Source organism: Tyto alba, unplaced genomic scaffold (assembly GCF_018691265.1).
Source record: "Tyto alba isolate M040663 unplaced genomic scaffold, T.alba_DEE_v4.0 Super-Scaffold_6, whole genome shotgun sequence".
Taxonomy (NCBI): Eukaryota; Metazoa; Chordata; class Aves; order Strigiformes; family Tytonidae; genus Tyto; species Tyto alba.
Window position 1 is genome coordinate 35,614,101 of NW_024881327.1, and position 62,993 is coordinate 35,677,093.

A 62,993-nucleotide genomic window follows, 5' to 3' on the forward strand; every position below is an offset into this window, starting at 1 on the left:
AGACTTCACCACGACCCACCACTTCCCTACAAATACTGCAGGCTGAATGGAGCCTCCTGGCAAGACAGATAAATCCAGTCAATTTTGTGGAGATCCTGGTGTCCCACCGCTCAAGAGAGCACAGAAGCTTATTCTCGCATTCATTGATTATGCCATCTAACTAACACCTGGCAAAGGGAAAAAGGTGAACTCTTTAATCACTATAAGAAAGTTTTTTCCCCAGGGCAGGGGTGTTAAGTCTGGAGATGATCAACACCACAGTCCCTGGTACAGTCTAACAAGCTTTGCACAAAAACACACAATGATACTTCAACAGATTTCAGACAAGTAGGTACTGATTCTGCAGTGCTCCCAGAAGGGATGATGTTTTGTACCAACTTATCCAGGCTTGAGGGACTAGCAAAACGACATGCAATCATGAGACAAAAGTTCTTAGCAACTTGATCTGACTCTGGAGTTAACCCCTCTTTGAACAGGGGATTGGACTAGATGACCTCCAATAGTAATTTCTAGTACATAGTCTGTGATTTTGTGATACCACTGCTTTTGAGACAGCACGTTTGTGAAGAAACAATGGAAAGACTGCTTCTACCTCAGATCTGGGATTGGGGGTTCAGCTAGAATTAACACCATCCTAGCAAAGATTCTTGATGACCCCTCTGATTGACGAAATGCAGACACAATGGAAACACACTGGACAGGTCACTAACATTCAGAGCAGACCTGTGGCATTATGCTTTCACCTTGTTTGGGGCAAGGGTGTTCCTGACCAAGGAATGTCTTGGGTCCCTTCCTGTGCATAATTCCTCTTCAAAAAGTCCCTGTCACTTCCTACAACAGCAAATACACGGAGCAACATTGTACTAAATATAGCAATTCCCCAGATGCCCAGCCTCTGCAAACTTAAGTGGGTGTGTTCCTTCCTTCATTACTTTATATAGAGTATCACTGTGATGTTTTCTATGATGATACAAGACAGTAAATCCATTAGAATTATGAGGAAGACTTTCAACATAACAGATGGCATTCAACTCAAAAATACTCATATGAAGCTGACCATAAAGAACACACACTTAGAATATACAGACAATTTTAAAGGCTCTCCTCTGCCATGTTTCTGAGAGAGAAGTTTAATGGTAACAGGATAGTCAACAAATTAACACAACAGAATAGAGGGTACAACATCTGTTCCCACCCAGGTCATATCAGCGAAGCAGACATATTACCATCCTGCTTGTATGCAGTAGAGATAACATTTCATAAGCTGTTTCATACACAGAGAAGGCTATTCACCCAGAACATGGTCCTGAAAATCTTAGAATATATTTTCATATAGTTGGGATCTGAAAATCCTGCTCAGAATCTATTTCAGGACAGATAGACCATGAGTGAAGAAGGTCCCTATATCATAAGTAAAAACTACAGTATTTCCCTTGATACATCTCAAAACCTGCAGAGGGGACAAAATTGCTGAATCCTGAAAGAATTAAGTGGTAAGAAACCTCATACCTGTTGTAGATATTTGCAACAAGAACCAAGTTCCCAAGCAAGGTAATCCTAAATGCTTCAGAATGAAACTGTGTTTGTGATTAAGCATTTCTGTACTACCATCAGAACATCTAACGGGGACACTTATACTATTGGAGCTATCCACCTGCAAATATAGATAGGAAAAATAATCTAGAAGATGAGAAATCTTCCATAGATTTAGGGCCAGAATTAGAACCTGGTCTTGAAGATTCAAAATAATCTCAACAGAGAGTAGCATGCAAACTTATTTTATCATGAAAGACAGAATAACAAGAACAAAGTATCTTCTGCTCTTCTGAGACTTAGAGATCATCAGAACTTTAGCTAGACTATGCCATCATGGGAAAACTCCTGGAAGAGGGTGGGGAGAAATGACTGGCTGTAAATAGGGCATGCAATTGGATAAAGTAAGACATCTTTAGAATTTCTAGGATCCAACAGAGCATACAGATCATATACCAGGTAGTTCCCAAAGGATACAACAGTTCACAAATGAATCACAAAGTGCCATCAGTATCATTCCACTAAAACCATTGGCACAATTGAAATATTATATTTTTACCTTTATCTGTCTCTCTTCTGTGATTCCAAAGGATTGAAGCAAAGGGAAACTTCATATCTTCTTCAAAGCAGTCATTATCTGGATATCATGCCTACCTTGTCAGGAGCCTTTCTAAGTGATAGACCACCCAATGACCTGTGGAAACCAGAACCAGGTGTAAATTCTTCTGCACCCCCCTCAATAATTTTGCTAATGAATGCAGATGTGTCAATTCGCTTAATCCCATTCTGTCAGTAAGGCTTGATAACTGCCCTTCCTCTTCTGCAAGTTTGATAAGCGATGGTTTCTCTGACTAAATAAAACCAGCCTTGTGTCTTTGTACTATGATTACAGCAATTTTCTGTTATCTGGGCCTGGTTCTTATGAGTCAAAAATCAATGGCACCAAGACAGGATGAATATAAACTTCTGAGCTTTTCAAAGGAACCAATAGCAGCAAACATCTCTCCTTTCTGCCTGGGCTAGAGAGGCAGGTCACTATCACGATGTTTAGGTACTTCTAACAGACCAAATCATTCATTTTATATGCACTACAATGCATCCAGTATGAGGACGTCCAGGTACCTCTGGGACTTCTTTTGAAAAACATATGCCTAGCTGTTAGTCTTTACAGAAGAGCACATGAGAATCATGGCAAACTCTGAAGTAATGAAAAGTAGGAACACAAATGAAAATTCCCAGGGTAGAACAATGTCAGAGTATTAATCTTGCTACCTAATCAGGTAACCCGCTTGACAACATGACAAAAATTCAGGGGATATATTCCATCTGGACTTTAGCAAAGCATCTGGAGTGATGTCACCTGGAAAACAAATAGTAGCTGCAAGAATTGTAAGCCAAGTATGGAAGTAGCTAAAGCGGAAATGACAAACAGGAAGTCATTGGCCTGGAAGGATTTTACTGGTGGCGTTCCTCAAAGAACTGTATTGGGACAAATTTTATGTAGTTGTTTGGCACAAAAATAGCAGTATACTAATGAAATATTCTGATTAAACAAGTTGGGAAGCAATGTCAGTACAAAAGAATAGGTAGAACGGTAGCTATGGGACAAAATTGAATTGTGCCAAGTGCAATAAGGAACAGTAACAAGAGTTTTTGCTATGAACCAAAAGCTCGTCAGCTGAAAACAACTAGGAGGAATTCTGAGACATATCAGTAGAATTGCCAGACATCATGTGTGGGAATGCCTCCCTTAGATCCTCACAGCTCCTTAATCTAGTGGTGCTGCTGACATCATTGCTTTGATCCAGAAGCAGAGAAGTAGGTAGGGAGCTGGCAGTAGAGGCCACAAAAATCACATAATCTATATTAACAACACAGAAAATGCAGGGAGAAGTAATACCCCGCAAGTTCTTAATGTGGGATATGGGATTTTGGACTGAACTGAGAAATTCTTTGTTATATGGGACATCCAGCAAGCCTGTGTTAGCCACTTACAGGACGACTGTAAGAAGGACCAGGGGAATGGAGCTTATTTCAGAGGAAGCTACAAGCAGACAGTGAAGATTCTGTTACTAAGATTACCTGCTTTCCAGGCTTCAGAAGACTCCCCATGGTGCTGTTCAGCCAGTAATGGCACAGGTTAGAGTTCTTGTATATACCTTCCTTGTATCTGTAAATGGAAGATCTGGATCTAGGGCTGGCCTGCTACAATGACTGGCAACCCAGAAGTCACAAATAGACCAGGGAGCAAATGCTTCTGGTTAATATCCACAGTGGTTTCTCTTCATCCAGGGTGGAAGAATAAATACATTCCTAACTTGTGCCTGAGCCATCCAGTTCTGGGAGTGAATGGGTGGCTGAGGAGAAGGACTCCTCCTACAGGAATCTCTGCTGAAGCAATGGGAGTACCTTCCTCCCCTACCCTGATTGGTATTGCTGATACTCACTGTACTGAATTACAGGAAGAAGTAGATAGCAAAGGAGGCACCTTTCCCTGTAACCTGAAAAATACTTTTCAGCATGAGATCCCTTCCAATACAAGTTATTCTATGATTTCTGACCTCTCAAGGTAGGCTAGAGAGAAGGATATTTATATAATTTCTCCTTAGATGTTCTCTTCTCATAACCTCCTTGTCTTGACTAGGAACTTTCTTTAGAAATGTTTACCTCTGATCTGCAGGGGAGGAAACACAAAAGAAGGAAAGAGGTATCCCGATTTTCTCTGTGAGCAGCAGAGCCTATGAAGGCTGTGGATTTATGTCCTATGTCCCTCGTGCTCCTGCCCATCCAGCTGACCAGTATGTCCTGTCTCCAATTCATACCCACCACACCACCTCCAAGGTGCTCTTCCTGGGCTACAGAAGGAACACTCTTCCCTGCAGTATCTCCAGTTCTTCCTCACCTATTTTAACTGTCACCCAGCTTCCCCTGCTCAGCACTTAAAACATTTTAGAAGACTTTTAGCTACTTTTTTTGGCATGCAAAGGTCAGAAGGGAGGACCCAGTTACAGAAGACAAGGGAAGGGGCAAGTCAAAATGCTGAAAATTGCTGAGGCACCTGGGCCAGTAACATAAGCTGACCAATTTTCTGCTTTTTTGTGACACTGTAATAACATTCATATTGGGTTGCATTTCAATTTACATGTAGAAGTTTATACTAAAACTTGGAGATCTTTCAAAAAAACATTAGTATTGTGAAAAGCAGGTAGGTTTTCTGTTTGACTCCCAAAATGTAAAATTTCCATACTCAGAGCATATTTCAGCAGCATAAAGTCATGGGAAATTTCAGAAGTTGTTGCCTTTTGGAAAAGGTTCTTCAAAACATTTTAAGTTTTTGGAACCAGAATATCTGATTCCCACACAAATCCAAACCTATCTTCCCCTAACCATAGAGAAAACTTCTCAGACAAGAACCAAAAATGTTTTCTAGAGCACCGAAAAAAAACCCACTCCTGTATTTAACTTCATCATGCCTTCCAACAAAGGGGAGTACTATTATTGCTATTTTACAGATGGAACTGAAGCTCGAAGACTAAATTACATACCTGCTGCCAGACAAAAGCGTGGTAGAACAGGGAACTGACCACAACAGTTCTAATTTCCAAGACAGTGTCTTAAACACTGTACCATTTTTCTTGCAAGGCCCACATAGTCTGCACTATGCACAAATATACCTCAGATCATAGGCTAAGCCTGAATATGCTTTGACCTGCACTTTGTTTTTTGCTCTGTCCTGTTATACATTGTCCAAATGGAAACAGTGTATATTCAGCAGCACTTTCTCAGAAGCTGGAAAATAATTTCCTTTCACTAGCAAACATACTATTTGGGCTGTGTGACACCACAGAAAAAGCCAATGCAGCTTTTCATTTACTGCTGTGTCTGCATGTTAACATGAAGAAGGTCAGTAGAAGTGTACACAGTACTGAGAAAATGAGTAGTTAATTATTGCTAGACTGCAAGAAGGGAAAATAAATGGTTTATTTTGGTTTAGAAAACTGCAAATCACGAGAACTACTTCTTTTTCTGGACTGTTTTTTGTGGAAGGGCATATCTACAGTAAAATTTGAGACAATCATTGGAGGCTATTCAATGTGCTTTGAGTGTTACAGAAAAAAAAAAAATCCCCTCTCATCAGTGAGAACAATCTCAATAAATGAAGTACAATATTATGTGTATAATCCAGCAACTTGCCAGTATCTTTTGCCATATTTACTCCTGAAGTGTTTGTGCTTGAGGGTTTCATTGCATCATCAACAGCTTATAATGCTTCAAAACTAAGCTACGCTTAAGACCAAAATGTCAGATTTGCTTTTCATGGCACAAATTCTAATAATTTCAAAATTTATCAGCATACAACAGCAGGCCTAAACTTAGTACAACCAGGTGTTTCTGTTGGGATGTCAAAGCACTGCTTAAAACTTTTCTCCAGTCCTCCAAAGGCTGAAGTTATATTTGCTGTCCATATTCCAGCTAGTATAAACAAGCAAAATACATTCATATTACAGAATAAATTATAACCATTTTAAATCTAAGAAGGCATTTTTATCCAATGTTTTGTCCCAACCTTTCTATCAGAACAATCAGAACAGGTGGACCAAAACTAGCAAATAGGTTCCAAAATGCAGACTAGTCCCTCCCAAATACTAATAATTATATAAAATTATGCATAATTATAAACATATCAAACAACTTTTGTGTGATTGTGCCGAAAAATAATAGTTGCAGGATACAAAAGTAGCAAAAACTCTTACGTCCAGAGTAAGAGAAGAGTCCTGGGGAGCACAATTAGCTATACTCAATTTCACTTGTTGCTGAGTATCTAGGAGAGGCATTCACTATCCTAACGCTTTAAAGACACGACCAAAAAGCCCACTTTATGAAGTGGAACACAGCAAGTGAAAAGCGATAATCATTAAAACCAGTGTATACCATTTTCAGAGTTTAGATTCACTTCAGTAGTATTCAAAATATATGTACTGCTGCACATCCTGTACAGGCAATTACAAAACTTACCAAGCTTTTTTTCACTGAAACAAACTTGAGATCATGACCAATAGACATGTACAGTTCTATAAATGCTCAATAATTGAGTTCATGTACTCAAAATGTTTTGCAATGTTTAAGTAATATGAAAGCAAAGGCTCAGCACCTGCCAGCAACAGCCACCGTTCTGAAACCATCTAACATTTCTCTAGGTGAGATCCAGACCCAGCAAACTGCTCAACTTCACAAAGTAAATGAGTAGCAGATATTGTCTTATCTCCTAACTCCAGACTAAGTAATTCAGTATCTTCTGTCACATCATTTATCCCGAAAGAGTGGTTTCATAATTGTTTCACACTACCACAATGTATGTTTTTTAAGCATTTGTGTCATCAAGTGCCAGAAGCGGCATTACTGAACAATGCCACATTTCTCCTAAAACTCTTTGTTTTGCAGCTAGTCAGTTATAGATGGAGTATCCGCATTTAAGCAATGCTGTATTTCCACTGGAAAGGTATTTTGGACAAAACAACTCTGATGAAACTCTCTGATGTGTAAGTATGTTTTGTTCAAGAAAGCAACAACCAAGGCTCCCTTATTTCTGCAGTCTCACTGAAGAAAGTTTTAAGTGATAAAAACCTCTTTGTTTTTCAGTTCAATTGATTCCTCTTTTCCTAGCAAACACTAAATTAGCTTTGTGACACTGTTGCTCTGTGCTATGCAGTAAAATTTCTGCTAACATCCCTAAAGCGAATGCACTCACTCTGGCTTCAGCCATCATGTGAAATCACCTGAGAACTCAAAGGAATCAAATATGGTCACATTTTCCCAGCAAGCAAACTAAAAAAATTGTAATGCTTACAAGTGATAACAGGAGACACGCACATTAAAAAAAAAAAAAAACAAACCTTGGAAGAAACATGTGTCTGAGTGGTAGGGTAATGAGAATGACAGATAGAAAAGGAATAACAAGTAACAGAATGGGAGTTTGGAAAAGAACACTGTAAACAGTCTTTCGTCTGTCTTAATAAAACTGTGTGATGTCCAAAAAAAATAACAAACTAACATTTTATAACTTTATAAATAACACTCACTGCACATACATTCTTCATAACATATACAATCCTGCAATGGTCTTTAAAACATTGCATACCATAATGAAGTGCTAAAAATAAACGAGAAAGATAGTATATTCAAGTTACATGCACACGCTATAGCTGTACTCAAGAACAGCAGTGATTGAGTTATAGACTGTAACTATAGGTTCCAGACTGTTTCTTTCTTTTGAACTCTGAAAACACACAGTTTATTCAGAACCTATTAAGACAAACATCCAGTTTGGGTAAAGACTTTCAGTAGGAGCAATCCTTTACGTGCCTGTTCTCACCATGAAAAAGTGCTTTTTAAAAAAGACTCTTTAAAGTATCAGCTTTTCTATCCCAGCATTTGATGCTCAGCTCCCGTATCAGGTGTACCAGTCAAGGTTGGCAGCAAGGAAGGTGGGCTGCAGGAGTTGCCCTATGCTGGCCACAGACCCTTCCAGCTGGCTCCACAAAGACGCAGCTCAGCCCAGCAGCCAGGTGGGTGGCACCTTTGTAAAAACATCAGACAGCAGAGGAACGAGGGGGGAAGAAGTAAGGAACAGCAGTATGAACACCCATGTCAGAAAACAAGGAGGGGGAGGAGGTGCTCTATCCACCAGAGCAGATATCCCCCATAGCCTGTGGAGAGGACCATGTTGTAGCAGACATCTACATCGTGGCCTGGGGTGGAGCCCACACCGGAGTAGTTGGCTATTTCCTGAGGGAATTGCAGCTCCTGAAGAGCCCACAAAGGAGCAGGGGAAAAGCATGAGGAGGAAGGAGCAGAAGAACTGTTATGATCTGACTGTAACCCCCCACCCACTGCTCAGGCGGCTGGGGGGGAAGAAATGGAGTCAGGAGTGAAGCTGATCCTGGAAAAAGGGAGGCAGTGGGAAGGTGTTATTTTAATTTCTGTTTCTCACTATCCAAATCTATTTTAACTGGCAATAAACTACATTAATGTTCCCCAAGCTAAGTCTGTTTTACCCAAAACAGTAACTGGTAAGCAATCTCTCGGTATTTATCTGGACCCATGAGCTCTGTCATCCTATTTTCTCCCCCTGTCCCATTGAGGACCAGGAGTGATCGAGTGGCTGCGTGGGCACCTGGCAGCTGGCCAAGGTTAACCCATCACACCCACTTGCAAAACAAATGAAAAAAAGTACACATTGGTTTAAAAGGAAGAAATTTTAATGTACAAATTTACACTCACCGTTTTATATTTTCTGCACTGATCTCTCTCGGTATATACTTCCATCATATTTTCATAACAAAACAACAAAATGTAATTCTCAAGCTAGGGAGGAAACTGCAGTGGTCTGCATGATTTATTCTATTCATATCTTATTCTAGAAGTGTTTACAAATTAACAAAAAAAATAATTATTTCTCTTCCCTTTTCCCAAGGAAATAAATATTTCACTTCTAAACTCAAGGATCATTCAGTGCTCTAACAGTCTGTGCACTATGCCCCAGCATCCTCTGTCAAAACTAGCATGTTTTTATCTCTTGGGATTCCAACCAGTAGCCTTTGTTGCTCCTCATGTGCCCACACAGCATATTCAGAATTCTTCTCCAGCGACACCCAAAGACACACTTCAGTGAAAGAAGAAACAGCTGAAGATGTCCATCTTCAGTTTTGCCTTGCAATACACCCAGCCGTCAACATTACTTTCTTCCAAATGGATCAGACCACACTTTTAACCCTACAAATCAGAGAATACCAGCAGTTCATAACTAGACTGTTGGGAGAAAGAAAGAAAGAAAAAAATTGGTCTGCTACTCCAGCCTTCTGTACAAAACAATGAAAGAACCTAACAATTTCTGCACCAAACTCACAACTCTGCTTAAGATTGAAAAAATATTTAGAAAGACAACCTCACCTTGATTCTAAGCTTCAGATACCAGAAAAACCTATCACACCTATATGTAAGGTGTTCTAATACTGTTGGAACAACCATCTAGAATTGCACCTTGCACTTGAATTTGTCTAGATTGCACTTACAACTAGTGGATCTCGTAACTTCTCATCAGCAGCTAAATTTAGATGGAAAAGTTATACTGAGGAGAACCGGTCATCAAGTACCTGCGTCTTGGATAAAAGAGCCAGTACAGTCCTCTTTAATGTTTAATTGAAAAAGGCAGGTTTACCAGACTTGTATTTCACAATGGCCTTCCTATCCCTCTTCAGCATTTTGCCACTTTCCTGGAAAGTAAGTCCTGCACTGATGACTTAACTGATACGTATAGTAAGGACATGACATTAATCATATTTGGTTTTCCCCTGCTGCTGATGTTATGCTTTTCTAAAAATAGGAATACATTACCCTTTAACATACTCAGATATGAACTGTTTCACCAAGACAAGCACTCTCATGTCCTTAAACAAGAAGTGCCAACCTTGCATAATGAACAGCCAGTTCCATTACCTATGAAACAACGAACTCTCATGGATAGTCTGCCATACTTCAATTTTATTCCCCTCAAATGCTTTTCTATGCCTTCCCCCGGCAACAGCAGAGATCAAAAAAATAGTTACCACTGCACTCCAAATTTGCCTTTACATGTAGCAGATTTCTGCCTTACCCCTCCACCCATGAGGCTGGAAGTTACTGACAAAGTGCTCATAAATTGTGTTTCAGCTGAGTTGCAAAGCAGTATTCCACAAAACCAGGGTGCAATATTTTTTAAAGCTCAGCCCACCCATGGTTCTTGTTTGCTCTGAGCAGGTTCAGAAGTTAATTTCTGCTGTGGAAACAGGCATCTGTTTAACAAAGTGTGAAGATAACAGAATTTCTGCAACTTCTTTAGCCAGTTAATTTAAAACAAGTTTCATTAAATCCATAATTTTCAAGTGAAGCATTAGCCTGAAAAAACAATTTTCATGGTAAGTTTGTCTTCACTCTATTATTTAAATCCATATAAATATCCAGGTCTTACTTCAAGAAGGTCTTTAAAACAATCAATACAAACTCATGAATCAAGTATACCTGCAGGCTGAATATCCTCTTGAACAACACCAGCTCGGTTTAATGACTGTTGTTTCTCTGGAAAACAAAACAGAAAGGACACTACTGAAAAAAAAAAAAAAAATACCAGTCATCTTGACTGCACCCAACAATAAAATAATATTGAAAATTTTATTTGTTATGGATGCTACACAGTAAAATTATGGTGAGTGTCCACCTACACAACGCAAATGTTGTATTCACACTTCACTGAGAAAGTAACAGCTAGTCTGTTTTGAGAGATTACAATGACTACTGTCTAATAAAAGATGACAAAATACCCACCATGATCCCATCAATTAAGGAATGACTAATGTTTTTAGGAGCTATTGCTCATATGCTCAACATACAACTCTTCAAAAGATTTATTCTTTCCAGAATCAGTGATCCCCATTTTCAAGCCCTGGAAGATCTCTCATCTTATCACAAGCAGATTTCATGACAGCATCTACAAAATTACTGCTTATAAACTTCATGAAATTAAATGTCAAAGGATATTTTTCCATACAATGGACCTGTCTCAGGCTTTTTTTTTTTTTCCTCTTTGAAAGATTCAACCACTTCCAAGAAGAGATGGCAAAACTATATTATTTCCCCTTATTAAAGGCTTCTCCTTTTTTCCCCCTCATCCAGTTAAGTACTTCACCACTGTGGTACTTCAAAGCAGAAAGTCAAACTCAGTTGGATTAGCCTTTTGCCTATACCACTTAACTTTTTAAGCCTTTAACAAATTGTAGGGTGCACATTCTCAGGGGAAACTCAGAACTAAGCTCACCTTAAAACTAAAACTTTTTTAAGCATCCTATCCCACCAAGAACGCACAGGCACTACATGTTATTAGGCTGTCTAGGTACAGGCCTAATGCTACCGGAGACTAGTAGGCTGTCCTGGTTGTGGCTGGGATAGAGTTAATTTTTCTTCTTAGTAGCTAGAACAGTGCTGTGTTTTGGGTTCAGTATGTGATTTGGCAAGAGAAGAATGCTGGTAATACACTGATGTTTTCAGTTCTTGCTAAGAGATCAAGGACTCTCCAACTCCCCACGTCCTGCCCACGCGCAGGTGCACAAGAAGCTGGGAGGGAGCAGAGCCTGAGCATTGGACCTAAACTGGCCAATGAAATATTCCATATTATGTAACACCACACCCAGTACATAAAGGAGGGTTGGCCGGAAGGAGGGGGTTCTCTCTCACTTCCAGAATTGCAGTTTTGGGATCCTGGTTTTCGGGATCACTAGCCAGGAACAGGCTGGGTATCAGTCAGCAAGTGGTAAGCAATTACACTGTGCATTACCCACCTGTACTTTCGCTTATTGTTATTGTTTTATTTTATATCATTTATTAAACTGTTTTTATCTCAACCTACAAGTCTCCCTTTACCCCTCCAATTCTCTCCCCCACTCCTCAGGGGTGGGGGAGGGTGACTGAGTGGCTGCGAGGTGTTTGGCTGTTGGCTGGGTTTACACCGTGGCACAGGCATATTGATTTTACTTGCACAGGGAAGGCGCTAGAAGCAGATCCAGCTTCTCTAGTTCTGTTCACTGAGCATGGCAATTGCCAATCCATTCTTCTTAGTAGACTAACTGCTGAAACTACCTGGGAACTGTCTAATTTCAAAGGAAAAGGTACAAAACTCAGACAGACAAAACAGAATAAATTAGGGCAAGAAATCAGACATTGTAGGACATGGAAGAGAAGGATATTCAGCATTAGGCAGAGACTGAAAAGATCAGAAGAGAGGCTGATTCACGTTTTGGTCTCTGAGAGGTCTAGGAACACAGTTGGGGTGAACAGAAAGAGCTGTTAGCTGCTTAAGCAAAGAAATCAGCACAGAGAAGTAACAGATGAGAAATGTGGAGATAGGACACAGTCAATAGGGAGGCTGGTGTGGGGCCTGGAAACAACTTGGAAAACAGGTAAGCCAAAAAAAGGACAATGAGGAAGAGACAGTCTTGACAGGAGGATAGCCACCTCACAGGATAGGGAAGGAATGGAGTCTCACAATTCAGCAAAATCACAAAATCTACTGTGAAAATGCCCCAGTATCAATCCATTTGGCATCCATTTAGCAGCTGTCAACCCACTGTTTGAATTAATCCAAGTGGAAGAGGTCTGTGCCAAAGACCTCAAAGTTTTAACACAGCCACTAAACTACATGCTTCATATGAGGAAACAGTCTTTTTAAAGCTAGAAACATCAAGGCCACAAACTGAGGTACACAAAACCTACAAAATGATAGCATTTTTATATGAAATTAAATAAAACCCCTGCGTGCATAATTTAAGATTCATATTAACAATTTGACTACATACAGTTTTTCCAAGTTTCTTCCACTTTATTTGCTAAACTGCTAGGGACTCCTCTGAAGATGTGGGAGAATTGTGCAGAAAAGTCTTCTTCCTCAACATGTGTGCCTCATTTGTGTAGAATTTGGGAGATACAGAAGAAAAATAAGATTGAAGAAAGAAAAGATAGCATTTCATGTTTACATACTTGAATGTCACTCAGAGAACTAAAATCAATTCTTGCCTTTTGCAGGATTGCTATGTGACGCTAATCCAAATGTCCAATTTCGTATCCAGCATCCCAAACCACAGAAATACTGAGTATTCACCCACAGCTCAAGCCAATGAGGGGTGTGAGCTTCTACAGAAGTTGTCATACAGCTTACTAGACTGGGCTCTGAAAAAATCAAATCCTTTATACCCCAAAAGTTAAAATACTTCCGCTCAAGTACCACAACTATGAAATTCCATGTTCTTGTCTAAAGTATTATGACAACAAAAGCTTGTCCTTCTCTGACACTGAAGTGGTAAGCATCAAGAAAAGCATATAGGAAATTAACAACGGTGAGATGAAAAGAGAGTTTGAGCAGCATGCAGTAAGTAAAGTTTAGAGTCAGGTATTAAATAGCAAGTTTGAGCACTTGCTAACTGTCCATCACTCACTTTATGTGCTCAAGGAAGATTAAAAAATCCTTAACCTGCTAGGGAACATTTGCTCATGTAATTCAAAAGTACAAAAGAGGACACTATCAGCTAGTTCTATTCTTTTGTTAATGCAAAGTCACACATAATATTATATTTTTGGAAAGTGCACCATAAGCAAAAATGAATTAAGAATAAGGTTTTTGAATGGGAACCCAGAGTAGAAAACCTATCTTTGTGGGCAGCTTCCAACTTCACACTCCTAGCTTCCTTAAATAAAAACTTGCTTGCAAGTTAAATGTTACTTCAGCTTTGATGCAAGGCTAAAGTCCATTCAAGAAGATCAGGAAGTTTGTTACACCTTTTTTTTTTTTTTATTCCTAGAAATTTCTTCAGTTGTCTCAGCAGATTAACCACATGCATCTTTATGTTATCGCCAACAGCTTGCTTGGTTTTATAAAAGTTAAACTGAAGGAATAAGGCTAGCTACACCAGAACTTTTCCCTGCTTCCTCCAGCAGTAGTTAACACCAGTTTAGGGGTAACAGGCACTCCCCCTACAGCTCCCACGGACAAGTGTGCCCATCTGGAACTTCGGAGGCTTCACACTCAAAACTTCATGGGCCTCTGAGTGCTCGAGAGCTTCCTGGTTACAGAGTTGGTGGTGGGCCTTGGTGGGTTTTCTGTGTTTCTGGCAGGGAAGTGGGGTTTGCCTCAGCAGTCAGTTTCAGATAAAACTGCAGACTGAGACCAGCTTAGCAAACTATCACAATTGGCAAAAAATCTGTTACCACATTTTAAGCTACATTTTTCAATTGTAGCTGGAAAACGTAACTCAAACAACTTAGAGAATCGCAGAACACTTGGGGTTTGAAGGGAGCTTTAAAGGTCATCTAGTCCAACGCTCCTGCAATGAGCAGGGAAATCTCCAACTAGATCAAGTTGCTCAGAGCCCTGTCCAACCTGGCCTTGAATTTCGTTTCCAGTGATGGGGCAGCTACCACCTCTCTGGGCAACCTGCTCCCGTGTTTCACCGCCTTCATTGTAAAAATTTCTTCCTTCTATCTAGTCTGAATCCATTAACTTTTAGTTTAAAACCATTACCCCTTGCCTAACTGCAACAGGTCCTACTGAAGAGTCCCTCCCCACCTCTCCTGTTGCCCTCTTTAAGTACTGGGAGGCCGCTATAAAGTCTCACCGGAGCCTCCTCTTCTGCGGGCTGAATAACCTCAACTCTCTCAGCCTGCCCTCACAGGGGAGCTGCTCCAGCCCCCCCCCCCGATCGTAACTTAACTCCACCTCAATCCCTGCAATCACTTCAGAAAACAGCTACAGGGCGGGTTCTTAATCACACGCTGGCCAATAACTTGAAACAAGGGTGCTACGAGCTTCACTACTATTTTTCTTAAGTATCTCTTAGGCGAGCAGAAAACCCCTCGGGAGCCGCTGACCCAGCGGCAGCCTCCCCGCACACCCTCAGCCCGGGCACGCCGGGCGCTCCCGTCCCGTCCCGTCCCGCCCCGCCGCCCCGCGCAGGGACTCACTGTACTCCTCCGGCAGCAGCAGCGGCCGAAAGTAGATGGGGTAAAAAGCCGCCACCACCACGGCCACGAAGCCGCCGAATATACCGACGGTGCGGAACTGCCCCGCCATGGCCGCCGACGGCCGCAACCCGGAAGCGGAGCAGGAAGACACCTGCGGCCTCCGCCCGCAGCCCGGAACGGCGCGGCGGCCAGCAGCGCCCCCGCGCGGGCCGGCGGTGCCGCCGCCACAGCCCCGCCGCGCCGCGCCCCACCGGGCGGGCGGCGGCACCTCCTGGGCAGCCGCCGCCCCGCGGCGCCGAGGCAGGAGGGGGGGGGGGGGGAGCCGCCGCGGAGCCCCCGAGAGGGAGGACGCGGTTCCTGCGCCGGGGTCCCGCCGCTCCCGCGACGTCGCCCCGGTGCCTGTGGTCCGGGGGTGCGCGGGGGGCTCTCCGCGGCACGGCCGGGAGGCCCGGGACACACCCCCCTCCCCTCAGGGCTCTCAGTCCCCGGGTGTCGCCCGACCCGGCCCCTCCGCGCCCTCTCCCTCCCTCTGCACCTGCGGCGGCGGCGCGGGGCCAGGCGCGGCCCGGGCGGCGGCGGCGGCGGCGGCGGCCCCTCCTCCAGGAAGCCGGATCTGCCGCATCCTTGTCGGTGGGGCTGGCCGCACGCTCCCGGCCGTGCTGGGCACCGCCGCCGCCGCGGCAGCATGCGGCCCCCGGCTGAGCGCCCCGCCGCGCCTTCCCGCCGCCCCCCTCCGCTTCTCCTCCTCCTCCTCCTCCTCCTCACGGTGAGTGCCGGCCGGCCCCGCACCTGCCCCCGGGCCCCGGCCCTGCCCGACGCCGCGGCGGCAGAAGATGGTGGCCGCGACGAGGGCCCCGGGCCGGGCGGCGGCCCCCGGGGGAGCGCCGAGCCCCGCGGGCGGGGACCGCCCGGCACCCCGCGGCCTAAGGGCGCTGCTCGGCGGGGCCGCCGGCTGTAAGCGTGGGGCGGAGGGGGGCGCCGGAGCGGGGGGCCGGCGGGGGCCGCGGGCGTCTCTCGGAGCCGGGCCGGAGGTTGTTCGGCCTGGCCCGGCTCCCCCAGCTGCAGCAGCCTGGGTTACGCTGCTTCTACCGAGCTAGGGGGACGCCAGGTCGTTAAAGTGTTAAAAAGCTTTCAGTCTTAGGTGACAAATTTCTGGGTTTGAAAAAATGAGGGGTGCCTTTGACTTCTACTTAGAGCTGCACGCGCGAGTAGGTTGCTTCCAGCAACAACTGCATTTTAGGGGCATCTGCTATACTACTTTTATGCTGTTAAACGCAAACTCCAATTAAAGTCTTTGCATGCCTGTATGATACTGATGCTGACTGGCAGCAGATCAACACCACCCTTTGTGGTGTGTCTCCTTTTCATGGGTCTTAAAATCTAGCATGACGTGGCAGGTGTTCACAGGTGGTAAAGGACTTACACTTATTTTCAGACTTTGTGCAAACAGGTGCAGTTTCATAGGGTTATGTGGAATTTCAGCAGGGGTGAACTCAGGGAGGGTGCTGCTGAGATCTTATTCCACCAAGCGAAAGAATGGTTTCTCATCATCTTTGCAATATTACACTACTGAAAATTTTCATTTCCCTACCACTTGCTGTGATTGTCCCCCATGGTGATTTTTATCCCAACACCTGGTGGGATAACTTGGGCTAATTCCTTCAGATTCAGCAGGTTTTAAGAAAAAGATCAAGAAAAAAAACTTTTGCAGCCTGTGTGCCTAAGTTGCCCCACACAACAAAGCTTTTCTTGTTGAACTCTGCCTAGTTTATGGCAACGTTTTGAATCCAGCATAGCTGGCCTCTTCACTGTGCTTGGAAAGTTTTAGATTTAAATCTCATAATCGCACTTACTGTGTAATCCTTTCATCCTCACTCTTTGTAGTCAGAGATGAGGCACTATTAACTCTGCCTTGTCGGAGATAATGGGGAGGGAAGAACTCGGGTTCCTCGATGAGTAGGGACATTTAGATAATACGCAAGCTATGGTGTGTGCTGGGGAGTGCTGTGGCGAGGCAGCCAAGTGGTAACAGACTCAGCCATGCTCTGGATGAGTTTACGGTCCGCGGTCTCTGCCATGGCTGCATCGGTGTGGGGTCGCTCAGGGGTCCCTGCACGGTGCTCCTTGCTGGATGAGCTTCCTGAAGGGTTTGTTAGGTGTGGTGTATAACAGCAGACCCTAACATGCTTCATGCATTTTTGCAGCACGTCTCAACTAATAGCTGGGCACCAAAGGATACAAAGAAAAGTTTCTTGAATAATTCTGTGGGAGTCATTTAGTGTAACAGGCACTAAGGAAAATGCAGTAAGACCAGCACTGCTGAAGCTAACCTTTTGCGTCAGCAGTGGCAGGACATCGTGCTCAGGTGCTTTAGGAACATTGTGAAGTTTGTTCTACAAGGAACTGGCTTTGGGTTGCAGAGCTTACTACCTTGGGAGCCCCATCACAAAATTTAAGCCATTTGCTGGAAGTCTGATGGCCACATTCATACACAGCTGTGTCTTTGTTAATGACCTCTGCTAGACCCAAGCTGTCTTTGCTGAAGGCCAGCTTCCATATGTCTGTATTGGATAAAACCCTGAGAAAATTGAGAACTGGCTGTGTGTATTTTGACATTGAATGCATGTGTGTGGTAAGCACACAGTGGTACCACAATGCTGTGTAGTGTCTAGCTGATAGACTTCTACATTTTGTGATGACCACGTGGCATTACTTTCATAATATATTGCCATCTTCCTCATGATACAGCCCCTATATCACAAGGATTAAGCTGTTTTCTAGTGTTCTTTATTGTAGCATGAAAAAATATGTAAGAAATATGAATGATAACCATCAAGCAGAAGAGGTTTAGAATATTTTGTGGTTGCTGCTATGTGCTTTTAATGCTTTTAGAGGTGTCTATAATCAAAGAAGAATAATGTAGGAAACGTAAAAGAATAGTATCTTTGTCAAGTCAATCTCTGAAAGATATTTGAGTCAGTATTAAAATTAAGGTTCTCTCATCAACTTTGATATCAGTATTTGTGCATGTGTGTTATTATGTGACATGGTGGTAACTTTTCTAATGGACACCAGCCTCCTATTGCTGTTCAGCATGCATCGTTTTTACAATATTCATTTTATAGAATGAGAAATGAAGCAGAGAGGAAGGCTGTCACTCTGAGGAGACCACCTGTTGTAGAAAGCCTGGATGCTGGCATTGTGGAGTGTTTTGCATCTTCATAGCATTTTATTTGTTCAAAGTGTGTATCTTGGTGCTTACGCATGTGTTTATGAGTGTTCAGTGTCACTGCACATCTGGCTTCCAGCGTCTCTTGTTGGACACAAGAAGATAAAGAGCACTCAGTTGTTCTTGTGGAAAGTGGTTTAAGTGACAAGTTCAGAAAGACCACTAAGTAAATCTAGTTATCTAGAGTTACCCAGCTGCTAGCAATGGTATGCAGCTTTCTTATCCAACAGTTCCCTCATTCAGTTATGTCTTCCAGCTTCTGTCTTAATTAAATTCAAGGTTTTGGGGTAGATAGTCTCCTTGACGCACAGTTGTGTTCTACTTGCAACTCTAGAGCTCTTTTGTGCCTTTAAGGAGGCAGGGATCCAGGGGAAAAATAGCATTTGCTCCCATAGTTAAATCCAAAATCCTCATATATAGGAACAAGGAAATACTACGGGTAAACTTAGTTCTGACTTTTCCTAATACTTACACTTTCCCAGGTTTTGCTGGCTTGATGTTTTTTCAGTATAGCTCTCAAGGACTGTCAATATATTCTTAAGAAATAAAAGGCAAAATAGTTTATTATTAGGGACTTTTACTGATCACCATATTGGATTGTGGACAAGGTCTTGTCCTCCAGGTGTACGGCACAGGATTCTTATAATTAGAAATGTACTAACGAATTGGCTAGATCTTTTAAATACTTTGAGACTCACAGTGAAAAAGCCATCAATCCAAGGTAGATATCCAAGATAAATTTCAGTTCGATTTGTTTGAGCTTAGCAAAGTCAAAAGTCACCCAAGACAGGTCTTCTCATGTTAAGCAATCTTAACGACCAGCTTCCCTAGGTGACAATTCTGAATATTTTAGTGGGTCAGGGGATCTGGCAGAAGTGCTGTGCTGGTGACTGGCCCTCTGAGCCGAGTAATCCTCAGTATCCTTGGCAGTGCATCAAGCCGGACGCTGGCTGCAGAGCAGAAAGAAAAGAAGCTGTTTGAAGCCTTAGAGACAAGAACTTCAGCATGGAGGATAATCCTGGTGTATGTCCAAGCACTCACTCTCAAAGTATACTATAATGTGCATAGCTGTGGAGAGCAAAAGCTGAGCAAATGCTGCTTGCTGTTTTTTCTCCTCAGATTTGTGAGTCCATCTTCAGGAACATTTCAATAATAATCTCCTAAACGCTTTATGAACATTAATTCATTCTCAGGAAACCACTGTGAGCTGCCTTAGTTGTTATTCTGCCCTTCAGGTACCTGCATGAGGGGTAACAAAATTAGCTAGCTTTTTTAAAAGATACAGAAACATCAGGTTGCAGCGGTACTAGTGAACAACAATACGATGAAAAAATGCCAGTACATTTTAGTATATACTCTTTAGGCCTGATCCTAGAAGCATGTGTAAATAGCATGACGTGTAAGTCACTATCTTCGACCGGATTCCACTTGCGGAAGGGCTGCAGGATACACCCTGTAAATACACTTTGTAGAAGCGTGTGTAAATTTGAGAACTTGGTGTAGGGGAGTTGTTACCATTATAACCTTGATGACTGCTCTCCAGTAACCCATGTCTACTTGCTGTGTGAAAGAATCCTGGTGTTTTAGAGTTTAAGTATGGTATATAAACCTTCTGCTTGTGCAGTGTTCTGTTATTGCTGCAAGTATATTAGCAATCATGTAAATTTAAATTGTCTGGTTAACATGTTTTGGGTTTTTTTTTCCAGAATTTTATGCCATCATTTGGAAAGGAGACATTACGAACAACAGCAGTTACTCCACAGTTTGAACAAAACATGGATCATGTGGACTTTATTCATTTAAACATTTTAGAAAAGAAAGTTCTGAACAGTTCTGAGGTTTCAGTTCAGTATTTATGTTCTAAGCCTTGTATTGTCAACTTGGAAGCTGTAGCTTCCTCTGAGTTCAGGACTGGTGTACCAGTGTATAGGAGGAGATGGAAGGATGAGAAGAACCTTTATGTTAGCAGAACTCGACAAGTACACTTGAAATTTCCGAGCATCATGGTTTATAGGGATGATTATATCATCAGAAACTCAATAATAGTGCACAGTGTGATATTATATGCATGGATTAGTCACAAATCAGTTAGCAGCTATGATGTTGAGCAGAATGAAGACTACCAGGATGCAGTTGCCAAGAACTACACCTTTTTAGAAGCAGTTCCACCTTTTGAACGCCCATATAAGGACCACAAAGTTTGTCTTCAGTGGGGTGCTGACTATTTGTGGATGCTCCAGGCAAACAGGATACCTCAGTGCCCTCATGAAAGTGGTAGGTAGAATATCACGTTTTTCCCCAAGGAAACTAATGGGACCCAAATAACATCTGTTTAGAAGTGCATACCTGTAGTATATGTAGCGATATCTATCCATACATACAGTATGAACTGGAGAGCTGAAAATGGAGAGCAAGCTCAAGAGCTGTGAAGTAGTGTCACATAGGCACAACCAAAGATAGAATGAGATTTAAGCAAATAATATAAATGAAGATTTCTTCCTTACTAACTGGTTCTTTAAGTATCTTAGATTTAAATGAGTCTGGTCTTTCCCTGCTTCTAAGACAAGCTGGAAATGGACTCCATTTCACTTTCTGTGGGTTATTCGGTCCAATACTGTAGTGTATTTAATAACAGAGAGTGAACTTGTGTTTAAGGACTTAATGAAGGTTTGTGCTAATTTTTAATCTGCTGTGTGATTCAAATGTATGAGTGTGAGCTAATCAATTTGTTATCAATGCTTGTTGCCTGACAGATTAAGAAAGATTGTATTTTGCAGATGGTGTCCAGATTCTCAACTTTATATACGCTTCCAGTGGGGAGAAAACAGGAATTGTGAAGAAATTTGGACAATTTGAAAACAGAGAACTTGAGACAGTCAGACAACATCAGATTGATTATCCCATGTAAGTATAGGTAAATAATTGAAGTGGGCTGTAATTGATTATTGAAAGCTATAAGATGTACTTAAACTCTTAGGCTGTACCACAGATTAAAGGAATACGGCCTACTAATTTGAGAAAAGGCTCAAAAGGAAACTAATTAGCAGTTCTTTCTGTTCTCTGATTTCAGTTTTGAAGAAGATGAAGCTGAACCTCAGAAGGATGCTTATAGTACATGTTAGTGCAGTGCTATGTGAGAGATACCAGTAGTAACTGAGCTGGTTAGGTACAGTTAGGAGAGTAAGTTAGCTGTTACATACTGTCATGGTCAGACTGCTGTCTCATGACTAGCTAGCCTGGGGTTTTTTGCGTTACAGAGATCTGCATTTCAAACATCGTTTGCAGGCCAAGTGCAGAGTAGGGTTTCTTGCAAGGGCAAGCAGCATGGAGCAGCTTTTTCCCTATAAATTCACACTCTAGTTCATTTTGCAGCTGGCAAGCCATTAATGATAAAGTCATAAGTCTTCCCTCTTGAGCTTACACTCTTTCCTTCTACCATTGCTGTGTAAACTCTCCTAGTTGGACAGGAGTAAAACCCCTTAGGCCCTGCACACTATTCAGTTACAGGGGAATCACTCCGGGAAGATCTTCTTTCTCTACTCTTCTCCCCCTTCCCAAACTGTCACAACTCTTCAGTCATACTTTGCAACTTTAGAGTAAAAAGTATGTATAGAGATAGATAAAAATATCTCCCTTCCACCAGATGCTGTTACCCCAGCAACATTATTACAGAAATAGGAAATGACCGCAGGAACTGGAACTTGCCTGCTGGTTTGTGTTTGGTCTGTGACCACAAGAAGAGTGCCAAAGAAGACTTGCCAGATAGCACAGGCTGCATACAAATTACTAACCCTCAAACTATAGCTCTGAAGTCATAGGTACAGAGCAATTTTTAGCTCCTGGCCTCTTCAGGACGATTAACAGCCTGGACTGCGCAGCCTGCTGCCCTTTGCTCGCCAGCATAGTTGCATTCTGCTTCTGGCACTGAGGCGTTCAAGTTCTGGTTGAGAATATAGGGCATGAATTTATGCAGCTCTTTACCTGCTCCACACAGTTACACCCTCTCTTGGCTTCAGGTGGTGTTTCCAGTGTTAACATAAAGCCTTGCCTGTGTGTTGCGCTTGCGTGACAGCCTGGGGTAGGTTAAGAAGAGGAAGAGTTTTCCTTCAGCTCTATATGAGCGATGGTTCCCCACTGCACCAAAAGGCCAACAGAAGCAGATGGATCTAACTGAAGTTACTCATTTGACTTGAGTCAGGGATTTGTAAAGAAAGAGGGCTAGAGATAGAGAACTGTCATTTGAGGTAGGTACCAGTGGACACGGTGCAGCAAGGGTAGGCTGGGACTGTAAGGGACTACTCACGCTATACGGCATTCTGCAGCAATGGGGGATGTGAAATGAGTCAGCATTGTCCCAAACTCTGTCCCAAGTAATTTGCCCTGAACAGTTACGTGCTCAGGTTGGCAACCAAGGATTAAATGGACACTGCTATAGTGCCAGATGTGAAAGATGAGAAGAGGGATATATAAGCATAAGCGGTATTTCTGAAAGCACAGTGTTTGCCTGTAGGCCATGACAATCAATATACAAGTGATTGTGATTTACAAACCCTTCTACCTCACCCATGTACCATCTCTGGAGGATATGGTGTTATTAGCTATTTAAGATGTAGACTCTACTGGGGAAAACTTCACCATCCTTGCATTGTTTTGTAAGCAGGAGAGCAGGTGTTAGGTTTTCAGACCTATATTGGTTTAGTTTAGGAAAAGATACAAGGTTCTCTATGTTTAGCAACTTCCTGGGAGAGAAGCAAGGCAAGATGACCCAATTCCAAAGTATTATAATCAAATATTGACATTTTTTTCTAATTATAGAAATACAAAATGCAAATAATATCTCCTTCTAGAAGTCACTAAGAGAACTTCTTTATCAGGGTTTATAATAATTGTAATGCTCTACTGGGTTGTACATTGGAGGTACAGTATTCAAAGGTATTCAGCATTGGCCTAACTGCTATGGAAGTAGTAGTGGTCAAGTTTCTGTTAAGAGCACTGAAGCAGATTTAGTGTGACACAGAGAAACTCCTTAAAATTAGATGCTGTGGTACAAATCCTGCTTTTAGTGCCTCAGCCGGCTTTGTACAGAAATTTCTGTGTAGATAGCGTTGTTAAATCTTTGGGTTTTTTAGTTTGCACTGCTCCATAGTTTGCACAGGCTCCACCTTTATTTATCCTTTGTTAGCTCTGTGACTGCTATCCATACCTATCAGTACTACCCAGAGGCTGGATTCATTTTTAACTGCTTCTCGCAAGCACATTTTCACAGCTGGCATTTAGTATAGGAGACAGATTTTACTGGCTTCTACAATCAAGATTATAAAGCCATGCATTTGGGGATTTTGTACTGTAGCCTGCATGTGGGAGGTTGGCTCCAGGTTGTCTCGGTCATGTTTTCAGTTCCCTATTAATGTGGAATCTGGCAGTAGCTCTGACCCAGTATCCTGGAATTGATTCAGATAATACTGCCTTACTCTCCCCTCATGTTGCTATCACGAAAGTGCATGATTAAAAGGAGATCACAGATCCAAGAGTCTTAAGTACTGTTGCTCTGAATGTTTTCACTGCAGAGGATGTATTCTATTCTGAAGATTACATGTGTGAAACAGGTTTGCTAAATTAAAGTGAAAGGCATGCTTTATAGGGGGATTTCTCATCAGGAGTGGATTTTTTTATTTATTTTTGCTCATGCAGGTTCACCGTTTCAATCTGGCTGTATTTACTCCATCACTGTGAAAAGGATCTGTGTGGTATACTCTATTTTATTGATCCAAAAGAAATGTATAGTACTCCTGCTGTATTTCTAAATGAGGAAGGTAAGGGATATTATTAACGGCCTTCAGAAGGGTTCTAATACAGTCTTTATAGATCTGTGCCTATGAATAACATTAGTATCATAAAATAGTATCAGACCTATTTTGTAACACTGATTGCATGCAAAATGCTTCTTTTTGACTATAGTGTCTCAATGGAAAAGTAGCTACTAAATTAATAGGGTAAAACTGAGAAATAGTTGCATAGCATCTAGCCTAGGCTAACTTGAGAAAATGTCTGCTTTGCCAGGAGATTGGACTAAATCTTACAGGCCAGGGACGTACACTGGGATTAAACAGTCTTATCTCAGTGAAAAACCTTTGTTATTATTATTGAAGTATTATTTTAATTTTGTCCTCAATTCTTACATGAAAATTTTTGAAAGTTGAAATAACCTCAGAAAAAGTCCAGATGATTCAAGGTCCTGCCTGTATTGCAGTGTTCAAGAAGCACGGTCTATTTCCCTGATCAAAAAAAAAAAAAAAGCTAAGAGCTAGCACTGTCTTGAGTCTAGCAACACTTGCAGTAGAGAAACATTCCTGCCACAAGACAGCTCTTCAGCCTTCAATAGAGAATGAAATTCAGCAGCTGGGGGCTGACTGTCAGGATCACAGAGGAAGTGAGTGTGCAGTTTTAAAAGTGCACACCTGGCTTTCTCATAAGACATTACATTTTTCCCCTCCTTTGCAAGTTTCACAACTAATCTTTTCCTCTCTGTTATTTTTGCTATTTTCATTTTCTTTGTCTTGTAACCAGTGTAGATAATCAATCTGTCCATTGTAAACTGGTTGCTTTTCTTTGAAGAACAAACAAAAATGGCAGCTCAACTGGAAATTATCAGTTTGATATGAGATTTGTTTGGAGAGGTTTTAGGGCCATTGTTATTCTCAGTGTTAGACTAAATTATCATAACAGCCTGCTCCGGTCTTAAGAGCTCAGACCACGAGTAACTTGTTACATGAGTAACCACCAAAACTTCTGCAGTTCCACGTAGTGGAGGGTAGAGTCGTCTTGTACTTGATCATTGCACCCTCACGTGCTAGCAGTTGAGTGTTGAGCAGATACCATTGTCTGCTGTTCCCCTCAGCTGTTTGCTGCAAGTCATGTCTGCTTTCTGGTGTTAGAGATCAACTGTGGCACCCTCCCTGTTTGCCTTACGTTTAGTGTGTTTATCCCTCAGACAGGTGGTTTTGAGCCTGTGGTTTCATGTGGGAGCCTGGGCATTGGCATCTGAGACATGTAACTGAAATGTGGAGTGTATTTCCCTGGGATTCTGTGAGAGCTGATGTATGGCTTGGCAAATGCCTGTATCTCTGGTAATGAAGAGGATGAACAAGACAGAAACACTGTAAATAATACACTAGGAAGCTGATTCTTAATGTTGATATTTCTGTGGTGTTTATTTCCTTTTTCTTCCCTTGTTGCTCTGTCAGGTTATGTGCATATTCAGATGCATCTCATGAGAGGAGATGACCTTGCAGTGAAAACTAGCTTCAGCCTTCCTCTGAAGCAGTGGTTTCGACTGGATCTCTCTTTCAAGGGTGGAGAGGTATGCATGCTACTGAATTACAGGATCAAGGCTGAGATTTGTCTAATTTGGTTTTGCCTCTGACAAAGCCTTTAATAGCTGAGGCTGAGAGAAATACTGTAAATTGTGAATGCTTGCGTAGCAAAAGGCGGAAAAATCTAAAACTATAAATTGTCTGGGGATTTTTAGACCGTCCAACTCTGGGAAATCAACTTAGATCCTTAAGATAAGAGCTTAGAATTACTGTGTATTCAGTAGCTGTCTTGGTGCACAGTTGCTCTCCAGAGACTCTACAGGCAACCAGGACTCCTGGCTTAGATACCTTATCTAGATACTTGAAGTTACATGGTGTGGATGGCTCTGAGGGACTTTGCATGGAGGCTTAGTCATTTTTACCATTCTGATAAGAAAATTTAAGTGTCTGGGCTTCTGTACAGTAGCATGCCTCTTGACTAGATGTGTTAGCTAACAGGAGACACATGCAGTTTCCAAGTTTTGCGTATTTGACAAAGTGGTATAGGATTGACTACCATTAAAAGACAAAAAAATATTGCAGTATCCCTATGTATTAGATAAAATACACAATTTACATTTTAATGAATCGCAGGGTTTTTTCACAAAACCTTCCAAAAGCAGCTCCGAAGGCGCAGGCTCCCTGCCCAAGTTCTTGTCTGAACAGCCAGCTACTAATTATTAAGGTGTGAAAATAATTAAAAACCTGAGTCTTCTATTTCTCAACTTCTTTATTCTAGAAAATGGTTGAATAGGTTACATTTGGAATTGTAAAAATAATTGCTAATTAATGGCAAGAACAACTAAGCAAATTTAAAGTATGAGGTAAATGACTGATAAAGCTGAAACAATGCTGTACTGAGAAGGCAATGTGCAGGCTAAACTCCTGCTGTTCCTTTTGTGCCCCACCTTCTTCTAAGTATGTAAGTGGGGAGCAGATTGATTTTCTTGCAATAAAATCAGGTAGAAACGTGTATTTACTTTTAATATAATATACTTTTAAATATGTTGTTAAAAGGAAAAGTGAAAAAAGTGTTTTACGTAATCAGAAGTCTCTTTTTCTGCTTGTTTAAATTGTAGTTATAATTTAAGTTGATGGGAAAGGGAAAACCCTATGGATTTTGAAGCTCAGCTCCAAGTGCAAAGGTGAAAGTTACTGTCAGTATTGATACAGGGTATATTAGTCTTGACTTGTTGGAGATTTGAGGATTGCTTGTACAATTAGATTTAAAAAAATATTTGTCCATCAGAGGGCATAGTGAATTTATTCAGGTGTGAGCTAAAACCTGTGTTCAATAAATTACCACTTCTGGACAAAATAAGGGAGCCATGAAGAGTTTAATGAGCACTCTTGCAGAAAAAAAGGAGGAAATAATACCAAACTTAAAAACATTTCAGTACTTAGAGCCATTCTCTGGAACAGATAAAGCTGTGGTTCAGTTCCATCTTATTGACATGTCTTCCTTTAGTAAGTTTTTAAATGCTACGATCCTCAAAAGGTACAGAAAAATCTCCTTATTTAGGCACTTTGTGTCCAAAGAAGAGCAATGAAGCTGGTGAAGGATCTAGAGAACAAGTCTTATGAGGAGCAGCTGAGGGAACTGGGGTTGTTTAGTCTGGAGAAAAGGAGGCTGGGGGGAGATCTTATTGCTCTTTACAACTACCTGAAAGGAGTTTGTAATGAGGTGAGTGTCAGTCTCTTCTCCCAGGTAATAACTGATAGGACGAAAGAAGACAGCCTCGAGTTGCACCAGGGGACATTTAGACTGTATATTAGGAAATATTTCTTCACCTAAAGGGTTATCAGCATTGGAGCAGGCTGCCCAGGGAAGTGGTTGAGTCACCATCCCTGGAGGTATTTGAAAGACATGTAGATGTGACACTTAGGGACAGGTCTTATCGGTGGACTTGGCAGTGTTAGGTTGGACTCGATCTTAAAGGTAACCTAATGATAACCTAAAGCTAACCTAAATGATTCTATGGTTATTTCATTTCCGTTGATTTAGATACATTCAGTTCAGCATGATCTGAGACAAAATACATAAATTAGGGAAGGTTGAGAAATTAAGGGCCAGATTTTAAGAGCATCTGAAGAGGCAGATGAATCCCTAAAAATACCAAGGTACTTGAGAAAATTTTGTTTTGTGAATCCTTAGGCAATTTTTTACAATATCAACGTGTATGAAAATCTTATCTTGTCTCCTTGGGCATCTGAATTACTTTAACCATTCTGGCACTGAAAGTCTACTGAAAGTACATCTGTAGAAGTAGCAGTTGAACCCAGGTTTTTTTAAGTCCTAGCCTGTTACATTAGCTTTATGGCCATTCTTCACATGTAAGCTACAATTTCTAGAGAAGATCAGTACTCTCTTCATTTAGAATCTCTGCTATATAAAAGCAAAACAGCCTTTCACACTTTGAAAGAGTAAGAGCTTCAGCAAAGTACAGATGTCTTGTAACTGAACGCAGGAATGAAATAGGTGAAGTAGTCAACATCTGTGCTATTTTTGCTATTTTTTTTTGTTGCTCATGGTTGGCCAGGACAGACCAGTGCCAATGCTTTCCGCTAAACTCTTCTAACTATATTGGATACGTGACCCCATCTTCTTTAGTGCTGAGGAAATGCAACAAGCTGCAGCTGTAATATTCTGCCCTGTGAATTGAAATAGCTTAATAAATGTACCTTGTAATATATTCTTTATTATATTTAATCCTTTGTGTTCTTTTAGATAGAAGTAAGCAGTGTTGGGAAGAATTTGAGAAGGCAGCATCATCAGTCTTTTACGTAAGCAGCATTTTCCACTTTATTAATATGTGTGTATGTGTTCAGATATGGAAAATGGGAGAAGGAGAGTACAAGTTTGTAACTGAACTTCCAAATGATTTTCAAAATGTCTGTGGCCTTTTTCCACTCAGTGCTTTCAAAAACAGTTTTCATTACTGTGCTTACATGAAGCATGAGCTGAATACTTTAGTTAAGGCCATGAACTAGTTGAGTTAACATGCTGCATGATCTAGGACTAGAGTCTGATAACCTTCACTAAAAACTGATTGGAAGGTCAGTGCCACTACAGTCAGTCTTCACATGAAGTCTTGGCCTAACTGAAGTCAAGGGAAGTTTTGCTGTTGCTGTGAGAGAGCCTGGATTTCACCGGTGAAGTTGTTACCTGCTCTGCTTAGGTAGAGACCAAAATTTCTACTAAAAACTTTCTTGCTCTGTGCTTTATTCTAAACAGCTGAATAATTTTTTTAAATGAATCTTTAGTTGTTCTCTTTCACTGTAATTTGAGTGACTCTTTTTTTGTGCAAATAATTTTTAAAAAGCCCTTTTAATATGGAAACTATGTAACAGTAAATTGCATGGCAGACTTCAGTATTGTTCCTTCTCTGCTATGGTGTACAAACCAGAAATTTTTAATTTGTAGATAGTAATTCTAGGAGACAGATAACTTAAATTTTTATATGCCAATTTTAGAAATGTGCAAGGGAGAGGTGGAAGTGAAATCTTTGAGCTTGTGTAATGATACATAAACACCAGAAGATACCTACAGGTTAGAAAAATAAAACACCCTGCTGGTTTAATATGTTTGTAGACAAGGAATTTGTTAAACTTACTCCAGAATTTATCACATGAAATTGCAGAGTAGATTTTGGGAGTAAACAGATGAGAAAAGGAAAAGATACTGGTCATGAGTTTAAGGCTGTCAGTTATGCAAATTCTGAGATACAAATTTATTTTTTTCTTTCATAGTACCTCTTGATAGCCAGCTTACTTCTCTTTTATGTTCTCAAGTTTTAGGGAAGATTTCTATTATGATGACACTGCTGGATACTTTGTTCTTGGAGGCAGTGGATATGTAAATGGTATTGAAGCGTTCTTTGGACCTGTGAAATACTATCGTCTCAATGTGTTGGAAACAGAACAGGTAAATAAAAACAGTATTTGGAAATGTTTAAATTTTAGCAGCTAGCTATGGCTGTTGTTTTGTTTTGGTTTTTTTTTTTTAACTGAAGCTCTTACCAAGTGATAAACTTGCTATGAAGCATAATAGTACTTGGGAATATATAAGCAAAATATGATCATTTTCTTTTGAAATCTAGGAATGTTAGTTACCACTTCAAATGCCTAAAGATAAGACTTCTAGAAATGAGTATGTAAAGCAAAGTTGCTAAATCTATATTTAAGTAAGGACTTACTTTCAGTATTGCTTTGTTTCCCAGAGATTTTGATGATACAGTATCGTACGCATTTGATTCATTTATGGTTATGTTGAAATTGGTGGTAAAAGTCACATAGGCTTGGTCTATTTTGAAAGTTTATACCTGGTTTCTTGGATTATGCTGTTTAAAGTCAGTCTGTTGTGGCCAGCATCAGGTTGTCTGGCACATTAACATGATGCTCCAGATAAGCTGATTGTAGTAAACAATCTGTTCCCTTTTCTTATTTGCCTACAACATTTCTTTCTAGCAAAGCATGGACAATAACATACTGCAGATGCCATTTATCCATCATTTGCCTTTTTATAGATTTCTAATCCTCTTCATGACAAAGAAGCAGTGGAACAAATTGAACTCTACTACGAGAGATGTATGGACATTCAAGAAATAGTTTATGAGTACGGATACATTGTAAGGCAAGGTGAAAAAGCGCAAAGAAATTGTAAGTGTTGATCTATGAGATAGGAATTTTTAACTGTCATCTTTGGAGACCTGTTTTCTTTCCTCTACCAGAATATGGATAACAGTCATCAAAAGTAAACTTAAATTCATCCATAACAAGAAAAAAGGCAATTTCAAAAGTTTAGCCTTGTTACTGGTAGCTAAAACTATGAGTTTGTCCCTGCAAAGACTTTTGTGCCAGAGAATACAAACTTAAATCATGTTCTTGATATTTCTTCTCTAATTAGACAGATGCATAAAGGGACAAGGAAACACTTTCAAGCTTACATATAAGCTATTCAATTCCCTTTCTTCCCTTTCATTCCCAAATTGCCCTAAAGGCACCTGTGTTTTAAGCCCTTTCACAAAAATAGGTGTTTTTTGCTAGAATGTTTCTGTCACAGTTGCTTAATGTGCAGTAATTGACAGGTCTAGAGCTCAGCAACCACTTCAGTGAAAGAAGAGTAACACAGCTTAAATGTGCGCTGAAAGCTAGCTTATGTTTCCAATTAGAATTTGATCATATGCATTGTGACCATAGTATGGAAGAGAGTAGAAGAAATCTTACATATTTGTAAGTAGCCTGTGCTGGGTGTATGAGGTTTTAGTACTACTATGTGTTAAGGTTGTGCTTATCTAATCCATTAATTTTTAGCTTACCCTAGAAACATCATTTTTCCTACCTGAAGCTTGTTTTAAAGACCAGCTAAGTCAACTTTCATGTCTTAAATATGTTGTTTTCTCTAGGTTATTATGAAAATTATTATTTGGAGCTGATTCACAAATATGAAGAAAAATCCAAATGTGATGCCTTCATGTGGGGAAAAGAGCTCAGGGAAAAGTACCACACTTTGTTCAAACTGTTACAAGAGATGGATTTCAGTGCTCCAGATGGTAATCGTGTTTTATTTTATTGTTCTTAAATAACTCCACAATATATGTCATATAAGTTAGTATGCTTTGACTTCTGTTTGTTTTACACTCTTTTTTTTGTATCAGCTAACTTAGTAAAGGAGTATCATATGGCTTATATGTTGTTCTGTAAATGAAGAATGGCTTGTTATGTAGAAAGAAGTAGAGAAAGCCTTACGTTTTTGGTGGTTAGGTACTTTGAGACGGTGTTTCGGATTTTTATTCACCCTTCCTACTCAATAGTACCTTGTATATCTAGGAATATTGGTTGACTGCACTGAGAATACCATTCAGCATGAGAAGTAACAGAAGCTGTCTCAGTCACATTAAATTAAGGGAGGGGAAAGCAGTTCCTGGTTTTAACTCTTGCAGTAACTGTGCATTCTGTGTTTTATTTTTAGTGTTAGAAGATGGAAGTGATTCAGTTCTAGAAGTTGGCCAGAGGATATTTGAGAAGGTTGCAAAAGGTCTGTCCAGTGCCGATGGCCTCAGCAATATGGGCTCCTCTGTCCCTCTCTTGGTGGATTCCAGTTGTTGTGGATACCATAAGGCTTCCTATTTCCTTGCAGTTATATTTGAAACAGGGCTCGGTGTGTCTGTGGACCATACAAAGGTAGTATATTTAGTATGTTTGGCTATGTCTGTGAAATTAATTACCTTTAAAGGCAGTTTAGAAGTGAAATGAATTTATGAGCAATTGAATTAAAAAAATGTGAAATGGCCTCCAGATCTAGGCTGTGATTGAAGGTATTCCCCAATACAGCCACTCCTAAACAGCCCAATGCCAGTGAAGTCTTTATGAAGTCCTGATGATGGGAATCTTTATCCTGATCATCCAGAACAAGGAAATCAACGATTTAGTAAGACCTAAAAATGGTGTTAAAATGAACAGCATGGAACACACTGCTTTTCCCAGTCACTGAGGAGGTAGAATGAGATGATAACCCTCAAGTCACCCACTGTCATTTGTAGATGGGTATGAAAAAAGTCTCATATCAGGCAAATCTCCTAAAGTGAAAAGGTTGCATAATACAGTCAGGAAAGAAGTCCCATTTTACAGTGTGCAGAAATGTGGTAGTGAGTATATTATGGTCATATGATTAAAGGTAATCAAAGTACAACAGGGTTTTTTTGTAAAAAAAAAAAAAAAAATGACCATGCTTCAGCTGAGCAACTGCAGAGCATGTGAACTCCTGACCTTTTAGGCATGTTGCAAATAACCGAAATGTTTCCATGTGATTCCATTGCAAGGTCAAATAAAGGGGAGATGTGTGTATATCACTGAAAGAGGGCTGTGCTGAAATTGCCAACAGATATTTAATTGTGATATAATAGTGTAATATAAAATGCTCATAAAGAATATCAGATCTGCCTAATGTGGTTACGGGATACTAAATCAGAAGAACCCGAGAGGCCAATCTGAGACCAAACTCACTCCAGTTTCTCAAACATGAGAAACCTTAGACAGGAGCCTTTTTCATACCCTAATTGTGGAGTATACCTAGTGCTAATTATGGAGGCTAAGTAATTTCATTATTATATCTGCTTCAGATAGTGTAGGAAATAATTTAATATCCAGCACATATGGGACACCACTGTTTTTATTACTTTGCAGGTGAAAAATAATAGTAGTGCTGAAAATGGTTTTGGCAAATGTGTGGTACCTAGACTATTTCTAGTACCAATTAACATGTATCTCAAGGGAGCTTTTTGCTGAACCTTTGTCAGCCACAAGTCCCATCCTTCTAGTCCTGTCAGATCCTTAGGGTAAGATTTTCAAGTGCTGTTTGTTAACTTCCATATGTTTCCACTGAATACAGTACAAAAACTGCACTTGACATCAGTGAGACTAGTTAAGTCACTGCTGAGTGTAAAAAGTGTCAGAGTATAATTAACACTATAATAAAGTGGCATTAAAAAGATTGCTGCACAGTTAGTGGTGGCAGAATAAGTGTAATACTTGAAAAGTATTTAGAGCGTCTAGTTTTTCATTCAAATCTTTCTATACATATAGAAGACATTTTAACTACTTTAGGGCTAAGCTTGAGTCTGTAACTGTGTTTATAAGGTATAGCTATTATATCAGCTACCAGCATGAACACTGTTCCCTTTAAATCTCCAGCAAAGTGCTGAACTTGTGAGATGTGCAGTAAATTCACTCTTGTTGGTCTGTTGATGTTTGCCAGGGACTGCTGTATAGTTTGGTTGGCGCTCAGGGTAATGAGAGACTTGCTATGATGAATCTTGGCTATAAACATTACCAAGGCATTAATAACTATCCACTTGATTTGGAGCTGTCGTATGCTTATTACAGTAATATTGCAATAAAGACATCGTTGGATCAACACACTATAAAAGGAGAACAGGTAAAAGAGTTATGACTGTATCTGAATTTGTTTTCTCTGCAAATGACTCTTCATATAGTAAAATTAATTATGTGTCCAGAACATTTTTGTCTTGATTTACAAATACTAGCTCATCTGATTCACGTGCCTGCCCATAGCAGGGTTGTTAGACTAAATGAACTTTAAAGGTCCCTTCCAACCCAAACCATTCTATGATTGTTGCAAAATCCCCCCAGATTATATGTAGGTATCCTTACTCCATTTCTTAGCAAGGGGGAAACCAAACCAAAGTTAGGCTCAAATTGTCAGAATTGTCTGCATGCCTATCTTCCAGTAAAATCTAAGTCTTATTTTTGGGCCTTAATTCCTCATTTAGATTTTTAATTATTATTATAATGGATGCATTTATTAAGGAACCGATCTGCTGTTTCAGTAGCCAAACATCATGAAGTTCATGCAAAAGAATAATTGTCCTCTCTATACTTACACCTTCTCTATAATCAAATGTGAAGTTTGGGTTGTTAAATACCTAACCGAGGAGATAAAGTTAGAGTAAAATGATTTTGGAGTGAACTGCTAAACAGGTAACACAGCTTTATTTGTAAAGAATACTCAAGGGAGACCAGTACTAGGATCCTGGCTTATCAGAAAGAATGATTATTGTACAAATAACAGTGAGATTGTGAATGCTGAAGAGCTAATAATCAGCTGACAGCCACCTAGATAAGAGTGCTGTAGGGCAGGTCTTCATCAAGCTTTCTGCCAGCTTATTTTTATCTTTTTAGAGATATTTCTGTAGAAATTAAAAAGACTCACAGAGCCTAAAAGCACTTCTTTGCCATTATTAAGTGCATTTAAAACTAAAAAGGTGAAGAGTTTTTTTCAGTTGCTGACATCTTGGCATATCTTTCCAGTGTAGAGTGCACTTACGGTTTTGTACTGTAACAAAGCAGTAAATGGTTTTCACATTGGCTGTGAGGATAATTCTTAATGTACTGGCCAGCAGAGGGGTGGTGAGAATTTTAAAACCCAAAACTGATCACAAATTTTAAGGGATAAACAGGAATTGGGCAACATTTTCATCTTGGTGGCAGATGCGTGAAATAATTGCGTAATAATTATTTTCTGTTCACCTACTCCTCAGGCTTTTGTGGAAACTATAAGGCTGATGGATGATGAACTGCTAAAAGCTCAAACAAAAGAAAATGGTGATGTCTTTATGTGGTTAAAACATGAAGCAACAAGAGGAAATGCAGCTGCACAGGTAAAAAGTAATACATTTCCCTTTCTTGGTTTTATACACACATCATGTATGTACATCTATAGGCTATGTAGGAAGGTTGTGGAGAAGAATTGAAGCAGACAGATGTTTTCTTTCTATCCAAAATTGCTTCTTTTTTATGATCTTGAACTATTTCCCATGTTTCTGTCTGATAATATCCAGTGACCGTACAAGAAACTGTAACAATTCAAGGCAAAAGGGAAGGGTTGTCAAGATGTAGCAACCTCCTACTCTGATCATTTTGCCTGGGTTTTTATTTGACACGGTGCAGTTATTTGCTGCTGATCTGAAACCAGTAGCAATATGTTGTAATAGTGAGTCATTGTCATGCATCAAATCTGCCTTTATCACTTACCTCTGAACTTAATTCAAGCCGGAATTTCATGATACTGACAGCTGTAAAAAATAAGCCTGCTATAGATTTGATAACAGTACATTTCACCATTGAAAAGCCATCTGGATATTCCTGATAACCAATTGTTTTTAAACTGTTGAGGACATATAACTAGTTTCTTCACACATTTAAAATCCATTTAAGCCTGCAAAAGCCTGCTTATGCAATTTCAGTTTCAATAATAGCATTTATAGCATTATCACTTATGTTGTTTTCTTTTAGCAACGATTGGCTCAGATGCTGTTTTGGGGCCAACAAGGAGTTGCAAAAAATCCTGAAGCTGCCATAGAATGGTATGCAAAGGGTGCAACAGAAACAGAAGATCCAGTGTTAATATATGATTATGCCATTGTGTTATTTAAGGTAAGTAATGTTTCATGTTTTCACTTTAAAAATATCATTCCTGTGACATGGATGCTTGTAAGTTATCTGCAGTGACACACTATGACAGTGTATACAAGTGCTTTTAGATTTACTCTGAAAAATCAGTCAATAGTTATGAAGCTAATGTTGATTTTTACCAGATGTGCACAAAAATTTTAAAAAGAGCAAGTTAAAAGAACTTTAGTCACTTTGTTCCTAGCCAGATTCAGGATCAAAATACCACCTAAATTGTGGATCCTAATTTTTCCTGATGGCTTTTCACCTCAAAAATCTAACCAGCTAGTAGACATAGGCTTTGGTGTAGAGAAGTAAGTGAAAGTTTGATCTTTACTTAGAATGCCCTTTATTAGATCTCTGGGAAGTAATTTTTTTTAGTATGAATTAAATAGTCTCTGCATGCAGTTAGTTTTTCCCTGCTAGAAGCAGTAGGTGGCAGAGGCTGAACTCAGCCATAATCCCACCTGAGTCAAATAAATTGTATCAGCTAAGTGGTGTCCACCCATAAGACATTCAACAGTACTAAAGGTTAGAGATAGTAGTCATTCCTTTGATAGTGGGTGGCTATTCTCTACAAAATGATTGCTTAAGTTTTGCTTTTGTTAATTTTGAGCACCCATAGTCTGTTTGACCCATGACTGGAATTAACTTATATGGACGTCATCAGTATGTCATGTGTGTTTCCTTTGGAGACACTCTGACATCCTTATTCAGGAAAGCTGAGAGCTCTTACTCATTGCCAAATTGTGAACAATCTATGCACTTTTGAATGCTAGTCTTTCTTCCGTGGTCACCAAAAATTAAATATCTGTGATATTATTTACCCACAGAAATTACTTGGATCAACTGGTGAAATAATTTTTCCTAGACTGAATCACTGAGATTTTGTAAAGCTGTGATTGAAAGATGAGAACAAAGCTGCTTTTTTTTGGTTGTTGTAGCTGCTTAAAGCTGAATAACACCTAGTAAATAATAATATCAGTGTTAAAATGCATTTTGAATGTGTATATGTGAATTTTCATCGGCCTGTATTCTGTATTTGTAACCAATGCTTGCTTCACATATCCATTTCCTAGGGCCAGGGTGTGAAAAAGAATACAAAACTTGCTTTGGAATTGATGAAGAAAGCAGCAGCTAAGGTGAAATGTAATAAATACTTTATTGTAAAAGTCCTCTACCAGGTGCTAATAATAATGAACTCTGATTTACATAAAATACATATTACCGTAATTCTCTGTAAATACTGGTTGCTTCTCCCAGTGTTTTCACCATGAATGGTGAAAGGCTTATTTCCCCAATTTGGGAGACTAGATAAAATTTCTATGGGAAAAAAAGAATTCTCTCTACTTACATCTTTCAGAACTTGATGATAGTTCAGTGACTTACAGAGTGAGTAGATGATCCAGGAAATATGTTTTTTGCTTCATGTTATGTTCCTAAGCATTTTAATCTAGACCACACTAGGTATGTTTTTTCACAGGAGTGCCTACCAGGCTTGAACTTCTGACGTGGTGGTCAGGTAGACATGACTGTCATCTTTGACAATCTGTACCAGCAGGCTTTGTTGTAAAAACAGAGTGTCTTTTAAGTTGTAATGTGAATGAAGAAGAGTAAAGACTGAGGCCTGGACTGTACTTCCTCAGTCTGCACTGAGCGATGGTGCATTCCTGCAGCACAAAAACTGAGCGCAGAATGGTGGCTTCCTATCCCACCACCCCTGAGCTGTGGTGGTTTATGGCCAGTTCTCTCTGCTTAGAGTTACAACTCTCCAGGGGATGCTGGTGACTGGAAAAAGACTGTATGCGCTCTCTGGCCAGCTCTTCTCTGCTTCAGGGAGAAGACCTGGATGTCCCAAAGCCTTCTCTTTTTTCCATAGCAGGGGGAAACATTCACAGGCACCACAGAGAAGAGCAGCCTCACTCCATTTAATGATCTAGTACAGTCAGACTACCCAGGTCATGATTTGGTCCTTAGTATAAAATCATAAGAGTACCTAGACCTTGAATACCTTCCTAGCTCTACAACCAGAACTAGTTCAATTACTGACAATGACTTCACTGCTGACCACCATCAGAAAAGAATTGTGCTGGTTCTATCATTAATTTGAAACAGGAGAGACTACCTGTTCTACTGCCTGTTTGGGAAAGGCTTGAATAAACTGAGTGGCTTTCACAGTGCGATCAAAATTTCCTTGACTCAGGATCTGAGGAACAGATTCCAGGAAGCATCCTAGAGACAACAATTTCCTTGCTCTCCTTGAACCCAGATACTTATGTTCTTAAGTTCAGTGCACATTTTCTATACAAAAATAAAACCATAATTATTGAAAAGTTTAACTGCTTTTGCATTTTAATAGGTAAGTTTAAATCTTAAATCTGTTTCAATCTGAAAGGAAAAGGAATCCTTCTCCAGAGGCCCTTGGTAGGTGCCAGTAGTATGTAGTTCTTTGTACAGACATTACAGGAGACTGCAGTGTAGAAGCCAACAGTAACAAGCAAATAACTTGTTCACTGAGATTTTTTTGCTAGTTCACTGTTCTGGCATGGCTGCTATTAAGCATACATTATAAAATAAGAGTAAATAGCATGCTCACATTTATTGATACAGAGTAATTTGAGCTGCTGGCACACTTACAGCCACCATATGATCCACCAGTTTATACAAGGAGATGGTGACTCGTTGCAACCAAAATAAAAACTGCGCAAGGAAGATTTCCTCCTCTTGATCCATAATTATTGATGCAGAGATGCAACTTAGCAATAGCATGTAGCACTAACTTAAGCAGATCTGTATGATGTTGGTTGACATTTTGAAAGCAGCATCGCAAAGGTCTGTGTTCATTGCTTCCTCTTTATTCTTAGGGAAATGTTCTAGTTTAAAAGAAGCTTTTTTTTTTTGATTGCTAATCCTGTCAAGCAGGTTTTGGGAGTTCACAAGAATAGATGCCCCATTTTGGCTTTGCAGAGGAAATGGGTGAAAACAGCCACAGTTTGTTCTTGTCAATAAGTACAAATCTGAATGCAAACATGGCTGAGACTGATGACACTGGAATCTTATTCCTTGCTCTCAACATGAAGCCACAAGGAAGATTAGTGTGGAAAAAAAAGCCATCAAACCTTTATATCCTTTAGTCCTAGATCAGTGTAATTTTGGCTGGATCCTTGTGCCAGGCATCTAGAATCTAGGCAAGGTCACAAGAACACCCGAAGTCGAGCAACAGGTTAGAATTGCGAAGTGACCCAAAGCAGAATCAAACATGTTACCTGAAACTACTCTTCTCCTTCCCTAAGGGTTTGCCCCAGGCAGTGAATGGATTGGGATGGTATTACCACAATTTTAAGAGAGACTACAAAAAAGCAGCCAAACACTGGTTAATTGCTGAAGAATTGGGAAATCCAGATGCATCGTACAACCTTGGTGTCCTTTATTTAGATGGCATTTACCCTGGAATACCTGGTAGAAATCAAGTGAGTAAATATTTAATAGTACTATTTCTTACATTGGGGCCCTGTTTAGAAGTTTTTGCTTCATTCTTGAGACTGCTGTGTTCGCTCTGAGTTGGATTTTGGTACCTTTTATCACAAAGAAGGATGTTACTGGGGAATTCAGTCAGATTGCTTAGAGAGAGAAAGGTTACTCAAATATCTCACTCATACTTATGTATGTATGTATGTTTGTGCTCCTTTAATTTAGAAACAAAACAGCTCCAGGGACTTCCTCTGCTTTCCTGCATCCAGTGACAGCAGCCAGGATAGTGTGTGCTCTCACATCGTGTGATCCTTTTGGTTTCTCTCAGTTTTAGATTGGAAAATATAGAGGGAAAAGATGCTTTTCACAGTAGATGAAAGCTGCAGAACCTTGTCCCTGAAGTCATGAACAGCTATGCTACATTCATATAGCTTCTGTGAATCTCAGAACTCCAGTGAAAGACCTTCAAGCCAGACTTATAAATGTGACTATTTAATGCAGTCCTGGTAGACTGCAGTATTTTGATTTGTCTTTCTGTGACGTAGCCCATTTATTAACTTTTCCCATTGACATGTGCAAAATTAATTTTCCCCTAATAGGAAGTGTCTACTTTGGTTATATTACTTTTAATTAACTATGTAGTTTATGACCAACAGCACAAATACAGTGAAGTAGGCTGTAATAAATGCAAGCAGACTTTGTGCTTGGAGCTAAAAGATGTTTCCAGTGTGGCCTGTGAGTTCTGAGATTTGGATATACTCTGGACAGTGAGCATTTCTGCTGCCAACAGCAGCAGTCCTCGCCAGCATGTGCATTTGGCAAATACATTTTCTTTCCCTGGGGACCAAAATACACGTTTCAGAGCAGACCAATTATAAGAGTACACCTATAAGTGCCCGGGTTTCTTTATTCACCAAAGCCATAGGCAAGGAGAAGTAATTTGTTATTACTGTGATTGATACTCTGAAGTCCATGCTCACTCTCAGAAAACATACATATCAGTGGTTAAAAATTTCCTGAAATAAATTATTTGAGGCTGCGTGCTGCTTTGGTTTATATTACAGATTACTGTTTCTGAGGGTCACACAGCTCTCCCACTTCTCTGACTCTGGCCCTGCCTACTCAGCTTGTGTTCTCTTTTATAAACCAGTTTCAGAGGCTTGAGCACTGTGGTTGAGCATTGCTGAACATATGGAGCATTGCTGCTACGCCCCAGCCTTCACTTAGGCATCACCAGTGCAAAAGTCCCATTCTCTGTCTCTTCTCCAGGATCCCTTATTTCCCTACTACTGAATAACTAATTTTACTTTTGTCAGTGCACACAAATTTGTATGCTACCAGGCATTCAGACACTTTTCTTTTTGACATTCCATATATTACCAGAATTTATGTTTTTAAAAACCTTTTTCCAGCTTAAACTACTAACAAGTTAGAAGAAAGGAATTAATTTCACTTAAGTACATTAAAAATAGTTAAACTGCCTTGCCCTCATTAGCCAATTGCCTCTTAATTCGTTTAATGAAATGAGTCCTAGGAAACAAAGCTCAATAAACATTAATAATGCAGAGTTGCTAATTGTGTCTTGTTTCTTTGCAGACAGTTGCTGCACGCTATTTCTATAAAGCTGCCCAAGGAGGACATATAGAAGGGACTTTAAGATGCTCTCTGTACTACATCACAGGAAATATGGAAGATTTCCCTAGAGATCCAGAAAAAGCTGTAATGTAAGGAATGAAACCATTTGTTAAAGGAGAATATATTTCTGGTGGGATTATTTTGATTATTGGTGATTTTTAAGTCAGTAGTCTAAATATCTGGTACTCCATGATGCTTACCTTCTCGTTCTTCTGTAGTAAAGTTTGATCCACACGAATATGTGTATTCTTTAAATGACCAGTAGATTTTGAGAGATGCTGAGTACTTTTAGTACATTTTTTTCCAGAACAAATTGAAGAGATTGTATTTAACGACTCTTGAGAGGTTGTATCTAACAAAGCCAGGCTTATTTGATTTTCAAGAAACTTTAGGCTCCTGATGTGATAGAACTGGTGTTTTGCATCAAGAAAAAGGCAGATAATTCATTATAACACTTATTAACTTACATTTGTTTTCTTAAAAAAAAAAATAGTTTTGCCAAGAAAAAACATAGGCAGTCTCTGACATGCTCATGGAGATGAATGGACAAAATGTTCTCATTCAGTCAACAGTTACAAGACTGATGCAGCAATTACTGTGAAATCCCATAGTTTGTCTTATGGAAGAAGTCAGAAGGTGATCCCATATCCTTTTGTGTCCTTTCAGTCAGTCTGAGTTGGGATAACATTACTGGAGCAGAGCTGTTCATCTTTTGTTGTTTGTTCTTTTCTACAGCTGGGCAAAACACATTGCAGAGAAGAATGGCTACTTAGGTCATGTCATCAGAAAAGCTCTCAATGCTTATCTGGAACTTTCATGGTATGTTTGTTCTGTTCTTTTCAAGTTCATTTTCTATTTTTCACTTTATAGCATGATAAAATAGTTAACTTTGGGCCATCACATCAAAAAAACACAAATAGCACCACTGAAATCAGTAGCAAAACACCCATTGACAAAAGGGGAAGAAGGAGTAGACCTGAAGCATAATTCAACAGTTCTGACAGAATCAAGTGAAAAAGAGGGAGTTTGTAGAGTGAAATAGTGTTGTATCTGCTGTCTGTGATATTCATCCTGTAGTACTGTAGCATGTAACATGCACTGGATTAGCCAGAGGAATGCTTTTCACTTTTAATAACCTCTGTTCCAAAAACCGTACTTTGCTTTCTCTTTTCTGTATAATTCCATGTCATGAAAACTCAGGCTGCTGGATTAGATGTGCTCTTTTTTTGAATATGGTTAATCTTTTCTGTAAGGTATACTAGGGGACTAGATATTGTCTAGGAGATCAGATATTGTTATCTGATGAGCCAGTCAAGAGGTTTTGAAATAGCCTCCAGGTTAATGCTTCATTTTTGCAGTGACCTGTAGGCATGAGCGTCAGATACTGTACGTGCAGGCATCAGGCTGTCATATGTGGTTAAGACAATGGCTCATTTAGTCCTGCAGCCTCCCCCTGCTAGTACCTAATTAGTGCTTCAGGCTTAGGTGATCTACAAGAAAATGTCAGTGAACTATTCTGAAGTAACCCATTCCTAGAAGAAGTTTTTTTAATTCAGTCACAGTCATTTTTCCTGAGACTTGACCTCGCTTTTCAACACTGAAAAACTATCAGTTAATATTTTTGTAGCATGTTCTAATGTACAAGCCTGTGACTCTACCCAGCTCACTCTGCATAGTCGCATGGAAGTCCTGTGCACATGACAGAGCATTAAGATCCCAGAAGTTCTGGTCTCAACAGCTAAGAGGAAAAATCTGCTGGAGTCCCTCTTGAGATGCCAGTGACTGAGAGTGTGTGCATAGTTACCTGTGAATACTCGTCCTAGTCGTCTCTGGTTTTAGGAGTATGTTCATCTTGAAATCTTTGCTTCTTCCTGTATCTTGCACAGGTGCAAATTGTTACATTGCCAAGCAGACCAAGTAATGTGGCCCTCAGTCATTGGTGTTAGCAGCCACGTGTTCTACACACCTGTTAGTCATGGTTCTTTAGCCTTCAGAGATTGATTTAAAGGCCTTAAATGTAGTTTCTTTTCTGAATTGCCCTTTGAGACTTAAGAAGCGGAAGAACTAACTTCCCAGCTTAGGTATCCTGAATTCCTTCTGTGGTGCCAGGTCTCCATTGTCCCAGATGTTTTTACAGGGCAAGTACAAGGAAGAATTTGAAATATTGCAGAAACAGTTGGAAAACAGGAGGATACACCTGCTAATTCTGTAAGGGCAACTGCTTTCACAATATCATTTCAGGTTTCTTTGCTTAAGGACCTACTCTGGAAATCAATTGTGTATTTAACCATATTTGCTTCCAGTTAAACAAACTATTGAACCCTGAAACTTGTCATGGTTTTAGCTTTGTATTGTGGAGAGAATCACTGGAAGCATGACCCTTTAATAGGAAGCTTTAGTAGGAAAAGGGTACACCAGGGTTTGGGTTTTTTAATCTTGCAATTTTAGAACTAAACACATTATTTTAAAGACTTCCTCTTAATTTTGAATGCTTAGTCTTCATAATACTGAGTAGATGAGTGACAGAGAACATGAAAGAGGTGCTTTCCTCTGGAATCCTGAGCAATGCTGTACTACAGTGCTGCAATACTGATTTGCTATACTGCAAATGCAGTTAGCTTTTACTGCTTGCTTTACAGTCAGTGAGGTGCCTAGAGTCCATAGAGGGACTGAGACTGTTATTTTTTTCACACATTCAAATATAATGAGATACAATTCCTGTCCCAAAGAGCCCATAGTCTTAAAAGACAAGACAAACAAGTCATAGAAGTAAAAGGGTAAAGCACATCAAAGAAGTACTCAGACAAGTGTTTGACAGATACATACACAGGTAAACACAGATTTTTTTTTTTTTTTTTTTTTTTAAGTGAAGGAGGTAAGAGCCTTTTAAGAATGTTTCGTCTGAAACATTTAAATAGATATTTGCATTTAATATCAATTCAACTTTATAATCGATTTCACACTTAGAGTAAATGCACACTGGAGCCAATCCAGTTTAAGTACAGGGGAGAAAACACTGCAAATTCTTGAGATCCAACATGGCTTGTTACACCAAGCATTGCCAGTAGATGTAGCTGTTGCATGGGTTTGCTAGTCTCCTGCTTTTAAACCTTGTACCAAAATTTTGCTCTTAGGTGATTTTATCAATTTTCGTGGGTTTTTTTTTAACTATAACTAAAATGTGCATTATTTTTCTTAGGTTTTTCACTGATTTATTTTATCTAACATTAGGCATGAAGCTCTGCTGCATTATGTTTTAGCAGCTGAAACTGGGATTGAAGTGTCACAGTCAAATTTAGCACACATCTGTGAAGAAAGACCAGTAAGTAAATGGTCACAAGTCATTATCCTAAAAGGCAAACTTGTTAGTAGTAATGTAATCCTAATCTCTTATCTGTGACATGGATTGATTATTTTCTCTGTAGGACCTAGCAAGGAAATACCTAGCAACTGATTGTGTTTGGAGGTACTACAATTTTTCTGTTTCTCAAGTCAATGCACCATCATTTGGTATGTATAAAGAATTCTTTCTGAATTTTAATTTTACCTTTTTTTTTTAATTTCAGAAACCACTCTGTTACAACTTATATGTGAGTGAGTCAGTTAAGCAGGGATTACTCTTCCCTTATCATATATTTCCTTTTTAGTGTTTTGATAGGAATATCAGGGGGAAGAAAGGTATTTTAAGTGTTGTGTTTTAGCACAGCTTTTCTGAGAATTTCCTTCTTATGGCATAAAATGGATAAAATTTGAATAAAATAAAATAAAAAAGCTAAGCCCTGAGAAGGGGCTAGATATTTAGGAGCCTGAGCAACTGACTCAAGGGTTAAGAAAAAAAAGAAGGCAGTAGACTTTAGGAGCTCATGCTGTTTAGTTTATCAAAGAGAAAATCCAAAAGCAAATATACTTCTGTATCATAATTGAGTCATGAGAAACTAATGAAGGCTAAGGGATTCCTTATCTAATTTATTATGAGTTTTTCTGTTAGGGTACACAGTTTATCAACATTGGCACATCTTACCTTGGGGAAATAAAGTATACTCTGTTAAAAAGAAGGTTTATTTACATACAAGTTACATTCCTCTGGCCTTAAATTTTACTACATCTGGGACTTTAGTGACTAAGTAATTTTGGTGCCTTTGAAAGAGTTATTCAATATTTGAAAATATTGATCTGATTGTCTCACAAGGATGTTTAAGTGCTTTGTTATAAGTAGGTGGAAAAGTGGAGCGTAAAAATAATTCAAGCTATTTATTGAAATATACAGCAACACAGAAACTGAATACCACATTGATACAGACTGAAGCCACAGAAGCTGATAAACCGTGTTAGCTTTTGTGAGGAGTATGTAGACACCTCAGCAAGGTGCAATTTGGTTGACCTTTTGGCAGATCCACTGGTACAGTCTTACATTTGAGAAGGTAAGACTGTGATTCCATTCAAGTAAAGGAGAGAAGACTTGCTGGGTTCAACAGGGGAAGGATTTTATTACTTTCTCTTTTCCTCACATGAGTAACGTAAGGAGAGTTTCATCTCAGACCCCTCCCTGCAGTGGTGGAAGATCAAAAGCCCAGTGTAGGGTCTGGGATGGAGAGTCGTAGCCCTGGAAATCTCTGCTGCAAGGGTTAGTTATCAGTGCAACACAGGGTGACCTCAAGGCCACTCACTGCCTGTTGTGGGAGTGCTCTCTGGGCCAGGGCTGGAATGACACGGTTGGTATGGTTGAGGGGAACTCTCTTGATCATTCACTACAGTGTTCATGGCCTTCCACTCTGTATCTGTGCCAGCCCATCCATGTAGTCTTTTTGCCTTTGTTGTTGTATGAGTGACCAGCTTGCTTCCAGGAAGAGCTCTGCTACACTCCACTGTAAAAACAAGTGGGATGTCTAGGTAGCTGCTGTAGACTCACAAGGCAAGGTGTAGAAGCGTTTCAAACCATTAGAGGAAAGGTTAAGTCAGGTAAGTATAGACATTGTCATGGGAGTTTTTCAACTCTTCAGCATACATTAGTGCAATATCATGCTTGATTTGGTCTAGGTCAATTCCCACTCTATTGGCACATTTCATTACTATGCAATATCACAGAAAGATGTTTGTAAAATATTTGCTGGTAATTGCTTCCTTCTAGTCCAGGGAAATTCTATACCATTGTCCTGGTTTGGGCTGGATTTGAATCTAATGAAATGATTGTCAGCAAAGTTCTGTAACTTTTGGGGTGGGTTCAGCCACCATAGTGACAGGTACAGAACAAACACTTAGACAACGTGTTTTTAAGTCTCATCAAGTTAGTAGGGCTAACCCAAGCATTAAGGCTACAGGTTGCCCAAAGACACATTCAGAAGAAGAAATGCAGTATAAATTCTCTAAGTCTCAGTTTTTGTAAAAATAGCAATGTCGTTCACTAAATTCATTAAAGAGAAACTATGAGAAATTTCATTCGGGATAAATATTTTCATTGGGCAGGCTGATGTAAAGTAGCCACAGAGACAACCAGAGATAGAGTACTTTTTTTTTTTTTTTTTTTTTTTTAATATGATGCCTTAAGTAGAATTACTGTTAACTTCTCCATCACATTAATAGTTGGTTAATTCTATTTGTACGAATATTCTAAATGATTTGCTACTGGTTTCTTTCATAGCCTATTTGAAGATGGGAGATTTCTACTACTATGGTTACCAGAACCAGTCTAAAGACCTTGAGCTCTCAATGAGGATGTATGCACAAGCTGCATTAGAGGGAGATTCACAGGTGGGTCTGCAGTTGTAGTGTGTTTATAAAACATCAGACTTTAGAACAATCTGAGGATTTATCTGAACCTGGTTATTTTGCTTGACTGCATCTGAAGAAACTTGCTAGAATAAGTTACAATTACTTCACAATACCATGTGAATCAGTAGTTGCTGTTTCATGATAATAGAAGGTAAACCTTGCATAGGTGGACAGTCCTAGAATTAGGCTGTTTTGAAACCTAAAGGTGGATGGCTGAATTCTGTGCTACCTTACCTTGGCACAGTTGATTATGACCTTGGTATTTTGCTACTGCAAGGGAGAGAATTAATAGACTGCTGAGTTGCATTCCAGTCCTATTCTCTGCTATTTTAGGATACTGACAACAAGACTGGCCCATTTCCCTTGGTATATTGAGTGAATCCTAGAGTGAATTTTGTTCACTGCACCAACAAAAGCTTTATCTTAAAATGCTTTATAATTAAAACACACCATATCACATTACGAAAGACATGCAGTGTTGCAACACAGTTTCCTGCCCTTAGACCCTCCTGAAGTGTTTGTTCTGGGTGCGATATTCCATTCTCTCTGTCCCCAAGAGCATGTCTCCAGACAGTGTCTTGTATGTGAATTTTAGAGTGGAATCTGGTTTGAGGATATTGGGACACAACATTACTGCTAATCTAGCAAAGGAAGGAAGAGGTGCACGAACAATTACTTTAAAGTATGAAAGCCAAACAGATGGGGAATCCTATAATATGTATCATCTGTGTTCATCTTTGTGGCTCTCAAGAGACATAGGGATGCCTAAGGCTTGTCCAAGTAGGCAGGGACTTAAATTGTCTGGAGGAAATTTCAGCTCTCAATTTCACTATTCTGATTGCTGTTGATTTATAGAGCTAGGTGGAGGAGAACTAAACAGTAACAGAACTGGAACCCATTTCTGCTTTCAGTCTGTATTTCCCTAGTAGATAAAAGATGATAGTTTGATATGGTGGCTGTATTTAAAGAGCAACTAAAAATGAGAAAGCTCAGATGTTTTTCCAGATGGTTTCTGAGAAAACACTGTCACAACAAATCAACACTGATTCTTTTGCATTTTCAGTATTTACCTGTGTATATGGTTAGGAGAAAAGGCTCTCATTCAGGAAAGATCACATTATACTAAACGAATTTGTAGAAGACAGTTGTAATTACTTAGATGCTTGATGCTTACAGTAGATCTTCCATATACATATGAAAATTTAAGGTTAAAAGCATGTTTGCTTTTTTATTGTTAGGGTTTCTTTAATTTGGCCCTTGTCATAGAAGAGGGCAACTCCATACCTTCCTACATTCTGGATCACTTGGAAATTGATCAGGCATTGCAGTCTAGTAATATGTCACTTCTTCGGGAACTTTATTACAGGTGAGTCTTTTTTCCCCTTAATCAGCATCTTCTGTTTTTCCATGTGAGTAGCATTTACTCTGGAAAACAGCAACTCCTGTAATTATTAACTTTGTTCACTTGTATGATTTAAGGCAGGTTAAGGTCAACATGCTTGAAATGCTTAAATTACCTAAACATATTTCAGTTTGTGCCTGTTAGAGACATGATTATATGTGGATACATGAAATAGCAGGGACTGGATTTAATGATCCAGGAGGTCTTTTCCAATTCAGTATATTCAAGTTCCTAAATTAGGCACTGACAATTTGTATACAACCCAAACCAATCTTTTAATGATAAATAAGGCATAATTTAATACAGAACTTGAAAGTTTGTAACTGGGATAATAGCAGTCCTTCCTATTGATTCTGCAAAGATGTTCCAGCCTGGCACAGATACTGTGACACAGAATATTAGATACATGAGAAGGTTACAGGTCTGCTGCCTGTGCCAGCACTGTTCATGTACAAACCGCCTAGGGACCTCTGCTTCCAGTACAGAATTTAAGTTTCCTTTACCTGGGTAAAGCAACATATGCTGGAAAGCACAGTGGGAATGAGAAGCTGACACAATATTTGGTGGGTTTGTGGAATTGCCTCTCCGTTTTAGAGGAGGAGGAGCAATTGGTTAATACATGGGGCTGTAAACCAAGATTGAGTGGTATATCTCCTGTTTTGCTCCCGAGTGTTGTGTGACCCCCAAAATGTTGAGATATCATCAGTTTTAAAACATCATTTGTCAATTCACCAACAGTCTGCTGAAATTGTTCTTCACCATAATTAGCCTGAACTTGTACTCTGAATTACTTCCACTCCACCTGAAATTACCAGTTGGATAAATAGGGCTTGTGGACCAGCTGGTCCATCTGGGATATAAGCTTGAGCCTGAATTCTGCCTTCTCTTGGGCCGAATTCATCTGCTTTGCACTGAGAGTAACTCCAGAGTTGACAGCACTACAGGGTGTTCCCATCATCATACACTTATGTCTAGAAGGGCACATACGTTTTAAAAAATAAAAAAAAAAATATAAATCGTACATAACCTTATATATGTTTATGTATTTTTATAGATAAGAATTTTATATATCTATATATACACTCACCCCTCCCTCCTCAGCTTGGTAGAGAAGAATCAATTGTGGCTTAAAATAGGTGCCTGTGATTTAGCTGTCTAAACTTCCCTGGTAGGTAAAGTCCTACTTGATGGAACTGAGAAAGCTACTCATCTGACCCCACAACAGATACCTTGTAGCTAATCAGCTAAAGCACTCTTCAAGCTCTGACTGCATTGTGTAGTACTCCATTGTCTCTAAAGGCAGTTTAAGCACCAGAATCCTGTTTAGGCAACTAAATTTTGTACATCTAATCTTAAATCAAGTTCTACTGCTGTTGACTCATGTTAGTTACAACAAAGTATCTTGGATATGACCTTGTACTGTGACTGCTTGGCGAGGGTAGCCTGGATGCTTAGACCCATTGCTGACTAATAACAAAATAAAAAATACACTCCTAGGGTAAAATATTCTTTGCTTAATGAGGTTAATCTGGTATTTCTATGAATTTTTACTTCACCATCTACGAGATAGTTATGGTAATAGCTGCTTGTTTTTCTGGGTTATTGAGGTTTGCTGCAAACCCACTGAAGATTCCCAGATGTCAGATGCCACAAAATTGTAGAGGAGCACTAATCAGTTGTTTTAATCTTCTTGTTGTAGGTGCTGGAATAATAGTAACCAAGAATCAATTAGTCCATGCTCGTTAGCATTGCTTTATTTTTACATGAGAGTCTTCTGGAACAATATTTTACAATCTACGCTGGTAAGTATTGCTCCTTTGGTACACACACAGTTCATTTGGAGAGTACTACCTTGGCTTTGCACTACTCTAATTATGTTTTTAAACTTACTGTCACAGATCTACTTCATGGGAACCTTTCTTTTATCGATTCTGGTTGCATTTGCAGTGCAGTATTTTCAGTCTTTATCTGGTAAGTATTTGTCATAGACTAAAGAAAGAGGAACGATCTTTTTACTCCAGTAAAAACTTCAAAAATAAAAGGAGGAGTTCTAGGTTTTGTACCTCTGAACATCAACTTCTTTGACGCGCAAGTCATTTTTTGATCATTGAAAAGGGGTGAATGAAGCAAGGCACAGGTTTAAACCTGTTAGTTTCTGAATAATTTCCCTTGATAAAGGAGATTCTTAATGAAAATATGAACTGCGGGAGATTATGACCGGAAATAAGACATTATTTCCTCTCTCTCAACATGCAGTTTGTTAGAGTAATTATATGACTGATTTCATATGTTGTCTCTGCAATATTCAGTGAGACTGTGTTCCCTGGTTCATATGACTGGATCCATTCAGATACCAGGTGGGAGAAAAAGTGAGGTTCAGAGAAGCGGCACGTTGGAATAACTTAGGAGAATGCAGTTCAGCCTCTTCAGACCAGTAACAGAACCAGTAAATACATTCAGTCGGCACTTGCAGACTTCTCCTGTCCTAAACTAGAAAGGGTTGCTGTGTGTTCTCTTTTCTGATGGGACAGAGAACGTTAAGGGACAGAAAACCAAATGCCAGACCTCAGTCTCTTAAAACTCCTGTTATTTTCTTACCATATTGAAAGAGATACCAGAGACAAAACTACATTGCTCAGGAAAGGGAAAAAAAACCCTACCATCAGATGCAAAAATAATGAATCATTTAAAATGTATTGCTAGCTTCAGCCAAGTGTTTCACTTCCAAATCACAAGACAGGATCTTGATCAGGAAGTTGTGAAATTAATATTGCCAGTTCTTAAAACAATTTCTTCCACTAAATACATTTTCTTATGTTGTGGTTTAATCCCAGTAGGCAGCTTAAGCCTACTGGGAAAACAGAAAACAGAATTTTCTGACAGATTTCTATAATAAAATACAGAAAAAATTTACTTCCACATTGACAACCTACACCTGTGGGGAATAGTATTTTAAAAGAAACAAAACACCATTATGATAAAAGGATTATTTTACAATTCCTAGATAGCATTTAAAACGTGTAGCTGTGCATAATATGCTGACTATGGAAGTAATTCTGAAACCCTGCTTTCTTTTCTTACTAGCTATAGTTATATAACTTGGGAATCATACTATATATGTACAAAGTATATAGTTAAAGTTACAGATACTCTTCTTGCAATATTTCCTAACCCTTGAGTATTATTTTTATATGTGATTTTATATCCACATATTGGTTAAATACTGATTAATGGACTTCCTAGATGCAGTGGGGTCTTTTTTAATAATTTCTTTTGATGTTTTTTTGAAGCCCATAATTCTCCTCGAACAAGATCAGAACCATCATCAGATGAACTTTCTTCCTCAGGGAACAGCAATGAGGATGCTACCAGGCTAGTACAGCAAGATGAATCTGCTTTTTCAAATGATTTAACACAGGAGTCAAACCCTCAGAATCTTCCTGTTACAAGCTGAAGTGTAGTTTTCTTAAGGTTGATGTCCCATTGGGAAGATGGGGTATGAACAGTGACAAATCTAGGAACTAGCAACCAACCCTATTAATGGCATTAATAATGCAGTCCAACAGCCAAAATTGTAGGGAAATTCACTGATCTGATTTCTCCACTATAAAGGAAAAACATTCCTATAATTTATTTAACACTACAAACAGATAATGTAGATTATCTCACTGTACCCAACACATGATCATACTGTATTGCATTGAAGGACTGGAAGAAAACACGCAAAGTCTTTGCCTAATTGAAGAATGAGCAAACCTCCCACCAGTTTTGATGAAGAAGTTTTACTCACATATCTAATATCTTCCTAAGTTACATTTACTGCATTTGAACTTATTTTACTGGTAAAGTTACCACAGTTTTCCAAGTTGAAAGCATGGAAATTACATAAAAGTGAAACCCAGCCACCAACACTTTCCAAGTTCCGTGGCACACCAGCCATGGCTTCAGTACATGTAGTGATAACAATTAGTTTTTGGCATTTTATATTCCATCCTAACTCTTTCATGTGAGAAGTGTTTTGTTGTGAAAGAAAAACACCAGGAGTATTTGTAATATGATCATAACATCGTGGTTCTGCTGGCTAACTCTTGGTCAAAGTTTCACAAGTGTCAGCAGTTCCCTGGTAGACACAAGAAAGTGTTTCCTGCCCTGCCAAGAGCCACAGATTAGAGAAAGTAACTTCCCTAATGAATAAATAAAAGAATATTTAAGCATGAATAGGTGACAAAAGTGAATAAACAATTTGTTTTGGGATTCTTCCATAAATAATGTTGGCAAGGATTATTTCAGGTTCTACAGTAACTCTTAAAGACACCTGCTTAAGTGACAGTTTACTGGTAAATGTTAGATGGGATATATGGATAACAAGTATGGAGTGCAAATGCCTTTTGTCTGATTTAAAGCTGTTTGGTAAGTGGCTGTAGGAAAGGTCTGACCTTTAAAGCAGGTGTGCATGCACCTCTGCAAAATGATGTAGATCACAGACTATAAATTGCATCAATCTATGCATTATTGAGGGTTAAATTCACTCTCCTTGCACTACATTATTTACTCTTGTAAATAAAAATATTTTTCTAATTCAGCCTGTATGTGAGAGATTCTTTTTTTTTAAAGCACCTGTCAGAGGAAATAGTAGCTTGCTCTTGCAGATTCTCAAGAACATTATGTAGGTGTGTTTTCTTAGCTTCAGATGGAACAATCAACCCTTGCTTTCTTTGAGGAATACAGCATTCTCACAGAGTAGATCTGGAAGAAATTTTGTTTTCAATCAAGACATAGGAGTTTTCAATAAGAAAAGAATTAATTAAAAAGAAAAAATCCTCCAACCTTCAAGAGAGATTTATATATGTAAGTGTATATATACACATATCATCAAGGTATGTCTCGCTTGCAAAAAACTGAAGGTTCAAAGTGTTCAGAGAAGAGTTGTTGCCGCAAAGCACTAGTTCCATTAAATAAACAAGAGGGAAAAAAACCCAGATGCTAAAGCTTTTTTTTTTACCCCCTCACGCTCCAGCCATATACTCAGAAAGTGAATTAACTGTGACATATTACTGAGTTTTTAATTTATTTGAGCAAGAACAGTGCAAAGAGCACGCTTCATTCTTAGTATAGTTGTAGATACATATTTTGTTCTTTTTATGTATAGCTAAGTATTTTGAAGTGTTACAAAGGAGCTTCACATCTCAACAGTTTAGTATGTAACTGCAGAGGTTGTCTGCTGTGCTTTTGGTACCCATTGCAAATGGATTGCCAGCATTTTTGAGTTTGTTACGGGTTACAAAAACCTGTGCATCTAAATTTGATTATATCAAATTCCTTAACACAAGTGTATGGCTATTTCAAGAATTCTCTCAACTTCACTTTTATCACCCAATATAACAGAAAACCGTGTGTATTTGTGTTAAAACCAGGTTGGGTTTAGATAGTAAACCCAGAAGTATTGCAGAAAGTCAAGCATAGCCTTTGAAGACAAGTAGACAATTGTCACAACATAGGTGTGATGTTAGGTGCCAAATGGCACATACAGTTAGATGGTCACAAAAACCTATTTGCATGCACATATGGCAAATCTTGCTTGTAGTAAGCTACATGTGCAAGGTGTATTTTACTACATATGTCATATGCAGCAAAATTGAAGCCCCTAGTGAAATACTAATCCTATGGGAGTTTGTCAGTGGTAGCATGATTGCAACCCACGCATTGAAATCGTGGGGTTCTTAGAGCAGCAGTGGTTTAGGTTGTGTACACACGGGTCAGTTACCTGTTAGCAGTCAGGCTGATTCCGTTTTGCTCTCCAAAGTAAGTCCGTGTTCTCAATTTTAGTAATTAACTAATTTGAGGAGGTTTGCCAGAAACATGATTTCACATCTGTAGTTCAGGAGACAATTGCTGAAGCTGCAATATATTTCTTGATGCCAGCAGTTAGTGGTTAAGTCTTTGTTTACTGTTACATATTGCATCAGAAGTTCTACCAAAGTGTATTTAAAGTATGTTAAGATATGCAACTCTTCACAATAAACTGGTGATACTTAAGGCTGAAATAATAACAGTTACATTATTATCCTTCACTTCTTATAAACTCTAGGGGGCTATTATTTGACAACTTAGAGAATCAAACAATTCCTGGAAAGAAAGAGGGGATGGTTCTTTAGGCAAAGCAGCTACATAGTTCTACTACATCCACAAGGGGAAAAAAAAAAAAAAAAAAAAAGTTGCTGTATCAGGAATTATTTTTCATAATTTGAACCAAGACCACTGAAATTTAGAATTTCTGCAGCCCATGGTGAATGCTCAGGATGGGGGTGAGGAAATAATAAAATCACATGTATGGAGCTAAAAGGCTGCTTGTTTATACAGAATTTCATAGAAGGCCAGCCATCAACACAGGTAGTGCTTAAGGTGGTATAAGCGATGGCCATTTTCCTCTTTCTCCCTTGCTTCAGCCCAGAATTATCTTTAGCAAATAAATTAGAGACAAGAAAGAAATTCAGAATGGTTATTTACAACATAGGTGCCCAATTATCTGAAATTAGTGCAGTTTACACCAAGTAAACTGATACGTGTTAAAGCGACAAGGGAGAGAAATTATTACATACAACGTATTGAAGTGCTATGAAAAAAGTGAGAATGAGAGACCAACTACATACTGGGAAAGCTCAAAAAAAAAAGGTCAGTGTTGAATAGTTCTGAATAGTTAATGATTTTAAGGTTATATAGTAGGTGATTCGAGCCAGTTATGCAAAATTTGCAACTACGCTGAAAAGTTTTCTCAGCTTTGAGTTACGTAGCGAGGTAGAAGCAGGACAGACCTGAGCATGGGCATCCGTATGTGGGTGACTGTGACCACTGCCTGGTGCTGCTTCCCAGTCCAAACAGTGACAAACATGACATCCCAATATACAGGCATGAGTGCGTGCTGAAAGTCATATATTAATACATGCTGAAAAGTCATACCTTGCAATAGAAATTTTATTCAGTGATAAAGGGGCCATTGTATGAGAATTAGTCCTGACATGGTGATTATGTGTTACAAGTATACCTTCACTTGGGACTTTTGCATTCTCATTTGAGCTACTGGGAAAGCATGCATGGTCTTTAAAAGCATGTGGGAAACATGGATTATCTGTGAAGAGATTTGTTTTATAGCAGATTCTTGTCTGTGTAAGATGTCCCCATTGACGAATGGACAGCGACATGTAACACTGACTGACAACCCTTATTCTGGATGAAATGCAGCACAAAAAATACAAAAACGTTGACTTAGCTTTGGCTGAGGAATTTCACCCACACACCCTCCCCTCCCTCCCATAAATGCATGAACTGCATTAAAAGATTGGGGTGCAGAAAGAGAAGTGAAAGGAAAAGCTAGAATTTTTGAAGAACAAGCCCAAGTGTAAGGAAGCTACAGAATGACAAGGTGAGTGAGTGAAGCAATTTCCTATGCTGTCTTCAAAGATCTAGGTGACAGGAGCAATTTCTGAATAATCAATAGAACATTGTAAATGAAGAAAAAGCAGGTACTGGGATATAGATGTGCTGGAAACGCATCACAACTTGGATGTTTACGAAAAGACCCAATTTCTATGCCCAAAGGCCAAATTATTTTTTGCAGTAGAAAAAGTAACAGTGAGTCTATGCCTAAACGCAAAGTATCTGTTAAAAGCAGCCATGTACAGATAAGTGAGCATCAAAACTAGAAAATATTGGGAGTAATGAGTAACCAAAATGGAGAGGAAAATATCACTTGCATAATTGCAGTACGTGATTATGTTACAATAAGCATTAGATGTGTTTGGAAAAAAAAAAAAAAACAACCAAAAAAAAAAAAAAAACACACAACCAAAAACTGCTTGCAGTAGATTAGATATTCTGAAGCACTGAAGTTCCAAACTGAAATTGCAGCAGTGCTATGCTATGTGCCCATCAACTTAAGGGACTTGGGTTGTTTGGCAAGTGCTATCAGATACCCAGCCACCTTTGGGCATCTTAACAACACCTTAGAAGAAAACTGGCTGCAACAGGTTTGTTTATAACTCTCTGTTCGGTGATCTTTCCTCTCTGATAACGTATTCCTTGACCTTGCTTCCCTCCCCAGTTTGCATTTTCTGATTCCTGTTGTTCTCCTTCATTTGTCCATGCTGACCTCTCCTTAATCACTCATCAGCCTTCTAGATAGCTCCTAATACTCAGCATTGCTCTTTGCTCTCCTCAGTTCTGCCAGGTGAACAGGAGAAAGCACAAGTCCATTAGCAGAGCCTAGCACTGTTTTATGACAGTCCACCAAAGCAGCAACCTGCGCGACATTTTCTGTCTGTTCATTCTGGCGTGGTCTGAGTCGTGGATCTACGCAGCACGTATCTTTAATTGTGCAAGTTAGACGCAAATCTCCCTGGTTAGATTTGTATTAATAAACTAACGAAGACCAGGCTCCGCTATCTGTCTGTGAGTAGTTAAATTCTTCCTGAGAATCCGGTTGCCTCGTGTACTGCTTGTTGGGACCAGTCCTAGTTCATAAAACCCCCAAATGGTGCCTAGCCATTGTCTAGGAGGATTCTACTCCAACAGGCTCCTTAAACCAAGAAACATGCCACCAAATAGCCACAGGGATCATGAGCCAGTGCCTTCAGGCCTTGTTTAGATTAATTGTGCAGACAAACAGACTGCTGGCCTCTGTTAGAGGCTGTGAGACTCCATTCCACCCCCAAGCAACTACTGTAAGATTTCTCTGATTTCACCAGCCTGTTTATCAGTGTGCCTTCCAGTAATCCAAACATGTTCAGAGCCTTCTTGAAGGCTTGCTTTCCTGAGAGCAGTGTGTTCAGCAGGTGTTTGTAGACCACAGGACAGCCTTTCCAAAACACACCAGTACTGACTGACTGGAATGATAAATCAAAGCCTCTGCTCATGCTTTACCTTGTTCTAGGAAGACCAAAGCATAGTTTTCCCCTTCTGCTCTGCAGAGTTGGTTAGTGGCAATAGTGCTGTCCCTGCCTCCTTGTTCCCTACCAACTCCATCTGCTGTCCTACCCAGCTGGCGAGATTTAGAGGCTCACATCTGCTCATTGGTGTTGGATTTCTCTTCCAAGCCAGCTCCAGTTGCACGTGGACAGCTATTCTGATTTCATTTTCAAGTCAACCATGGCATGCTAGTCCCAGAAAACAAGTTAACCATTTCAATTCGGCTGGTTACAATACCAATAAGGAAAATCCAGATACATCTACTCTAACGAAAATAGCCTAGAGTTTTCTACATTAAGCAAATATAAGAAGTTGTGGAATATCAGAAATCTCTCCTCTAGATATTTTTAAATATTTACTTCTCAGCTGTGTCTGATCCCAAGAAATAATGTTATGTATTAAAATCATCAGCAGCCTTCAGAGGCACCAATAGGCCAATATTTAAGAGTTCATTTGCTGACCTGAAAAGCTTCCATAAAATAGAGACATGAATCCAAATATTCCATAGCCTCGAGCAATTCTGGCCACATTCTTCAGACACTCAACTCGGACTAACAGAATTAAAAGTGGTGATCTACACTGATTGAAAGCATGTAAGATGTCCTTAGAGAGATTGAAATCCACAACAGAAGTGACAGACACGTGGCGATACCCTTGGCAGGTGCAGATGTGCCCTCGGAGGCTCCCGGGGCCAGGGCCCAGAGGCAGTTTGGCAGCGGTGTTGCTGCACAGCCTGTTTCTCTGGCTCTCCTAGGGCAAACTATTCTTTCCCACGTGGCACTGCATTCTGCTCTGCAAACATACCCTCTGTGCCTTTCCAACATTAAAAGGAGATAAAAAGCTTCACTTTCGTATCTTGCATATCTGGTGAGAATACACAGGAGACCCTTGGCGCTTGGATACTATCAGCCCCACAAGGGTTTGTGCAGGGGAACAGCATATGACAGTCAGTTACACTGATGCTGATATCAGGGATAGAAAAAAAACCTTGTTCAGCATTTTGAGTAATAAGATACCTATGTACCTTTCTGAGACAGCTTTATTACCACATATGCTAATTTAGTTAGCAAGAGGAAAAAATAATAATAAAAAAAAAAAAAATTAAAATCAGGCTACCCTTCAGACCCACACCTCGTATATATTTGTACCTTGTGTCCCAATACAATTATCCTTGGAATATTTAGATTCTCTTGTGATGCACTAATTGCTTGTTAAGGGTATGTGCATAAAACAAAATCCTTCTTTCAGTTGGAAAATTTTTTATCGTCCTAAGTCTACCTATAAAAACCCTAACAGGTAACCACCTACCCCGCCACCACTAGCAGATGAAAGCAGAAATTCAGATATCTACCCAACGCTTTGTGTACCTGCCTCATATAATTCCAGAACTATTTGAAGGGTTGAAGATAGGAGGCTGGGTTTAACAAAGGCCCCTTCTGCAAATATGTAAAGATACATACAATTGATTCTTTCACTGAATCCAATAAAAGGATTTTATCTGAAACATTTAAAAGACTGAGCTACTGTTAGCAACTACACACCTAGGACAAAGAAAAGTTCAGCTTATAAGATGTAGCTTTTGAAGACACACAATATCGCTGCTACTTAACTGAAGAATAATTCATCTGAAAATTCTCAGATATTTGTCTCACCCCGGATCTCCTCCACACATGTCATCGTTGAACCCCAGCTGGCAGCTAAGCACCACGCAGCCGCTTGCCCAAGCCCTTCCCAGTGAGATGGGGAAGAGAACCGAAAGAGTAAAAGTGAGAAAACTCATGGGTTGAGATAAAGACAGTTTAACAGGTGAAGCACAAGCCGCGCACACAAATCAAAACAAGGAATTGATTCACCACTTCCCACCGGCAGGCAGGTGCTCAGCTGTCTACAGGAAAGCCGGGCTCCATCACGCTTAAGACTTACTTGGGGAGATAAATGCCATCACTCCAAATGCCCCCCCCGCCCCTTCTTCTTCCCCCAGCTTTATATGCCGAGCATGACATCATATGGTACAGCATATCCCTTTGGTCAGTTGGGGTCAGCTGTCTCGGCTGTGTCTCCTCCCAACTTCTTGTGCACCCCCAGCCTACTCGCTGGTGAGGTGGGGTGAGAAGCAGAAAAGGCCTTGACTCTGTGAGCAGTGCTCAGCAATAATGGAAAAAAATCCCTGAATTATCGACACTGTCTTCAGCACAAATCTAAAACATAGCCTCACACTAGCCACTATGAAGAAAATTAATTGTATCCCAGCCCAAACCAGAACAACACACAAAACCATCATGACAGAGTCTAGTGCCTTAAATTGAGGCCAGCTGAAAAAGCAAGCCATTTTTGTTTGGCTGTGAATAAACTGAAGCAACGGAAAAAGAAGAAGGGAGAAGGACGCATAAAACCAATCCCAAACCCCACAATCACTGGAGTCTTGAGAGTCTTCCAAAGACTTTTACAGTCTCCATCTCTCTTCTATACAGAGAGAAAAAAAAAAAAAAAAAAAAAAAAAAAGAGCAGCTGCAGCTCTCTGGGTCTTTACTGCAGTTCTCTGATAAATACAGTGACTTTGTTGACAACAGCACCGAAGGGCTTAGAATATTCTCCTGGAAGTCTATGTGTAGCACAAGTCAAGACAGAGTGGTTCCAGGATGATTCATCAGGGTAGTTCCTTGCATGGGCTACCCCAGGTGCTATCAGCAAGTTAACCTCTACTTGCTCTTCAGTGCAGAGATAACTGTCCCTTTTCAGCCAACAGTACTGGGCAAAGGTCCAGCAATAGTACTTGAACCCTGCTTGAGTTTATAAACCACATTAGATTGCTGATACTGAGTGGTAATACCACAGGGAGCAGCACAGAGTTTGAACACCGATAATTGCTCTAGGGCATGGCTGAACTGTGATCTGGGGCATATACCCTGTAAACTTTCCATACAGTTGGCCTTGCCATAGTTTCTTCTCCACCAGTCCCATCATACATCTCAACCACTGGAGGCTAGTCCATGCCAATGTACATTTACTGACACAGGTGAAGTAAATTCATGAGGTCCATAATCTACATTGCAAGACAAATTTATTTGCTCTCCAACAGATTAAGAACATGGAGTGACTCTCACAGTATCTCCTTCAAGCATTCTGCTTGCCAGAAGTAAATTTAAGAGCATGTCCTCAGGATTCATGTCTCACCAATAAAAAAGTAATGAATTAGATTGTTCCCTGGGGCATCTAACTTCCAGATGAAATATTGTATACATTCATCAGGACAGTTTTTGATAGAAATGGGTTATTGCAAAAAGACTGGACTTTATACCACCATGCAAACAAGACAGTGCTCCAGAGCAGGTCCCCTCACTGTAGAAAGAAATATATGACTGTCCTTGTGTTTTATGACAGAAAACTGAACTACTCTGCTAGACCTGACTGTAAATATGAGCCTTGGCAGGAATTGTTTTGCTATTCAAAGACCATGGAAGAAAGGCCCACAGGCTTTGGCAAGTGTGAGGAGCTAAAGGGCCAATCTGAGAGCTGAATATCCAACTTCATTAAAAATTAATATTTTTAACAATTCCTTCTACATGAAGGTAACACTCAGGTGCTTGACTTTTACAAATTTGGAATAATAGTTAAATTCTCATTCCAAGTTCCAGTCTTTTCCTGCCTTACAAGCTGGAATTTAGACACCTCCTTTTTGTTGGCATCTGCAATTATAAGGTCCCAAATCCATTTGAAATACCTGTCCTTACTTTCATCTAATTTTTTCCAGCACTCTTTAAGACACAGAGAAATAGCAATAAGGAACTCAAAACTCAGAGATATTTGTGGTACATATTTCTAACTATCTTTGATTATAGCCTCTGGTTACTCTAAATGCCAAAAAACTACGTGAAGGTGCCCCAATGCCTAACGTGTCCAAGAATCTGTTACTCTACTTCTCCCTTTTTCTTATATATATAGATATAAATATAAATAAAATATGTATATCTAATACACTGATAGGGCTGTGTGATTATACTACTGTCTTTTTATACAAAGGCAGCTTTTTTGTTATTAAAAACCGCTCTGTGACTCAAGAATCAACCCAGGATGAAGAAGCACTCAACATTCTCTTAGTCCAAGGAGGTTCATATCTACACCTCTCACTCCACAGAAAATTGCCCTGCCCCTACAAATTAATGATACACCAGAGACAAGTGTGAAAGTCTTGTCAACATCACCTGGATTTGTTCCACAGGAGTTAGGAACAGGAGCTTGGCTTCATAACACGTCTAGTCCGTAAGCATTCTCAGGAGTTGTTTTACACTCCAGCATTATTCTAACCCGGAGCTAGTGTTTTGAGTACTGCTGGTATCCATGAGTGCTTTCTCAGTTTCTACATAGTCCAATGGAAACTACAGGGCTAAGATTTCTACAGGTGGCTCCACGCAGAACCATCAGCTTGCTGAAGGTGTCAAGGGGATGTGCAAGGCAGCTCAGACTAGCAGCCACCTCACACATGGCCCCAGCAGGACAACTCTCATCTTTTGGGGTTTGGTTTGGTTTTAGGAGGGGGGGTGGGGTGGAGGAGTGGGTGTTAGTTTGGGTTTTTTTTTGTTTGTTTGTTTGGTTTGGGGGTTTTTCTTTACTGGTGGTGCTTAATCTAGGACACATGCACCTAATCCTCTTCCCAAAAGACTAACAGAAAAAAAAGCAGCCACCACCTGTCTGTTATGCCAACATCCCCTAAATTCAGTAATCTAAACCTAAAATCTCTAATAGAGCTTTTAAGCCAGCCCTGGGCTGGAGACACCCAGGCTAGCTCACAGTAAAATAAGCAGTATTGCCACCTCACATCTCCATGGAAGTGACAATCCACGCACACAGTATTGCCATGCAGCTTATAGACTACGTCACTTGTGGGTAGTACTGGAGCTGCCTGGCACTAGGCTGGAGGATCTCAGCATCACACTGCACCAACCCTCACCTCATCGTCCTCTCCAGTGGATGGTTTCCCATGCCATGTGGTGATTCCTCTCTCAGTTGCCTAACTTTCCTTCCTTTGCGCAGAGGTGTTCAAAAGCCTGAAGCTAGGCAGTATAACGCCAAAAACTGTGGTGCTTCTGCTTTCCTTCCAGGACAGGAATTTTGTTGCTCAAGGCAAAGCAAAACAGGTAGGATTTTTGTTATATTAAACACTGTGTTTCCTCACAAACTTGAGTTAACCATAATGCAGTGTTTGTCAACTCCATTTTGTTTCTGTAATCCAGCATACTGCAGACGTTTTCAGTGAAGAGCCTTTCAGGTAATAAGTAACAGGTTATGATCCTCCAGCACATCAAGACCTTTGATATAGTAGCATTTTCTGCACATTTATCTTGGTGTGCAATTTGTTTAGAACAGTAGCGTCAGTAAGTGACTATCTGATTCTCAGGTGGTTTGGTCAGAACTTGGCCTAATCTCCCACCAACAAAGTACTTCTGGTCATTTACTCACATCACTGTTACCCAGCAGTTTTCCTCATCTGCTTGAGGGCTGTCCTGCCAGCTATCAGCCCTGTGTGGGACAACCCCAACCCACCCATAGCTCCACCCAAGCAGAGAGGGTCTAAACTAGGTTTTAAAGACTGTTTTGCAACCTCAGTTAAGGCTCAGATCCATTTCAAATCATTGGAGAAAACAGCACTCCCTCTTAACCACTTCACAGCTGAGAAAGCTGCGCTGCATCCCTTTCAAGCATTTTATCACATGATAAAACTGCAAGGTTGGTTCAATTTCCATTGCTTTTTATGGACTTTCAGAGCCCTAAGTGACATTGGTTTGGTTCAGAACCCCTCTTCTGGCACAGCACAAGCTGGTTCTGCTGGGAATAGTTTGGGTCCTGAACAAAGACAACAGGCAGTTAGGAATAGACCTATATCAGGATGATTTTGGGTGGGATTTTCTCATGGTTTTCCTCATTCAGGTGCCTCCCTCCCGTATTTTCCTCTTCTACAGGGACAAGCACTGTTGAGGGGTGGATCCTGTGCAACAAGTGCAAACACATAAGGCCAAGAAGAGGATCTGGCCCTTGGCCTTGCTGAATCTCATACAATTGGCCACAGCCCATCAATACCTCTGAAGAGCCTTTCTACCCTCAAGCAGATCAACACTCCCACCCAAATTGGCAT

The 62,993-nt window shown here is 39.9% G+C and overlaps 2 protein-coding genes across 5 annotated transcripts; one reads left to right on the forward strand and one right to left on the reverse strand.

The window, feature by feature from the left end:
• Positions 1-8,774: 8,774 nt before the first annotated feature.
• Positions 8,775-15,253, reverse strand: SMIM20 (small integral membrane protein 20). 4 transcript variants are annotated; one of them, XR_006167015.1, is made up of 4 exons: positions 15,076-15,253; positions 12,918-13,019; positions 10,591-10,647; positions 8,775-9,306 (listed from the first exon to the last, which is right to left on the reverse strand). XR_006167015.1 is itself a non-coding variant. In XM_042807841.1 (3 exons), the coding sequence occupies exons 1-3, from the start codon at positions 15,182-15,184 to the stop codon at positions 9,338-9,340; spliced, it is 171 nt and encodes a 56-aa protein (XP_042663775.1). In that variant the 5' UTR covers positions 15,185-15,242; the 3' UTR covers positions 8,775-9,337. The 4 variants fall into 4 exon arrangements, 2 of the variants coding, with proteins under 2 accessions (XP_042663775.1, XP_042663774.1); XR_006167014.1 differs by having other exon boundaries at positions 8,775-9,342; XM_042807841.1 differs by lacking the exon at positions 12,918-13,019 and having other exon boundaries at positions 8,775-9,342; positions 15,076-15,242.
• Positions 15,254-15,610: 357 nt separating this feature from the next.
• SEL1L3 (SEL1L family member 3) lies at positions 15,611-52,484 on the forward strand. Its single transcript, XM_042807839.1, has 24 exons — positions 15,611-15,841; positions 20,011-20,578; positions 21,082-21,208; positions 23,996-24,117; positions 25,549-25,664; positions 28,385-28,440; positions 29,449-29,581; positions 30,183-30,315; positions 31,062-31,208; positions 31,628-31,839; positions 33,413-33,592; positions 34,716-34,835; positions 35,470-35,610; positions 36,705-36,767; positions 38,919-39,095; positions 40,693-40,820; positions 41,467-41,550; positions 43,963-44,053; positions 44,157-44,241; positions 46,370-46,479; positions 47,739-47,866; positions 49,602-49,704; positions 49,801-49,873; positions 51,193-52,484. The coding sequence occupies exons 1-24, from the start codon at positions 15,761-15,763 to the stop codon at positions 51,354-51,356; spliced, it is 3,342 nt and encodes a 1,113-aa protein (XP_042663773.1). The 5' UTR covers positions 15,611-15,760; the 3' UTR covers positions 51,357-52,484.
• The last annotated feature ends 10,509 nt before the right edge of the window (positions 52,485-62,993 follow it).

Coding starts and splice junctions, on each gene's coding strand:
- SEL1L3 (XM_042807839.1), top strand. CDS start 15,761: ATGCGGCCCCCGGCTGAGCGCCCCGCCGCGCCTTCCCGCCGCCCCCCT. Junction 33,593..34,715: donor ACACTATAAAAGGAGAACAG/GTAAAAGAGTTA, acceptor CCTACTCCTCAG/GCTTTTGTGGAAACTATAAG. Junction 40,821..41,466: donor GATCCAGAAAAAGCTGTAAT/GTAAGGAATGAA, acceptor TCTTTTCTACAG/CTGGGCAAAACACATTGCAG.
- SMIM20 (XM_042807840.1), bottom strand. CDS start 15,184: ATGGCGGGGCAGTTCCGCACCGTCGGTATATTCGGCGGCTTCGTGGCC. Junction 10,648..15,075: donor GCTGCTGCCGGAGGAGTACA/GTGAGTCCCTGC, acceptor TTTGTTTTCCAG/AGAAACAACAGTCATTAAAC. Junction 9,307..10,590: donor AGAGGATATTCAGCCTGCAG/GTATACTTGATT, acceptor TCTGATTTGTAG/GGTTAAAAGTGTGGTCTGAT.